Consider the following 72,089-nt stretch of genomic DNA (forward strand, 5'->3'; position numbering starts at 1 on the left):
TGTTCCTCTCCTCTTCCTGCATTTGCTGCTCTCATACGGAGGATTCCCTGCCTGACAGATGGAGAGAAGCATGCTGTATGGAAGGTGCAGGAGGGTTTCTCTATGAAAGCATAAGAGCTGGAGAACAAAGCAGAGCAATTATGAGTTTTCTGTATACAAATCTGTGACCCTTATCAGATATGTTAGAGATGACTTCCAGAGAACCGCAGAATAAAATAAAACAATAAAAAAAAATATTACTGAGCATTACTAACAAAGTCACTTGACCATTGGCAATTTCTTGTTTTAGTTTTAATAAGAAATTGGTGCTAGGAAGAGAACACTCAGTAACTCAGGAAGCTGGGAGGAAATAACTTCATGTTTTTTATGAACACTGTTTGGGCAGTTTCTCTTTCTCTCTTTCTTTCTTTCTTTTTTTTTTTTTTTTTTTTTTATCTCCAGATAGCTGCAGATCTATCCTTTAACATTATTTGCATGAATGTGTGAAGTTGATAGATTTAGATATTATGGACGGATGGCAGGTTTTTCTTTACCATAAATCCTGTCCCGCACCAGGCAGCATGAGAGAAGCATTTTGATAGATAACACGAACTGAAGCTTTTTGATAGATAACAAACTCATTAATCACCGTCCTCTAAATGCCATAAGAAGAATTTAAAACGTGCCACATTCGGCACTTGTAAAAGTTTCTCGCTGCCAAATCATGGCAGTTATTACTCTGTGCTTTTTGACTAGCCTGAGTAGCCATTTCAGTATGAGAAAAATGACCAGTGAGGGTTAAATTTAGTGTAAGACCAAACAAGGACGAGCTTCACAGTGCTATCATTAATGCTCTCTTCCTCTTCCCAGAGAACATTGGCAGACTTCCAGTTTATTAAAACAACAATCAAAGGCAGATCTTCTCTCTGTATACACAATGAGTCAAGGATGGATCATTTACTCAAACAGAGCTGTTCGCTGAGGTATAAAAGCAAAAATGCATTTTGGGGGAAATAGTTAGTTCATGAATATTATGCAAAAAATGCTCCACAGTTGTGTCTCATACAAAAGCATTCCAATCATTGTTAAATAAAAACAGAATACCGTATTGTTTTTCTGAAAGCCCTAAGCACGAGATCAGGAATTAAAGTACCTTTAAAAGATTAATTGATAATTACTTGCACAAAGGGCATTAGCATTTTTAAACAACTAATGTGGAAGAAAATTATTTGCTTGATTGACATATATTCTAAGTTAAAGAAGTTATTAAAACACATTACGTCTATTTACGTAGAAAAATATAAGTATAGGAAGACCATGTGTACAATGAAAGAAACATGATAGACATACATTTTTATTAAAAATCAGGATTATAATTTTGGGTTTCTAGCTTGTGAAATAACTCCTTTGAGATGACAGGTTGCAAGTTCATCTGAGGAGTCCTTTGGTTCACATCGTGGTTCAGTAAAGATGGGGGAAGGGGAAGAAAGAATGAAAGAAGCAGACACAGGGCACAGACAAAAAAAAAAAAGCAAAGAAAAATGGAGTTCAGAGTAAACCGAGTGGAAAACTAAATACACAGAAGGTGAAATCCTGACCCTATTGAAGTCACTGGGCACTGAGCCACCAGCTTCAAGGAAGCCAAGATTCCACCCAGAGACTGCTAAAACAAAAATAATAAAAAAAAAGGCAGGAGCAGAGAAAAGCATTTAAAGATACATATGCTGTCTATCATATGTAGGTCACCTGTTGGTGGATAATCTTATTTGGGAGGGAGAGCTGTTTTCCTGTTTTCCGTGTATAACACAAGCTTCTTCAGATAGAAAACGAATTACATGCCTGTTTTTTTTTTTTGTTTTTTTTTTTTTTTTTTTTAATTTTCACTGAAATACTGTAAATACTGAATAAATAGAAAAGTACCAAAAAAGCTGAAGCATCATTTCAAGAGGAGAGGTGCAGGGTGTTTTGAAATCTAGTTTAGTGACCTCTAAATAGGTAGAATTTCAAAAGCTCCGCCTGTAGGAGATTCACACATCCCTAATAAAAGCCCTTCCTGTTCTTGTAACACCTATGATTATGTCTCAAACAATAATTTTAGAGGTTAAACAGGATTACTGTGCATCCCAATGGCAGCTAAAGATGTAAGGCACACAGGCTTCACACTTGAAGGCTCCTCTCAGCTACCAGGGCCTCAGGGAGAAGCGTCTGTAAAATCTGCTTTGTTTGCAGGCTGCGTTTGGTAAATCCGAATCTTTGATAATGACACAATTGTATTGAATGGTGGCTGTGAGTGAATGCTTGTTGAACTTTTAAGATATGATTCAGCACAGCACTATGAGAACAGAGCACAATAACATTAAACACCAGATGGTATTTCAAAGCCCATCAGATACACAGATTCCTTTTTCTTCTGTACAAAAGATCGGCAAGGCCTCATGTCTGAAAAAAAGCCCATTAAGATAAATGGAGTTGATTTGGTTTTGTCTGCTAGGGCTATTATAAGAAAGTCATCTGAATGGGTCAAATTACAAACCGCCCTGGATCAAAGGAGAACAACTGCAGTAGCGGGTCAAATTGATCCAAGCTATGTCAACTGGATCAGCATGAAACCCTAAACTGCAGTGCAAAAACTCCCTAGCATGGGGCTTGACAATAATTAACGGAAGTAGTGCCTCTTTTGCACTGAAAGTTAGGCAGGCAATAGCTGGAGAGATTCATCAGAAATCTCTTTCGCAGTTGCCTGATAGGGAGAGATTTATGAAAGCAGCGTCAGGACCCCAGGCTCAAGAGGGAAAAGCATCTCTGCAGCCCAAAGCACCCACTGTCAGGGCAGGTGAGGCAAAAATGTCAATTATGTGTGTTTAGGCAGTGTCTCATCCTACCAACCTCAGAGTTATGTGTGTTTAGGCAGCTGAGAGCCTGGCTGCTGATTTTGTGCCATGCTAGAGAGGACTTTTAGATTTTGAGTCACGTTCAGCCTGGGAGGAGTTCCCCTGAGGTGCGAGGAATTACCCCCATGATTTATTTGGTCTATCGGCAGCATCGCATTTTTTGGCTTGTCTTGATGATCCATTGGTGCAGTGCGGTTTGTGTGAGCAATTGATGTCGGACAATGCCAATATTGCAGGCTGAGGGCTGCATGTGGATACGTGTGTGTGAACACCACCGTACCGTAGGTAGCAAAGCTCACAGTGTTACATAGAGCATAAAGACAGGCTTTCTGTGCAAGAGCTGTAGTAAAAAAAAATGAGAAATATTTATGAGGGAGAGTAAAGGAGTGGAGGGGCCAAAGAAGGCAAAGTTCTCTTGAATCAGCTAATTATTTGACCAAAAATAGAAATGGCAACTTGCCTGCCCCCTCCCCTCCCTCTTGCTGATGGCAAAGCAACAAACAGCCAGAGCTTCCACCAGTTAACAAAAACTGCTACACGTGAGGTAGGATACACACAAAAACCTGGCACAGTGCTGCCAAAAGGAGCAGCCCTCTGAGCTTCACCACCGATATCCAGGCGTCCCCTGTTGCCCTTCTTATATGCCAGCCACAAACAGCGCTGGTGTGTCAAGGAAACGACTGACACACATACATTTTCTTGAGAGTCCAGTTGGGCAACTTCCTTGCAACCTCGTTGCTGGTCGTTGAGTTTAGAGAGGCCGTTTGCTGAGGAAGTAGTTACTAGGGACCACCTAAATACCCTACAAATTGCTGTTTGCCTTTTTTGTCCATTCAACACAAGTCGTATAAAATTGTAGCATGCATCCTTCTGGCAACAGCTCAGTCACTGAATTAATTGTCTCCTCCTCTAATCATTACACTGCTTAATTCTGTCACATTGGAGCGCTTTTTAGGATGCAGTAGGAAGCCTGCTTTTTTATGTTTAATTCTAGAAGAGGCTTCAGGCGCCAGAAGTTTGCTGGGAGTGCCAGTGGCCCAGTTTGATGCTAATAAGCAGCTTTTAGTAAGTGGTGCATATTTCCTCTCAGCTGCAAACATTCGGGTTTTCTCGGGGGCTGGGTGCAGTGAAATGCTATGGCAGTTCAAACAGACAAGGGTGTCAAAACCCCCGATGATTCCTAACACTTGAACACATCACACAGGAGCAATTAAACTGACAAGGGGAAAAAAGCTCTCCTCAGTCCAGATTTACACTGTGTTCCCATTCATGGACAAATCAGCAAACATTTCAAATGCCTTGACTGAGTAATGAATGGGTTCTGGGTTAGTTACTGTGCTGACAGCATGTTTTAAATTCTATTGAGTCAGGCAAGGGGGAAGGTGAATAGGGTAGAATTACAGGAAAGGATTAATGAGGGGTTTCTTGCTGAACATACTGTTGCAGTGTTCTCTCAGTCACTATACCAAGCAGTCACTGATTTTTGCCTTAAGGACTGTACTTTTATAACCTAAAATGTGCCTCCTTAAACAAATCCACATCAGGCAATGTGTCAACACTTCATTGGTTTCAATAGAATTAGTTTCCTAAACGCTCTTTTCTGAGGCAATTTTTGTACTTGAAAATGCATTACAAGGAACATTTACTACAACTACAGTACAATGATGTATAATACGACAAACACAGTTTTAATCAGTGCAAGCTGTAACAACAAATATACTACACATATGGTCTCTCTTTCTTTCATTCCTTTTTGCTCCTCCGCAGTCATAGTAAAAATCCATCCATTCGTCTTTTTACAACCATTAGTTGCTACTATTAGATGTAAATATTGTCTTGAAGAAAACAAAAGAGAACACTGCAGAAGATGCAGTAACAATTTTCAGATGATGACAGATGCCTGTTTATTAATGTTGTGTTCCTGTTGCTCATCATATGTATTAAAGCCTGCAAAGTCATAAAATCATTTTCCTAGAAAAGAGAATACACACACAGCCTCCCCTATACATTGCGTGTGAAATCAAATGTCAGTGCTGTTTGCCAGGCTTAGCTGGGTCACATTCACTGAAGAGTCTTAGAGAGTGCCAAGGGCTGTCAAGATGCCACATCACTGGCTCTGGAGCATCCCACAGCTCAGTCAGCTGCTAAAATTACGTTAGTACGGAGACAGTGATCTGAACGACCAGGGGAAAAATGCTTTTTCCCTTGCCTGTACATTTCTGTTGGCCTTGTTTCAAATTTTCAATTTTGGAGGATTCTTTTTTTTTATTTTCTACAAAACAGCATTCAGTAGGTTAGGATACATACACAAGTTACTTAAATTTCAGCCCTTGGTTTCTTTCATGGTTTTTGCTTTGGTTATGTACTATACTCTTATTCTTGAACCCCCATCTGCTGCAGTTTTAAATGATGCTGTCTGGGAGTCTGAACCACTCTTCTTCAAGGGCTGCTGGTTCCCAAGATAACCTCAGTTGAGGCAATACAAATAATGAGAAAAAAAGTCTCATTTCCTTTATTTTCTCCCATAAGCTACAGGTAAATCTCCTCTTGTACCCAAAGAAAGCAACCCATTTATACACCAGAAGAGTTTCATTTCATCACTACAGGTACAGGTGCCCTAAGCAAAATACACAGAATGATGATATTTAGTTTGATTATGGGAAGTGTGCCTTTAGTCTAAGCACATAAAATAAAATGCAAAAAAACTCTCTCTAAAGTGAATTATGTCAAAACCGTTCATTGCTGTGATCAAAATTTACAAGACTAAACCGAATACTAGAAAAGACATATCATTTTACTTTTTTATTACTTTCACAAGCAATGGAGAAGCTTAAACACATGTTTTTCATCTTTCCTCTAGATTGTCTTGGTAGCAGCACTTACAAAGATCTTGAAATGTGATACTTGCCCGTTGGCTGCTGGTTTGTTTTTTTTTTTTCATGTCTTCTACAGAGAAAGAGAAGAAGGAGGAAGAAGAAAAAAAAATAAGCACAAACACACACACCTGAATTTGAAGCACACCTATTCTCCACCACTCCAGAAGGTCCCCAGCTCTTTAGATGTGCAGAGCTATTGACTGATCAGGCACCATGAGAGTATTAGAAGTACACGTTATTAGTGCTGGCCTTGTTCTGCCGCCAAAGAAGACAACGATGATTCCCACTTTGGTTTCTAATCAAAGTACAGGTTGGTCTCTCTTGGTTTCAAATTCTTGCCCATCCTGCTGAAACATCAGTGCAATAAACTCCTCGCATGTGCTGCATGAAAGACTGCAGCATTCTACATCTCTACACAGCCTCCCAAGGGTGGGAATCTGTGCTAATAGGGAATATTTATACTGTAGCTGTCAAGAACTTGGTTTGCCCCCTCTGTGAAATGAAGAGGTGCTGTTCTGAATATGGGAGCTCTGAAACTGAAAACGGAACATTTCATGAAGAAAGCAGGTAAAGAAATATTTAACTGCATAATAGCAGATGCCCAGTGTCAGGTCTAAGGTCTGCCCGGGGCCAGCCCACTGCTCTGTGTCTGACAGCCTCTGAAGCCAGCAAGGCTGTAAAAACAAGAGCAACAGACATCCTCCCTCTGGCATTTTCACTCATTATCAGCAGCTGGGGGTTCAAGGACTTCTTCAGAGGTGGTTTGTGCAGTCTAGTATTGCCCTAGAATGATTTTTCTTTCCTGAATTCATCTGGTCACTTTTGAAGCCATTTAAGTGGAAGCAGGAAGATGGTAGGTTTGTAAATGGTGAAGTCAGGCCTGAGAGGAACAAGTAAAGCTTGAGTTTAAACAGGCTACAGTAAACCATAAGTTTCTACAAAAAGGAGAGTTTTCAGTCTGCTGCTAAGGATGGCAGAAAAAACCACTTCAGGATGGTGAGTTATAACTTTAATAAGAGGGCATGTATGACAAAATCAAATGACTTGAAATGCTTCTTTTTATTCCTGCAGGGACAGGTCTAAGGAATTTCTATTAAAACCCCCTCACTTATATTAATTTCTAATGGCGGTCATTCAGGCCTTGAAGTCTGTCCTCTTTCAGTTTTTCTAGGTATGCAATAGTGAAATGTATACTTGCCACTCTTACTGGAAAAGCCAGTTGAGTAATACAGGCTGACAAATGTGAACTTCAGTGCCTCCCAGGGCCTTAACAGAGTTTGCACGCACTTATCTGAGAAAAAAAATAAATTGACTCAGGGGAAATAATAGCTCCAAAAAACTCCTAATACAGATAACTAACTTAATCAATAAAATATAAGGTTCATTAGCTTCATTGAGGACTTAAATGTCAGATATAACCAGCCCAGCAGGGGTGATGAAATTTCATACGAGAGGAAAAAGTTCTGCATGGATAATCTAGAAAGATTTCCCCATGTCTTAGAATTAGTATTTTAAATATGAAATCAAGACTGTTGGTGGAAGACACAATACAAAAAAAAAAAAGGATTAAAAAACCCAGTAAGTTTGTTGAGTGCAAGTTAATTTTAAAACTACACCTTTATACTTTTCCAGAAAAGACTGAATCTAAGTCTTAGGACTGAAGAATTAGGACAACTACATGTTATTTAAAGTTAATATTTATGCCAGCCAACAAAACACAAAAATCACACATTTGTATATTGTATTAAATAGTCTACTATAACAGAAATCTAAATGGTCTGATATAGAGAGATCTTGCAATATGGTATTGGAAGATCTTTCGTTTTCCCAGCCCTCAAGGCTTGTATTGCTTCACAGCACACCATACCATGTATCTTGTTACGTTACTCAATATCCATGTGTTTACTGCTACGTTTTCTGCATGTTTACACAGTCTCACAGTTAGGACTGTGTGTGTGGTTGAACCAAGGGCAAAAAAAGTAAAACAGCGCAAGAATCTAACCTGAAATTTCACTTGAACTGTCATTGAACCTGAAAGGAAAGTCTTTATTGCATAAGGTAACAGAAAGGAGATAGTTCCCTTAGTCTCCTTGTTTAAACTTTAACCGAAATTTAAAAATGAATGAATGATTTCAACTTTCCTATTAAACACCAGAGTTTTACAAAAGAACTTGGCTACTTTTTGTCAAATCAATTTTATACAGTACTTGTCGTAGGAGGCAAAAATTATATACCTTACATGAGAAAAATGGGTTAATTTAACATATTTGAAAGAAAAATGTTGACTTGCATAAATTTCAATACTGCGGTATAAACATGCTGTTAATTTAATGTATGTTTATTTAAAATTTAGTTTGATTATATTGAACTATTTTTCACATCAAAATACCTTCCCCCTTACATCCAGGAAATTATAATAACCCAGTGAGTTTGAAAAGTCACTTGATTTTGGTGATAAATAGGAACAAAAATGAAGTAAAATTTGCTGTGTATGCAGAGTTACTCTGTTTTTTCAAGTCAGTTTCCAGTAGCAGTTTTATAGAATACTCATTATATTATTTCAGTAGTATAATTTCTTTCTCTGCCAGAAAAAACCCCAATCAATATCAATGTTAGGATAGAAGGTCCTCAGATGTTCACACATTATTTCCATATGAGTTGCTGGGGATGTACAATATTTAAATGAGCTGCATGAAGAATGGGAAGACTTATCTGAGTACCCAGGACAGGATAAAGACAGCTGAGACTAACTTGCTACAAAGCAACAGACCAGTGTGAGTAATACCACCTGTGGATGCTGGGTCATGGTACCATTATTGGATACAGAAGTTGAAAAAAAATGGGGTTTTATATCTATTGAGCGAGTCTGATTGGTTTGGTATGAAAGATAGGAATAATTTTGCAAATGCTAATAACACAATTATAACATCGTTGTTCTTCAAAAAGAGCCTGCAAACTCCCCAAGTAGCCCCTGTTTAATCACAGTTTCATGTTCTTTAAAATGGCCATATCACAGAATTGGGGAATCATCTAGGTTGGAAGGGACTTTAAGATCATCGAGTCCAACCAGCAACATAACACTGCTAAAATCACCACTATACCATGTTCCTATCATTGGATTATTATCAGAAAAAACCACACAGGAAGCTTCCCTATTGTTGATGATGTTGTAAACACATGAACTTTTCCTCTGAGAGACAGGACAAAGAGGCATATCTTGCATTTTCTCTCAAAATTAATATCCAAGTTGGGAAACTTCCCTCCTCCAGAAGAAAGCATGCATTAAGGACCATCCATAAATGAAGGTAAGAATGCTCACTTCTTCAAGGTCAGCAGCTCACTTACACAGTTACTCTATAGAATTGTTTCTGTATTCTTGTGATTACTAAAAGGTGTGTTGTGTTGCTGTATTGCAAATAAGAAAAGAGAAAAATGAATCATTGGCATAACTCTAACATGTTCTCAACTTTCTGGAGCTCCCAAGAAGAGGACACGGGTGTGTGGTAGTTTTTAAATCCAGAAGGGCTGTCCATTCTTTTCCATCTGCATCTTACATGCATCTCAGGAGAAATATTATGAATCTGTTTTAATTTAAATAGGATTTAAAGTCTTTGAAGAGTGCCAAATTGATAGCACTTTGGACTGGAACCCCATGTTTACAGAACAGGTTACAGTAATCTCGGCATAGATGGCAGACCCCGGGGCAGCCTTTCACTTGGTATCCAGAGCTGTGATTCTGGCAGAGGTGGTAGGTAAATGGAAGTTCTTTATCTCAATCTTGAATGCCCGTATAAGAATGTGTATTTATTATGAACTTAATCTTTAGACTTTTTGCTAGGTGTGCCCAAGAAGCAGAAACTGGAAGCCATTTGTGGTGATGCTCCTTTTGCATAAGGTGGACATTACTATAGTGAAAGAAATGCATTATGAATACCATATTATTTCAAAGCGGCCATTCATCTCATGCTAGTACAGATCTGCTCAAATTTTTCTCTCCCTATTATTGCATTTCTACTGAGACTACACAGTGTGTGCAGGAGAGAGCATCTTATATTCACCCGCTTCATGATCAGAAAGTAGAGACACTGGGGAAATACAAACGTATAGCTATTTTGAAAGTGGCAAATAGCTTGCCTTGGAAAACAGTCTACAGTCCATAGGAAAGGGCATCATTCCTATCCTGTTTGAAAAGAGCACTTGGGTTTGAAAAGAGAGAGACATCCAGGGAACTTTGCATACCGAACTGTTTGCAGCAGAGCCTGTTCCTTAGGGAAGCTGTACAAGTGGCCTCTGCAATAGCACTGGGAGGTCAGCAAGGTACAAACTGTTACATGGATATCATAAAATTACGCAGAAAACACATTTAGGCTTTGAACGAGGACTTGAATTTCAGTAATCTCAGTGCAATTCTTCATTGTTCTGCTTGAGCTGGAAGATTTTCAAGATAAGCACACAAATTTCTGTCCTACATGCAGGTTATAATACCTGACATGTACATTTTCTTGAACACTGTTATTAAAATCACCCAGATGTTCTTGAACACAGCTGGCTTTTCACTAGCTCATCACTCTGCTAGGATGTGCCAGTGATTTAATCTGATGTAACACAAAAGAATGACTTTTTTCAGCGACTTTATGCCTAACTCCAAAAACCCAGAGGCTAGCGTTAACACATCAGAGTTCATGCAACAGTTCTTTATCCCTGCAGTACAGACAAGGATGAAGAATCTACTAGACTCCTATGTTGCCAGCGTATATCCTAGATTTCTACAGTGTGGCGTGGTTTCTGAATACATCACTTTTTTCATTTCAATAAACTCACGTACCCTGTCGTTATGAAATATAACACAGCTTGGATTAAATCTCATATCTTCTCTGCTTTGCAGCAAAAAAGGGAGAAAGAAAAAATAAGTTATTTTTCTGCAACAATACAAATAAGAACTTCAAAATTTAGTGTAGGTCTACGTGCTCACAACACCCAAATAATCTTCAATTAGAGGTCATTTTCTGTACAACTCTTGTTGAGTTCAGAGAAGTTTCACAAGGCAGAAACCGATGCATTGTATCTCCCACGGGCTGCAAATTTTAGGACACTGGATATACAACATATTTCTTGGCAACCAAAAGTTATCTGTAGGGACTCAGTAAGGTTGTGGCAGGTCATTTAAGTCATTAACAACAGCTGAGCAGTGAAGTTCCATTTTCACTTTAAATGGTTTTCTAGCACCTTGCTACTCAAATTTACACAGTCTCAATTCAGATTAGGTTATTCTAAAACACTAAAAAAAATTATTCTATGTGTCCCTCTATACCGTGTCCCTCCATATTTAACTGAGTGAAGTGTTATATTAAAAAGAGTATCTACAATTATGGAGGCATACTTTCTGATAACTACAAGCAGAATGTTGATTATAGGTTGATTTGCTGGTAGTTAACAAAGTTTGCATCCTTTTTTGGCATAGATTTAGATGTAGAGGGGAAATGGCCTTCCTCTCCCACACAACAGTTGAAATTTAAGTTTTTCCCTTCTGTGCTGGGCTAAATCCCAGGCATTTCAAAACAGCATGCACACACCTGTGTCAGAGAGAGTGAGAGGGAGGGAGGAACCTGTGAGTGACCCATCTGTCCTCTAAGAGCAAACAGGTTGAGAGTTTATATACTTACCAAGGTATAAAACATAGGTGGTCAGATCCTTTTTCTGACTCTAGCACTAAGCAACAGTTGTTTCCAGCTGATCATCTCTTTATGTTGCCTTCTGGAGCTGTTCTTCTTTGGATAAGGAAGTATGCATCCGCTGGGCCAGGGAGACATCATCTGCTCAGCACAGAGGCTAGGAAACTCTTATGGGACATTGCAGCTCCTGTTTACCTGGGGAGATAGTTTTGAAAAAGGAGTGCAAGAGGCACAAGTGTTGACTAGGACATGTGGCTGTTGCCTTAGCTGCTTACAAAGCTTTTGCTGTTTTTGGTTTTTAACTAGGCTTTTGAATCTTTACACCACTACAGTTTAATCCATCCTCGACCTTTTCTTGGTGTTCATCCTAACATTGCTCCCTTTAACTTCAAGCTGCCACAGAACACTGATGGGCATGCAGTAGTTTTCTAGACACCAGCTCCCAGGCAGTATGGCAGGTACTAAATCAGCATCTTTAAGGGCAGGGTTTGCAAAGGAACTGTTAAGTGGCATTGCAGTGCAGTGGTTTGTGGACTGATGTGGGACCTTCATAATCAGAAGGGAGTTTTCCTTCAGGTTCATTTGCGTCAGGTAGGATCAAAGACTTCTCTTTCTGAAAAGGAGGTACTGACCAAAAGTTCTCACTCTGGATCCTGCCTCTCCTCAACACTTGGTTTCAGGGTCTCAAGAACTCCCTTGCTATGAAACTGCAAATAGCTGTGGGTAAAAGTGTACTTGATTTTTTAATCAACTTTTATGTCAAAATATAACATAAAGTAGTGGAAAAGGAGCCTAAGGTAGGCTGCCAGTCACTTCTCCTCAGAAATACTTGCTATCAGCTGAAAATTCTTCCTTACTTTCATGACGAAGACTGAATTCTGAATTTCACCTCCACCCAAAGAAAGCTGTACACCCCACAAAGAAATTTGGATTTAAGGAAAAAATATGTGACTTTTTTTAGAGTAAGAGTCTCTGCAAGTCCCTCAAACCTATTACTTCTGTTGCTTGTACATGGAAGATGCTCAAATACGCAGTAATGCACAGTAATGTAAAACTAATACAGAAAGCAATTCTGGCTTATCTACAATGGGGCAAGTAATTGTAGTTCCTAGAGGATGGATATACTGTTGTCATTAAAGGAAAAGCAGTTATTAAATGTAACATATTTATTCTTTTCTGTGTTTTTCTTTTTTTTTCAAAGAGAATTTAATGAATTTCATCAAGAATATGTTCCTTGTCTTCAACTCCCTATCAAAGGCTTGGCATTTTTATTTTATCTGATCAAGAATTTGAATCACACAGAAATTTCACAGTAGAAGCCTGGTTCACTCTCATTGTTTTCTCATTCAGTTAAAGTAAACTAAATATTTTTTTTTCTAAACAGCTATCACAAAATAATAAATTATAATTTTGCAGCTATTCAACCCAGCCAATTTTTATGCAAGTGCAGTAATGGATCACAAGGTTAGCTGTGAATTGTGATCCCTTGTGCAGTTTCTTAAATGAGGGGCAATGCCAACTCAGCTTTGCTTAGCTCATTTACTCTGCATCTCAACTTGTAAATTAATCATTGCTGGCAACATCAATTTGGTTGTAATTAATCATACAGGGAGGAGCAAAGAAATTGCACTGAAGTGAGTCATATTAACAACGTTATCTGATTGCTTTCGGTGTAATTTACTAGGATCCTGATGTGTGCATACAAGGCTTCTAGCTGGTACTTTGGCACAGAAGGAAATTTGTAAATTGCTGTGTACGATAGATAGAATAATGGGTAGCCCAACTAGCCATATATGTAGATTTCTAATGAGATCTGCTTTGATGCATTACTTTTGTGCCCATAATTGCACAGGCTCTCAGCCCTTTAGCTCTCAAATTGCCAATGAAGGAAAGGGACCTCTAGTGCCCCTCTGTCACATAATAAATAACAACGAAGTCCATTTCCAGGCAAACCAAGGAGAATTCCACCCCGGTGAAATGCTGCTACAGTCAAAGCTAAAATACAGAGGGAAAGACAGTATTGAATTTAAAGCAAAAGTTAACTGGAGAAAATAAAAATGGAAAACAAGTAGCAAAACAGGTTTTCAATGTTGATAGGGACTTCTCCCCCCCCCCGCCCCAAAAAAAAAGCAAACGAAAAGATCAGTTGTTGACGGCCTTAAGGAGGCAATAGAAAATTTAGTTCTACTATTTCAAAGGAATTCCTCTGTTAATGAGATGCTTGAGAACCTGAAGCACTTGAAGTTTCTTTACACATCCAGTTAATCTCAAAATAGGTTAACGATAGGCAGAATTTTATTTTTAAAACAATTAAACTATGGCATAATTCCCATCTGAGATGTATATCTCTATCCAGAGACAAAACAGGAAAACAGTATGGCAGATAGTCTTAAACAATAAAACAAAAAGCTGAAAGCCAAGGTCTAGAAGTAAAACAACATCTGTTTTGCACATTTACTTACATCTAATGCAATTGTATGTACATCCAAGTTGGACAGTTATTTACAGGCATATGCAGTCTAACCTTGAAATTTGAGGCCATACTTTACCAGGGCGTCAAAATTTCATAGACACATACCTGACTGTACATATATCAATTACTGTCTGGAAAGGACATGCAAAGGAAGACTCTTTTTTCACACAGCATTGTACATTAAAGCTCTGAATATGTTAAAATTAGTTCTCCTTCTTTAATAATGCCAGTGTTCAAAAGATATAATTGCCATTAAATCAGCTTTCTCGTGGCAGAGCTTCAATGTTAGCGAATGAGAAAGGTCAGATATAAGGTAGATTGGTTTCATGTCTGACTGCAACCCAACTTTTCCAGGAAACCAGATGACCTACATAAACCTCACATCTAATAGTAGATGTATTTCAAATAGGGCAATAATTACAGGAGGCCAATTAGCCAGTCACAGGAGGCTGTGCAGCAGGCCACTGGAAGAAACAATTTAATTTCTTTTGTTTTAACTGGAACAGCAGCAGGAAAACAGATTTCTCCTATACTGAGAGCACTAAGCTGACTGAAAAAGGGAAAATTCATGTAACAGGGAGGATAAGACAAATGCCCACTGACATCCTACATATTAATTATTCCCCCTGCAACCTAGAGACATGGATAGCATTGTTGGCCCTCCCAGGACCTCTTCTCCCCCAGTGAGAAAGAAGGGTGTGGGAGCGGAGTGATGTCCTGCCAGCCCAGGAGCCTGTCCCCTGCAGCATGTGCCCGGGCAGCGCGAGAGCAGGAGGCAAGCACATGGCGACAGAAATGCTCCACCAGCCTCCAGCAATCTACGGCTCATGGACATCCCAAGCTATCAGTTATATTGTTATGTTTAAACTCGAGGTATTTAAGTTACAGGTGGCCCTGCAAAAGCAGAGAGGAAGTATAATTTATATGGCTTTTCTTTCTAAATCTCTGAAAAATAATTACCCATAATTGGTGCTTAATGCTAACTGAGTTCACTGCAAGCCGCCTAATGAAGTTCGAGGCTAGCAAACATTTTCTGTGCTCTTTGAGGGGATTATTACCTTCATATTATGCAAAACTGCTCCAGTTTGAACCCACAGGACTAGTAGGAGGCACTCTTAATCTCCCTGTTTTTGATGTCAAAAAGTAAAATAGAGGTAATATTGCTCACAACTTACTTGCATACCTGAAATAGCAGGGTAGGACAGTTTTTACCCCACTTGCAAGGCCTGGAGCAATAGATCAGCATTCTTGTTTTGTATGACTTCTAAATCAGGCAGCACAAACCATAAGACAGTAGGAATAAAGAACTTCTACAGGACACTCTGATTGCCACAAGAATACCAAATTGTTGTTCTTCAGAAAGGGGAAAACATGGTGCTAATTGTAAGTAAATCACTGGACACAAATCTCATCTTATATTACAGACTGGAGCAGCAACTGCAAAACCAGCAGATATTCTGGTAGGTAAATTTTTAAATCTGAATAGTGAGGATGGCATTTCTACATGCTGTAAATAAGTGTGTGCTGGCATGTCACATTCACTGTCCATACTCTAAAAATGACGTTTAAAAGTTAGAAAGGACTTAAAAATAAGTATAATTAGATTCTGCCATCTGGAAAATGGCCTTATCTTGAGACACTTAACTAGCTTAGCCCATTTGTTTGTCCAGAAGAAGCAGTAGTAGTGAGTTTATTTTTGTGTATGCGCATATAAAGGGCAGAAGTTACAAGGTTTAAGGAGCAAGGGGCCGCAGTTGTGACCTGCGTGGGAGGACAGATGAAAACCACTGCAGCTGGCTCTGAAGCCGATCTAAGCAACAGTGGAAAAACATAAAAAAACTTTAAAACTGCATGCCAAAGCATATCCAATCAGAGCATCACATGGTGCCCTGCTCAGACATATTGCAGAGAAGCACTGTCAGCCCGTGGCAGCTGAAGGTGCACTTGTGGGGTGGCTTTCATGCCCGAAGAGGTAGGCACATCTCTGAAGGGCCTGCCGCCCATAGGTGACCTGCACTGGAGCAGGGACAAGAGGGACTAGAGTCGCAGACATGGTTACTTGTGGAGTGGTGAAAAAAAAACATTAAAACATCAGCCAGCAGAAAGAAACGATCGGTCGCAGAACAAGGAAAAGCTGTTGGGCAGAGCATCTCAGCCTCCTATACCACCCCCACCTCGTCGGGTGAACTCTGATGGACTGAGCACAACTCACAGAAAACATGTGAAAAGTTGAGGCTGTGGAGACAAAAGAATAGAAGTTTATCTAAATGCTTGTATAATTGCTTGTGTTTTCATTTTTTACCCTCAACACTCAAACCAATGATCAGAAATTTATGTTTACTGGCAATGAGTCAAATACATTTCCCCAGCTCAAGACCATTTTGCTTGTGACAACGTATGGAAAACAAAAAGAGATATCTGATTGTAAATCGGTCTATAACAGAGGAAGGCATAACAAAACGCAATGGCTGGAAGATGTATGCTGGTCAAATTTAGGTTGGAAAAGGCATAGCAGCATGGACTGTAATAACTCAGGACAATATGCAGAAACATGCTGGTCTGCTCCTGTGCAAAATCTTGAAACCAAGATCAGATAGAAGGAAATCACAGGTTTGATTCAAAGATCTCCATGTCTGTAGCCTTTGCAATACAGGACACATCTGTGGGTATCATGATAGCGGTCCCTTGCAGCCTTTTAAATCCTACAGTATCAGTCATTCTACCTGAGAGTAGAAACAGTGTACAACAGCAATAAGTAGGCAGTATACAAAAGAGTGTCTTGACAAAAGCTTAATAAATAGCTGTTTCTCATTCTCCTCCTTTTCGTGTCTGTGCACATGCTGTAATTTTTACCTAGAAAGCATTTTGTTGATAAGGACATTTGTGTAACCAGACCATAAACTAGAGAATTGAAGCAATCTGTTTAAAAAATAAATCTCTAAAAACCAAATGCTGAAATCAGTGTATGGATAAATATTCTCCAAATAGTTCTTCCAAACTTTCACACCTCTCCTGAGCTCAGAACAAAGACTTTTCAAAGAGAACATCACAATCTCTGATCATTTTTTATGACTGTATTGTAAAAAGCCCTGCTTGTATTAACCTTTGAATACAATTTTTTGAAAGTGTCAAAGCAGTTTAGGAACCAAAATACAATTTTCAAAAGAGACCTTCAGCAAGGTGCAGCACCTTCTGAGATGAGCAGATGTAAGACATATAAGGACTTTCAAACATTTTCATAGAAAGTGTCTTTCAAATGCAAGAAGGTGGCCTTGAACATTTCTGATTCTTAGAAATTAGTACCTTAAATTCTTTTTGAGGGAATTATTATGAAGTTTTGCAACTACACAAGGCCAAGCTTTGCTTGTTCCCTGTAGTAATCCTGGCTTGAAACCCCACCTAATTTTCAGTTTGTGTCCTGCATGTTGCTTAGAAACTTATGGAAGAACATGAAGATTTTAATAAACTGGCTTTGGTTAGCGTGTGGTTTCACTTGAGAAATGTGAGTATGATTTAAATCAAATAAACACAGATGCTAGAGTTAGATGAAATCACAGCAAAACTATGTTTGCAATTGCATTAAAATTACAGGCCAACGAGTACAAAAAATGCTTGATTTACATGGGTGCCCATGTATAGGACTATCCCTCAAAATATCCCAGATATCCAGGATTATTGCTGATCAGTTCCACCCAGAAGATGTTTTTACACAACTCAGTATGCTAGAAATTATACTTGTAATATTTGCGAATTTCCTACATTCTAAATGCATAACTAGCATAAGAATATTTGAAATTTTTTATTTCTTATGAATTCGGTTTGTGAATACTCTGCCTCTATAGAGTTTATAGTCTTAAAAAACCAAAAAAATATAAAGCTATCAATTCTCACCTTTTACCAAGCATCTCAAATCAAACATTGCTAACGGTATGCAGCCCTGGACACTTCAAGCCACCAGCTGTTCCACAAAAGCTGGAATGTGATGGCATCATTATAGGCATCATATGTTCTCCAGCAGAAGCTTTGTAACCACATAAACTGATAAGGTGTATTGCCATGCTTTACTCCTTTCCAGGTCATCTCAAAAATTACCACATATCAAAAAAAGGTTTCTTAAAGAAAAAAAAAATCTCAAATCAATGCCAGCTTGATAGGACTTATCATTTCTTAAAAATGTATGAGCTTAATAAGAAAAAGTTCTGCTAATAGACCATTAAAGTCGAAGTGCAATAATAATATAAAAGAGGTACTAACAAGACTCACATGTAAGAAAAGACTCACATAATTTTAAAATGGAATTTGCTTCAACTCAAGTCACTTTCTGTTTTGAAAAATCAGCAAGAAATTTTAGGCGGATATATGCAGTGAAAAATATTGCAACTAAACTATCTATTCTGTGCTACAAACAAAGGGATAGCTCAGTTCATAGGACGAATTGCATCATAGAAAAAAAATCTTGAAGATAGAAAATTAAAATGCAAAGTGAATTCTTATGCTTGTTGTGTTGGAATCTGTCAGGGAATGCAACATAAGGCAGGACCTTGCTATCTGATATATTGCTACATTGATATTATTTGATATATTCATATCATTTTGATGCTTCTGCTGGCTGTCCATGGGCTGGAAAAACCTTTATGCTTTTGATGCATTCACAGCGAGAGAAACATGATGGGTGAGTTTGTTTCCTCTGATGCTTTTGAAATTGGCTATAACAAGAGATAGTGTGTGATGGGTCTCCTACTAACACTGGAATTTCTCGGTTGCCAGTTTGACATACTTTTCCCCGCGTTCAGGGCTCAAAATAATTGCCAGGTTTGGATTTAGAAGTTTTCTTTCCAGTCTTAATTTTGTTGTGGGTGTTATGTGGTTTGTGACCACAGGTGTGTTACAGCACATCAAAGGTTTCTGTGGATCCTTCAGCATTTATTGCCAGACTTATTTTATGGGTGTCTGTGATTACAAGATACTGAAATCAGTGGCTGAGAAGGTGTCTGTGGCATCAGCCTTGTGCTCTGTCGGTTCTACATGAAATAGGATGATTTCACAAGCTGTTGCCATTTGCTGTTTGATGTTTTGAGAAGGCACAAACTTGTAGCCACAGTCATAAGTATGTGTCTGCATGCATACATACATCCAACATACAGAAAACACACAACACTATTTCCGAATGTTAGGGGAAAATATTCTGGTTTACTCACAATATTTGAAAAAAAAATAAAAAAAAGACTGGAGGGAACACATTATTCTAAATAACTTGATGTAATTCTTAAGCAAACAAAACTAGGACAATGGAGGAAGCAACACAGGACATTGAGATGTTAATATTGCAACCCTTTTTAGTTTTGGGTTTTTTTAAAAATTTTATTTTTAAGAAAAGAGTGTATGCTTTACTCTATCTTGCTGAATCAGTATTATAAATATTCCCAAAGAGCAGTGATCTCAAATGTGACTGACGTGTACTTCACAGCTAAGGAAGAGCTAAAGATTTGTTAGATCACTATTAGGTATATGGGGCATATAATGTGTGGATACATGCTACACATTTGTTGGATGACGCAGCATGCCAGAGTAATTTCAGTGCTCCTTCACTGACAGAGCTGGGGGAGAAACAGTTAAAGTGGCCCACTTGGCAATTTTCATCTTTGAGACAAATATTAAAATTGAAATAGTACAACTATAAATTACAAATTCCAATCTCTAGTGAACAAATGGGGAGAGTATCATGTTCTGGAGGGTAAAGGAAGTCCTACTCATAAATCATCTACTGAATGTTTTGGTTTTAAGCTAGTGAAATAGCCAAAACGTGACACTACACACATGCCTGTTACATCACAGGAAGCTAATTCTTCTAAAAATATGCCTTTCTGTAAACCCATCCAAATGGTGGTGATGCAGTATCACACTTGCAGTTTTAAAACAAAGGAAGTCACAGGCATACAAGTCAACTGGTTATCCTGAGGTGGAGAAAGGAGGATTACGGCAGCCGAAAGTTACATGAGAAACGGCTCCCTTAGTTGTGCCTAAGCAGGGACTGTAAGGATGAAGGCTCCTTTAAAGAGGCATGAAATGGATTTTTTCCTTTATAAGTCTAATTTGGCCTGTCCTTCTCTTATGGATTGAAAGACACTTTTATTTTGAGTTTCACCCACTTGTGAAGAAAAATTAGTCAGGCTTTCTACAAGTCTGTGTTTCTAAAGACCAGATGGTATTGATCTGAACATAAGGTAGATGGCAGAATTAAGGCAGAAAGAATATCATGGAGGGGAAACAACAAATAATCCTTTATGAATTGCATAGCCTCTTATTATTGCTGAACTTGAAACTTGAAGCACTTGAAAATCTGTATTTTCCAGTCTAGCTGCACACACTGCGTAAAGTGAAACCTTCTTGTGTCATGTATTTTTCTCTTGTATACAGCAGACTAGTGATAACTTGGTTTTCACCATGATTTAATGTTATCTTAAGAAGCAGATATTATTCATACTGCTAAGTCTTGCCACCTATCTCTGAAATTCTCTCTCTAAATTTAACATGAACATGAGGAGTACAGAAGGTAGGAGAGTCAAAGAGCTATTCAGGTCATTTGTCATTGACGATAATGTTTTGAAGATGGCAGCCTTTCTCATACGCTAAATGAAGCATATGTGAATATTGACACTTTTTAAAAGGAATTGTAAGAATTAAGATAAGCATCTTATATCATTAGAGACCCTAAATAATGTATCAGATCTTATTAACATACTCAGCTCCTCATTAAAAGTAATGCCTGGATTTGAATGTAACTGTTAAAATGAACAAGATTGCTCCTAGAGCAATCTTTCTCAACAAGAAGAATTAGTCCATTGCAAATGGGTTTCTAATATGTCATTTTTGAAAATTCCTAGTATTTTCTGAGCTGCTTATCTTTCCAGAATAGGTTCAGATTCTTATAAGAAAATATAAAATAATATTCATAATAAATACATACAGTTCTATGTGAGGGTATCCAGTCCAATTTTCTGAATACCATACATTTTCCTCTGCTTTAACTGATAGGTGACTCCATAATGGGTCAAGTAATGACAGAACAAAATTATTTACACTTTCTGGGGTCTATGTAACTGTTGACCACAGGCAGGGACAAAAGGAAAAACAGCACCATTGATGCCCCTAAATGAAGAGGCTATATAGGTACTACCTATGAAGGCTATTCAAGCACAGATAAGACCTACCAAACCCTATCAATTAATGTGCTGGAAGCATTCCTTCCCAGTCAAAAAATGGGGTCATTTTAATGCTGAATACATGAACAAATCAGAACAACTATGTTCTGTTTTCTCCACTGGCCCTACTTCTTCCAGCATATTTCCTCCAGGAGGACAGGAAAAGACAGAAAATGCTGACAGAAGCCTTCTGGCCAACTACACAGTGAGGGGAAAATTAAAAAAAAAGAAAAAAAAAAAAAAAAAAGAGTGTTCCTGACCATTTGGTTAGTTATCTTAAAAAAAATTCCTTTTTACTTACTGCAGAGCAGGAATTTCCATGGTGTTGTTGGGAGGAGTGCAGTTAAAGACCAAGAGGGAATATTTTCAAGGCAAAGGTTCAGACATTGAAAGATACCAAAATGAGAAGGAACCACTAATAGATAATTTATAGAAATTCTCCTGGAAAGAGAAAAAAATTCACATCTAGACAATTTCACATGAAACTCAGTCCTGATAGTAACTTTTCAGCTGCTACATTCTCAGTGCTAAAGCCCAGCATTTTATAATTGCCTACTGCCAGCTGCTAGAACTTGTTACACTTTTGTCATTGAGATTGAGAAATTTGCCCCTTCTGCATGAGGTCTCTGGCCTGGGGTAGTTACTGAGTAGAATAAATACGTCACCTTTCTCCTTGAAGAATTGAATGTCCTTATGCAAGGCTAGTTATTCAGATACTAGGTCACATTCAAACCCTTTTCTTCCTTTATATTCTGAAAGCTGGTCTTAGCCTTCTCAATCACAGCACCGCATGTTACCTCCAGCTACCCGAGAGCTCTTCCAGAGTCACTACTTTCCAGCAGGTTTCGTACCCCACAGTCATATTCTGGATTCATTATCCTCACATGAATCAGCTGTACTACAACATCTGAGTTGGACTGTGACTGTTTAAATAGGGAATTCAGGTCAGTTTTCAGAAAAAAAAAAAAGATTCCCTTTTTATTATTTATTGCTAAACCAATCCTTGTCCCATCTGAAAACTGTTGCAGGAAAGACATTGTATCAACATTCAGATTTGTTCATAAAAATATTATTGGATGAAGAATTAGTCTCCTAGCAGAAACAGTTCTGTTGATTGATATCTCTCTGTTAACAACTATATTTTCAGAGCGGGCAGCAACAGAATAAAATTCCATTTAAAATTTACTTCCCTTGTCAGTTGCTTTAAGCTTTGGAAAATTGGCCCTGCTGAAGATCCAAAAATACACAGTAGTGGTTGGCGATGTGTTTTCTTGTCATAAGTAAATGCTGTAGGGTCATGATCAAGATATCTAAGCAGTTGCTAGTTTTAAGTTCACAAATTCGCAAGCAGAATGAGAGCCAAATTGAGTTACCTTCTGTTAGTTGCAAGACTTTCTGGATAAATAAGTTAATTTCTATTTCTTGGAGAAAATAAAAAGAAATTTTGTTACTGGATGCTTGCAGAATTTGACAAAATGTTACACACACAAAAATCATCTGCCACCATATTTTTTCTTCTGGAGAATTACAGACTGATGCTTTAGAGCCTCCCCCTGCCAGTGCTCAACTCTTTCTTTTTTTGCTGTTTGAAAGTGGGGATATTGTGGAAAACAGTTATCCATATCCCAGTCCAGTCTGCTTGGTGATTATGAACTGCTGATGATTAATAATTGTCTGATGTCTGGTATCCTCATCCTATCACACAAATTATAAGACGTGATTTTAATGTTTTACTTACATATCACATTTTAACAACTTTCAGTAATAACAACTGTCTCACCTTTCCTTTCACACATTAATATCTCCAAGGCCTCCTTTACTGCTTAGAGAGACAACATGAAATATTGACAATGTTCTTAAAGAACACAAATGTAACCCTTGTTACGAGTGAAAATAACAATGCAACACAACATAAATCTTTATAATTAGGCAAAAACATTTAAATAAGCTAATCGATGTTCTTATGCCAAGACAGCATGTCTGTTTGCAGTTCAGTAAAAATGACTCTGAGAGTCTGGTCTCTGCTTAAATATAATGTCTGAATTCATCTTCATGTGGAAAAGGTTTGTCCATTAAAGGAACTGCAGGAAATAGCATTTAATTTAGAAAATCTGGCCTCATTGTGTTTATTTACTTATTGTTCCTGTTTATGTACAAACATATACAAAAGCTAACCACATGCGTGCACACATACATTTATTAAACTAGGCTAGATCTTGTCTGGTAAGAATAAATATGCATTTTACTCAGCGCTGAAAATGTTATAGAGATACATTATTGTGGGCATTTTTCTTCAGAAAAGAAATAAAAGATCTTCGTGTGCCTTGCATGCACCGGTGGTTGTGATGAGAGCCTGGAATTTGGGAGACTTGTGTAAATGCCCTCTGGGGCTGGTGAGCTTATCTAGCAGAGTAATAGACAGATGACGTCCCTGCTCCAATGGGACAACTAAGCTTTGGTAAAAAGATGCACTGACTGGTCTGTGTGTTTCAATTTTTTAAAATCTATATGGGATGAGTTAAAAAAACCCAAACAAACTTTGAAATTTTCGAAGGCTCCCATGGGTCTCTCTCTCTCTCTCTCTCTCTCTCTCTCTCCCCAGGGGGGTGTATGTTGTACTCACCCAGGTGGGAGTTGTTCCCGTGGGCAGACAAGTGCCACCAGTGCCCCCAGCACAGCTGACCCCCAGCCGGGCTCTGTCTGCCTGCAGCCTCTCGGTGTGGGCATGCTGCTGCCGCCTCGCTGCCTGCCCTGGCTCCCACCCTTCTCCTGCCTGGTCCCGACCCCTGGCCATTCCTGACTTAACCACTCTGCTGGCTTCGTGTTCACTCTCAGCTTTAACGCTCAGACACCAGTGCAGCTTTATGAATTTTTCTCACCTACATTTACTTTGGATTCAAGAAAATAAAACATTCCTTCTTCCAACCAGAGGGGCAATGGAGGAGAGAATTAAAATAGTCCTCGGCCTCTACTGACAGCACCTTCTGCTGTCATAGAGAAAGATTGTGTATAGACAGACCTTGTGACAGAGCCAAAGAATATCAGATGGTAGACTATGACTACACATACTGTTCTCAGTAATAAGGATGACTACAGTGTCTCAAGAGTTGTTTCTTATTAAAGAATTGGATACGGCAGTGCGTTTCAGCTTTTTTTTTTTTTTTCATCTGAATTTAACATGCATGGCTTGCTGCATGATGTCAGTGACTAGCTTTTTGCAGTCATACTTCAACTATTCAGAAAGAATCTGCCAGACACAGGCTGAAAGCCACAGTTAGAAAATTTTCACAGCCCTCCATAAGAGATCGTTTGCCTACTGCTTTGTGTGTCGAACAGCTTGAACACCTATAAAGAAGTCCACATGTCAAAGATTGAAGGTGAGCTCACTTTTCTTTTTATACTTCTCAAACACCCAGTGAAGTGACAAATACTCATTCCCAGCAGAGTGTTTCCTCCCTCCCTTCTCCTCACGCCTCACAAATCCTTTACAACACACAATTTCCAAGAAAAGTTGTAATATAACATTACGTGACATCTTACACATTGTTGCCAATGTTATCAGAAGCAATATATAAAATGATGGATGACACTGAGGAAAAGGTAATATTTGAATACTGAACCATCAGTTCCCACTCGAGGTGGGAGCTCTATCAGGAATATAACAGTACTGTATACTTAGATCGCCAAAAAAGTGCTACTCTTTTGCAAAGATACTTGAAAACCTTTGCAGTATAACAATGCTCTTTAACAACAAATCTGTCATACAGCATCTCAGAGGGAGACACTAACTCACATGAGCAAAACTCCCTAGGTAAAGCAAGTTGCGTGTTCCTTGTCATGGAAGAATTTTTACCTCACTTATAAGGTAAGATTACAAACCATGGGACTCTCAGAATAAAAATATGGACTTAAATTTTATAGCTTTGTTTGAACAGGACTTTTTTCCAAGCATTTTCAAACCATGTTATTTAGACCATATTAAAGATTAACATTATGTATTAGTTCTCAAAATAAAGTTTTGAGACTGAAGACTCAGCTTGATTTGAGTTTCAAGAATGGAGAATTGGAATCTAAATGCAGTAAAATTCAATGTTTCTGTGATTACGGAAAAATTACTGTTGTCCAAATATTGCAGGTGCTCAAAAAGAAAACAAACCATATTTAAAGGTGATTATGGAAGTCCTTCTTTGGCTAAGAGATTGCTGCTAATTCATCTTACGACTAATGGGAATATTTCAATTATGAACCCCAAACAGAAGGTTCGTAATGGAAATGTTGACAGACACTTGTCTGTATTGGCAGACAGAGTTCCAATAATGCAGCAAATAGAGGGGAAAAGGAAGTATGACTCCTCAGAAGTCAGTAAATATAAGGGGGAGCAGAACATTACTTTACGCCAAACTTTTGATTTGTGGTTGGCAGTCGATCTGTAAATATACTGTACACAGAGATAGTTAAAGAAAAGAATCATCAAGATAGTTTTGTTGTTCTGTTTTAAATGATAAAGGGAGAGGAAAAATATGACAATGTTTTTATATAATGGATTTACAGCTTGTTCTAGATAACCGCAATAAATGAACTATTAAAATGAATACCCTCTCCCTAGGTATATAAACAAGACTTATCTCACTTTTTAAATATTTATTTTCTTCTTTGCAATGTAACTTCCTGCACTGCTGCAGTCATGCAATCGCACGTCGCTCAAGACCACATTCAGCTACTGGCCCAGAGAACAACTTTCAGGAATACCGCCACATAGATTAGACAGATTAGGGGAACAATGTTATGAAGAGATCATAATCTTTTGCCGATTCACTTGCTGAACTGTAGCCAAGCAGATCATACTAATCATTTACCATCTACAGCAAAGGGAAGAAACAAAACATTATAACATTTGGTCAGCCTGAAAAGATTGAAAACCAGTCTCTGAAGAGCAATGCCAAACTCACCTCTTAGTATAAATCAGCTCTGGACTTCATCTTGCTCTCCTTTTGGTTAACCACAAGACTCCATGCCATCAGGATCATACTTTTAACACTGAGATTGGCAGGGATGAGAATTTTACAATGTCCATGTCCTAACTGCTGTAAACTAATCAATTCATAAACCTTTATGTGCTCTTTAGAGTAAAAGGTTCAGAAACTTAAGGAAGGTGATTGAGAGTAATCACCATGGATTCACAGTGGGAAAATCCTGCCTGACCAACCCGATAGCCTTCTACAATGAAATGGCTGGTTTAGTGGCTGAGGGTAGCAGTGGATATTGCTTATCTCAACTTCAGCAAGTCTTTTGACACTGTGTCCCATCGTGTTCTCATTGACAAAATGATGAAGCATGGGCTAAATAAGCAGGCAGTGAGGTGTATAGCAAACTGGCTGAACTGCTGGGCTCAAAGTTTTGTGATCAGTGACATGAAGTCCAACTGTAGACCACTCCCTGGTGATGTACTCTCAGGCCTGATACTAGGCCAGTACTGTTTAACCTCATCATTAAGACCTGGCTGGTGGGTCAGTGTGAACCCTCAGCATGTTTTGGAAGATATGAAACTGGAGGGACTGACTGATTTAGATGGTTGTGTTGCTGTTCAGAGGGACCTCAAAAGCTGGAGAAAGGGGTCCACAGACAGGTCATGAAATTTAACAATGGGAATCACAAAGTCATTCCTCTTTTGTGCAATAATTCCAGGCACCAACAATAATTCCACCACACGCTGGTGGCCAACTGACTGAAAACCAGCTTGTCAGAAGAAGATCTGTGTGTCCTGGCAGACACCAAATTTAACTTGACCCAACAATGTGCATTTGCCACACAGAAGTGCAAACAACCTCCTGGGCTGCATTAGCAAGAGTGTTGCCAGCAGGCTGAGGGAGGTAACCCTTCAAGCAGTGGTTGACTAAAGACACGTCTATGCTTGTGGTCCAGCTCTGGGATACATGTCCAGCAAAGGACCACAAAGGTGGTTAAGGATTTGGAGTACGGCCCTGAGCGACCTACTGTATCTGACCATGCTTTGAGCAGGGGGATTGACTAGACGATCTCCAGAGGTCTCTTCCAACCTCTTACACTCTGTGATTTTCTGAGAAGAGACATTCTGAATTCGTTTGCTGGGATGTTTACATGAGCATCTTGGGAAAACAGAAACCCCATTTAGTCCCAGAGATGTCAGTTTCTGTATTCCGGTAAGTCCAAAAGAAATGCCCCTGGTTGCTTGCAGTCCCTCAAGTGACTGCGTGTGGTATTAATGAATAATGTCAAAAATGCAAATTACAATTTCTTGATGTATATCTTTTATAACGATACACTGTTTTTCAGTGTATATAATTCAATACCTGGTTTACCTCAAGACATAATGAACAGCTACAGAAACCAAAAATATTTTATGTCATTGCTTTGCTGATGTACTGGGAACCACACATTCCACCCACATTCTATCAAGATACCATTATGGAAAGAATAAGTTTTTTGTAACACAAGTCTCATTTTGAGAGTCTTCAAGCAATGTATGCAATCATTACAAAAACACTTTTCTGAAATATCCTGATTCACCACCAAATACATCCATTTGTCTAATTCTACATCATACTAACATTTGAGAAGCAGTGTTATCAACAGTAAAAAAATAAGTCCTTAAGCAATTCAAAATTTCGTCTAAAGACAGACCTTTATAGGTCACCCCAAGAGATAACAATTGAAGCCTCCTTTTCTTCACTGATTTTTGGTTATGAGCTTTCTTGCTGTAGCACCAGAAATGTAACTATTAAAACACCCTGTATCATCCCTTCCAGCCTGGCACAGCCACTCTGTTTAAATATCAGCATCCAGAATGCAAGTATATAACCAAATCTCAAGTACTGTTTATAGACCTTGAAGCTGTATCATTGATTACTATACAGCCTAGTTCACTTTGTTGGCTGTTTCACAGATTCAATATTGGCATGTGCTTTCTGACCTGATTTGGAGTTCCCAGCATATGCTACCGACATCCATCCTTGTTACCGTGATCCTTTCTTTGTTAGGCTGTTTGGCAGATACTTATGCACTTGGATCTTGGATTTATAGACACTGTTGCATCAAGACTCTCTGACTGAGGATAGTCTAGTTACACAGATTTTCCCGTCATACAGTTCCGTTTCTTTTACAGTAGCATTTTCACATTCGTTATTATGTTTTAAATTTCTTCTTGGGCTGAAGTTATATTTCAGATTTAATTTCATATCATTTTATGATCACTGAAATAGGAGTTGGCTGTTTATCTCAGAAATCTTTCAGAAAGATTTTCTTTTTATTTATCTTAGCAAATAAGTACAAAGTTACTAGTTTTCTAAAAGTAATGGAAAGTCTGTGTTTTTGTTTCCCTGCTCTTTATTTTCTTTCATTTTACTTAGATGCTGCTACGCACTGCAGGTTTCATGAAAAATTACAGATAATGTGGTGTAAATGTGCTCCGTATCAAGGACCATACTGCATTTACCATGAGTTCCAGATTACTGGAATATCTTTATATACTCTTCTCTTAGACTTTTTCAATGGCAAGCCTGCAATTAAACCTTAATTGTATTTGAATTCTTTATTCATTAAATTATACTTATAAAATGTAATAGTAGCATTAATTTTGGAGAGTTCTAAATGCAGGTTTTTTTTCATGCTCATTTCTCTTTTAAAATAGTAATAGATTACTTTAATAGGACTATTCATGTGTATAAAGCCAAGCATGTGTTTAAGTGTTTGCATGATTGGATTCTTTGTATACAAAAGGGCCAGTGAAATTACGTTTGTGTAGCTGGCCTTCCCAATTTTCAGGACTGGGAGAAATGCAACAAATGGAAATTCACTTCTTCTCCAGGGTCTAATAAAAGTTAGCACCTGTCCTTACTGGCTAAACTGAACAAGCCTGGGAAACAATCATTGAACACTGGGGGTCTTTTCTGCATTCCTTGGAAAGGAGTGTTAAATCAATCATGCAATATTTAAAATCTCAGACAAATTAGAACAATATAGACAGTGAGAAGGGGTAAAAAAAATATGAGGCTGCTCAGGCAATCCTTAGTGGCTTTGGTCTGGATATTGTGGGTAATTGTTATTAGGTATTATTCACACTGATCCTGGAAAGCAAAATCAGCTCTGAATCATAAAGGCTGTATACACTGCTTTTGAAGACAGACTGGAATCTGACAGAAACCCCTTTTTTTCTCAGCTGTCTCCATTGTACATTCTAGTTAAAAATGAGACTGTTGCTGAATATTTTATGAATATTTACACACAAAAAATGATAAAAAGAAATGAGAATAGAAAGAATAGAATGCAGCACTTTGTTCTGTAGTTTATAAATTAGTTACATACATTTTGTTGTAGTTTTGTTTGAATTATACAGTGCACTTTTGGTTTTGTTCCCAAATTCTGTTTGTTTCAGAAAAGAGTCAAAATCATCCACAAATGATTGCTCAGCCTTCTGCTGTGGTGATTACATTTTGTATGACTGGCATACTCTTAGGGCCAGGTCTAGCTTTTCAAGTGTGTGACAGAGAGAAATGAAATGCCCTTAGCCTTCAGTCAGTCCCCAGTGATTCACAGAATTGGTGCTTGAGTATCAAACAATTTGGCAAAAAGGTTCTGAACGTGGAGAGATTCACAAGGCTACTTCACATAAAATGTTCCTGAACTGAATGAGCCCCCTTATTGATTATTAGGTAAAGCACTACATAAAGACCATTTAGATGGATCCTGTGTCTCTTCAGAGTCCTTAGGACTTTTCAGGAACACAGCTGTTTCACAATGGTTAAATTCTTCTCAGAGTCCAGCTGTCTACTTTATATCTCACCTACTTGCAACTCCTGACCTCTTTAATGCCTTGTGCTTTTTTTCAAGAGACTACCAACAAACCTGCCAGCCGTACAATACTCACGGTGGAAAGAGTAAGTGGACCTGTGATCCCTTCTCAATAGATGTCACCAATTTTGACACAAGCTGTGTCGTTAGAAGTAGAATAAATTACAATTAGAATCATTCACAATGAAAATTTGCAGTTGGTCACAAAAAAAGAAAATGCTCAGTGGCGGAAAATATAAATTATTAGAGCCTATGGATAGGGTCACATATTAAAGAATAAAAGTACATTTTCCACCTACAGAAGGTGAATTTTTCTCTGCAATGTGTCTGGTTGGTGAAAAGGTTTTAAGCATCTGGGAACACAGACATGCAAAATCTGGAACACATGTTTTGCAAGAACAGCAAATCCAGGAATGCAATCAAAGTAGTGCTCACACCAAAAATAATTTTAAATTGGCTACAACTGACTGCATGCCCTCTTTTTCACTTTGAAATCATCAATTCTGATTTAACTTGCGTGCTTAAATTCATAGCTTTTGCTGCTTGATAAACACTTGGAGAATACACTCACGTACCATAATCCCTTTAAACTTCTCAAGTTCCTTCCTAGTCCTTTAAAGACCTCATGGAAAGAGTTGTTTAGTGAAGCCAAAACTAGGATGTGGTCTTTGCTGTTTACAGATTCCTAGAACTGATATCTGGCAACAGCTATGGAAATATGTGCAGGCTTGAAACACGGCGTCGCTTTGAAGCTTACGTCATTTTCCTGCTCATGGAAACAGTCAGTGGTTTTGTGCCTGCTGTCTGTATTTTCCCCCCTACCAGTGCTCATCTCTTTCCAGTTTAAGAAGTTTCCTTAAGAGGAGGATCAGGCATTACAGCAGATGCGTCCAGTGTGTCTCCTCTTCTAATGGGAAGTTGTCGTTCCCACTGCTGATACAGAGTACTGTGGGAGCCTGTGAAAAATACCCTGTGTTTGCAGTTGCTCTGCATGCTTCACAGTACACTTTTGGTAGCAGAAGTAGTGTTAAGAGGGACATTTACACTGACTGATTTTAGGCACCGAGTTTAGGATGCTGGTCTCCATAGACTCCTTACCTAGCCAGCAGCAGGAGAGGGGGATTGCTCCACAGAGTAATTCAGAGCACCTGATGCGGACTCATGGTTTAAGCCACCCTGAAAATAATTTATTTCTCTCTCTTCATTACTGATATGGAAAGCCAATGCAAATCAAAACATCCTGACACAGGACCTGGAGTTCAAACCCCAGTCAGGGATGTGAATGCTGCCCTCAGTGGTACAGTGGTCTATATACAGAACAGAGTAGTGCAATATAGTCAGAGCTGGATTGGGAGATACACTTATAGCAATTTTAACACAACACTAAGAAAATATATCATTTGTCTGCAAAAAGATATTAGATTGTTGATAAGCCATCAAACTACACAGATTTTGTCATACATATGAACACTTTTAATAGAAGGGCCTTAGATTTTCTTGGGTAGTAGTAAGTAGAGTCAGTTAAAAGCTATGGCAAGCGTGTCAGTGGAGAGCTCAAATACAGGTAGCGGTAAGGACAGGCGTTATCTGGAGTAGCCATAGCTGTACTGGAGGTTGAGAGGTAGCCCACATTCCACATAGTAAAATGTAGAGATAGTGTGAAGTACAGAAATACTGCTACATCTGAAGAAGACTTAGTGACCTGTGCTAGAAAGGGAGGGAAGACAAATGTTTAGAAAATGGTGAGTGGGGAGAGAAGAATGGGTGAAACCCCCCTGGCATCTCCAAGCCCGTTCACTACAAAAAAGATAGAGGTAAATCTTTACACTGTCAGATTCCTAGTAGTTCCTTTTAACCCTGGAAGCTATGCGGCTGCTGTTCCACTGCAAGCAACAAAGAACAAATTCCTGTGTTTGAATCCATGTCCTGGTTCTGTAATGGGGTAAGACCTGGAAATGCAGGCAAAGGAAAACTGGGAGCTTTCTGGGCGTACACCCAAAAGGTGATGTGAGGATGACTGGGAGCTCCAGGACTCCTGATCACAATGATCTCTAGGTTCAGGCTGTAAGAGCCTAATTGCATGTTTAGCATAAAACAGCTGCTATGCTGAGGCCTTAACTGTAACACCCATGTGTCACCCATAATTCAGTCAGATGCAGAACAGAATCAATCTTGTTTTTTTTTTTCCCCTGTGCAGCTCTGTTTACAACAGTTTGTTCCGTTTTCATCTTCTGGCAACTCATCAAGCTTTTTAAATTTTGTTATTACTTGGATCTATCCTGTCCCCTTATTCCCTGTAGATTTTGAAAAAAAGCATCATATTAAAAATCGGATGTTTTACTTTTCCTCAACTGTATTTCTCCACTCTGTCTGCAAATACATATATATATATATATATATAAAACCATACTTGTGGTAATAACACACATGTTTCCCTAACTAGAAGTTTTAAAAACTGGACCTAGTTATTCTGGAAGAGGAACATGTGTGTGTAAGCTATTGTTTATAACTCAAATGCTACCTGGGAATCAAGATGTTTAAAGAAATGTTAGCGCCATTATCAACTTTTAGGTACCTCTGGGGAGCATTAATAAATATGCCAGAACATGGTGTATGGGACATTTGAAAGAAGAATTGCAAGGATTTCTGTGTATATTCTTCTTTTGTGCTGTTTTCTAGTTTTGTTTGTCAACTTCTTGAAACCATGGAGAAGATCTGGGTAAGCAGCCAAACCTCTTGATGCTTATTCTAACTAAAGCAAAGCTTCAAACCTTTTGAGATTTAACCAACACTAATTATTTCATATCTTGTTCTGTAATCTCTCAGTCTCTTATGTAAACACACTGCATCTACCACCATCCAGCCTTACTTAAGCTGCCTCAGCTTTAGTCTGTACTTTTCTTTTATGAAGTCATATTTGGTCTGTTGACTGACTTTTGATTACTTCCATATTGTTCTGAATTGGCTTAATGTCCCTAAAGACTTTTCCCACTTTGTGCATCACTTTATCTTTGTTTCTTTTGTCTCTTGCTACTTGCATATAAAAACTGAAGACATTTTCAATTGTATTTAAATCCTGCAGATACAATGGAGTCCTTAAAACCAATTGTTTCCATTTTCTGATACTTAGCTTAGCATTATAATTGCATATTCTCCTTAGGGAATCTGTTTTGAATCAGCTCCTAACCATAAAAGTTAAGTAAAGTATTCTGCATAGAGTAGCAAAACCACAACAATAAAAGAACAATCTGTGGGGAAAAAACCAATTTCTTCTCTCCTGACTTGGACAGAATTGCAGTTTTCTTAGGTAACAACTTCAAAACAGAAAAAAAAGGTGACTCAAAAAAATATTTTTTTTTTTTCTCTACTGGACCTGTCTTCTTGTCATGAGGTGGGAGGCAGTGGATGGGACTTTATTAGGAAGAGTTTTGGAAGACTTTTTTTTTCCTTTATGCACACTAGTGTTCTTTGGTGGAGTCCACCTTTGCATCATTCCTGCTGGTAAGGGCAGAAATACTATTCCCTTTCTTTTGTTTACTGTTCCAAGGTTATCCCTTTGCTCCTCTCCATGTATATTTTCTTTGCACTTCATAAGTTCTGGGATTGCTCATTTTTCAAGAGACAGGTCAGTTCTAAGGCTACATTAGTATTACAAAAATATTTGCTTTATGCTCCTCTGATTTATGGGGAGACAAGAGAGCTGAATATCCAGGGATACATGTAGACAATTCTGAATAGTAAAAGAAGAGAAGGAAACTGCATATGAAAACAACAATAAATGAGGGAGTGATAAGGTAAGCTTATATTACACAGAAGTTTCAGGTTTTTGATGTGTTTGAATCTATCAATCACAGCAGGCTATACAGGGAGAGACCATACTGTTCACAAAAAAAAATAATAAATCCATATGAGAAGAATGCTAGAAATAAGAAATAAAAATTCAATGTCCCTGCCTCTTTCCCTCCTTCCCAAACAGAAAAGCTGTGGACTGAGTTAATTTTAAACAAACAATAGTTCCCACATTTTGTATTTAGTCTTCTGAGTAGGTAATTAATCAAGTATTTATTATTTAAAAAAAACCTCCAACCCAATGCAATTCACTGAAGCATCACCTGCCAAATTTCAACTACATTGTTTAAGAGGTTGATCTGAGGGACATATATGCCTGTCCTTGCTAACTAAGCCTCCTAGTTTTCAAGATACTGTGCTTCCACTATGTTAGTAAAACCCTGTTTCAGCAGCACCCAGATATATGCCCCCTACCTTGAGTACTAGACTTAAGGTCTGGAAAGAACAGGATTTTCTTTTCTTTATATATGATTGTCTTCAGCTCCCTGGCCTTCTGCAGGATTCAGTCCTTATCCTTTAAGTGTATCAGTCAATCAATAGCTATTCTGGAGAGTACAGCATTTGCCTCTGACTTTGAATTGTAATCCTCTGAGCACATCAAAAAACTCTTGTGTTCTCTGGGGTATTCAACTGCAGGATTTCTGCCAGCCTTGCCTCTAGCAGCAATAAAGATTCTTCCTCTTCTTACTTTCTAAGTAATGTGACCCTCAGGTTTGGGCCAAACTCCATTTGCGATAGGATTATTAAGTGGTGTGCATAGCTAAGTAATAGAGTTGCTCATTTTGGACCCTTACTTTGAGAGGCTGGCAACAGTTTCTTCCCATACCGTACAACAGATGAGCCCATGAAAACGCTGCCAGTATGGCTGTGCAGAAGTTCTTGGATTTCAGCTTTTTAGGCCAGATCATTAGCTACCTTTTGTCAAAAATCTTCAGGTAGTACTACCTGGTCCAAATACTGCTTTCCACTTCAGTAAGACAATGGTACGAACTGGTATTTTTATACCAAGGTGACCAATAACAAAGCTGAATTTGCAGGATCTGTTTTATGTAAAGTTAAAATTAGTTCTGTTGCAATATGAGTAGTTTAAGAAAGTGAATTAAGATGAGATATCTGTAATTCCCATAAAACCTTTATTTCTAAGCATGTTTGGTCTGTGAGTTGCTCATTAGTAAGATGAGAATGGTGTTCCACTAGGAGCAGCTTGGGTTTATACTTTGTATGCAATCTCTGTGCAATGTTTTTGTCAAGGGACACAAAATAAATACTAAACAAAGACTTAAATAAAACTATGAAATACATGTGATGCCCATAAAGTTGAAATGCTGGCAATACCTAGTTGATTTTTTTTGTAGTATTCCGGAATATGGATTCTGTAAGGAAATCCTTACCATTTGATTGCCATTCTGGAGGACGTCTTTCCAAAGCAAGGAAACCAATTCTAGTTCTCAGGAGTCTGATGGAAACGTTTACATCTTTCACCAGACTCCTTTCTCTGTTCAGCACCAGTGAAACTCCAAAATCAGCTACCAGGTTCCCAGGCACAATCCCAGCTCTTGGATACCCTGGGCACTTCAGTACATAGTGCCTGTGAAGCATATGCCTTGAACTTGCCCAGATTTGTACATTGCTCACTAAAGTCAGCAAACACAACAAAAACTGTGAGCAAATCTGAAATGAGGTGGGCTTCACTGCATTTGGAATTTTTTTATTGCGGGTGTGGACAGCTCTAATACAAAGGCTGACATTAGTCTTCATTTCATATTATGGTACTGTGCAAAATGGAAAGAAGAAACCTAAACGTTTTAAAGAAAGGGACTATTTTTGCACTCTAACAGAGGTAAGGGAATGCTGGAAAACCTAGCATTTTCTTTGAGTTGTCAAATATTTACCTACTTCCACAATGTAAGTTGTGGCATAAAAAATATTTTTCCAGACTGGTTTCTAGGACATCTCTACTTATTATTTTCTTGAGATTTATTAGTGTATCCTGTAAAGCTTAAGACAGAAAGTATGCTAATTTACATAAGTAAGAGAATTAATATGATGTTAAAAGGATCAATTAGTTAATTGTTAAAACACTGAACTGCAAAGACGCTCATAGGATTTTCAAGGCACCAAAAAATCATGTATTCCAAGCACAGTATTACCATAGCTTATTTAGAGACACTGTGCCTTTATATTTTCAACATATTACCTTATTAATTTAACTTTAGGACTCGAACTATGTGAACTCTTTTCACTGAAATGCAAAACCATGCAAGGCACAGTAGGGTTTAGGATTTCAGTGCATACTGAAACATTAGGGCATTCAGAAATCTTCAAGGCTGGGCCAACACTACCTTCCTCCCCCAACTTAAATTAAAGTTTTAAAATAAACTTTTACCTGCTCAAGTCATAGTTCCCTAAGTGGAAGCAACATGGACATGGTAGAGATTACACCACTGCTATTTAACCCTGCTCAGGGCTGCCTGTGTGAGCAGGACAACAAAAGGAAAAGGCCAGCACGTACTGCTAAGACTGATGGCTGAACAGTGTGCCACTGTGAGAGGTATTCTGGAGAAGCATTGCCCAAACAAACACAATGACAGCTTGGCTTGTCTGGTGAGAGCAATTTCTCATCAAAACGTGGGAGAGGCTCCTTCTCTCATCTTCTTTGGAAGAAAACTCCCATCTCTCACTGCATTTGCCCAGAGGACACATGCTGCTTTTCTCCCTTTTCACATCAGTTTGATATTTAGTGAGGAGAAAAGGAAGGGAAGAGTTTACCACCCACACTATCATCATGGCATAAAATCTTCTCACCAGTTTGCCATATTCCCCACTGTTCCTCTTCCCTCTTGTAGAGCTGAGTACTTGCCATACAGCACTGTGCTAAACTAAACTCAGTTTTGGGAGAAAACATAATGTTTCACTTATTATGTTCCTTATCTCCTAAAAAAGATAATTTCATGCCAAATTTTCAGAAGCACAAGGTAGCTGGGCGGTCCCAATATTTTATGAAAGGAGGCTAGGTGGGGAGTTGAAGATTAAAGCTCCTGTGAATTTTGTCATCACTTTTATACAGCAATATTTTTACCCTACAGGTACCAGTTTGGAAATTATAGTGCCATAACAACTTATTCAGACCTAAGAGTTAAACATGGATATGAATATTGAAAAGAGAATCATTGGGAAATTTATAAAAAGTGACTTGTTTTCCCTTTAAAACATACAGCATTAGGAAAGTTAGGACCCTTCCCTCCTCCCTTCCCCCGTCCTTCAGCAGGAAAACTCCTAATATTAAAGCTGGTTGACAAAGATCCTTTCAAATACACTCTGATGAAGCCACATGAATGCACAAAGATGGTGTGTATCTAAAAGCAGAACTGACTCCTGTAATAAATCTGCCTGCTTGAAATTTGTGAGCTATTTTCATGGAGACAAAATTACCACAAGCACACAGTAGCTAATTTCCTAAATGCAATAATGTGGTTATTTGCCATAATGGCCACAGGCACTGCATCAGTCCACATTAAAGACTAAGAGGTTAATCATTTTGAGTTTAAAAGAAGAAAAACCTGACTGGCTTGCTTTTGAGTTACAGGACTGTAAAATGCATTTGAAATCACCAATTTCATTTTTTGTGGCTTTATAACTTTTAAACAGACACATTTGCATTTATGTATTTATTTATTAAATCTTTTCCTGCCTGAGACCACATATGCTCTGTATGTGTAATTTTATAGGTCAGTTATGAACTTCTATAAAGAGGTGTGAAATGAAAATATTGACAGCTGAGTTTGCTGGCACAATTATGACATTCTTCAAAGTAAAGGTCAAAACACTGAAAATCATGGATATTCCACAGCTCCAAAAATAAACAAAAACATCCGAACAAATGTTAGAATTTTCCTGGAGGTTTTAGTATTTCTTTAGCTCAACCACTTTTAAATCATGCCATTTGCCTTGCCAGACAGGCAAATGGTCTCGTTTGTTTGTCTTCCTTTCCACCGCTTTTTCAGAAATATACAGAAAGGACAAAATCAGGAAACAAACAAAAAATCCTCTGTTGAAAGGAAAGCTGTAACACACAGATGTGTGATTTTAGGAAAGCAAGGGGCAGAGCCCTTTTGACAAGTTTTCTCCAGGACTGGCAGGGAAATAAGCACAACTGGGAGGCCTGAGCTGGCTGAGAAAGAAGACTGCAGAGCAAGGACAAGAAACTACCCTCACCAGCACAAGGCCCACAGCAAAAAGTTACAATAATGTAAGCTAGGTTAGTGCCTCACCCTCCAACACTCTCAGCTTTGCCTTTTAGCTTGGGGAAAAACTTGATCACCAGCACGCAGCCTGGGTGAAGGCAAGGTCTGTGTAAGAAAAGGAACAAGAAAACTTCCCCTGCCACCACCTACCTGCTGGGAAACAGAGACTTCAACCACAAAACTTGCCCAGTAGTGGGGCAGAACATGTTACATGTTTAATGTGCAGAAACCCTCTTATGGTAACCTATAGAGCCATTCCACTTCTTCCCTATAAAATGTAGTGCAGCACTCTGAGCAGATGTGTCTTTAAGCAGCAGAATGGCAACAGGGATGTCATCGGGTGGTGTGGTGGGGAAGGCACCAGATGGAAGGGTTAGTCAGAAACTTTCTGTGAATATTTATGGCTCTGTTGAACTATCACTTGAAATTAAATCCCAACCCAAATGAAGCCTATGGGATGCTTGGCTTTCAAGGGTAGCAGGTCAACAGACCAAATAAACTTTAATGTGGATCGTGATCAGTTCAAGAATGTTTTCCTGGAAAAACATGGGATGGGATTCATCGACCCGGGAAATTCCTCCCAGTTGCATGCTCAGCATGGCCAGAATTTCAGCCCTGGCTCCTGGCCATCCCCATGTCAACGTTTGTATTTTTTTTTAATTAAAATTGTTCAGGGCACAGTCAGATGTACTGTGGCTACAGCTTAACTTGATTAAGAGGTCGCTGTCCTCATCTGCTCACCCCCTCCTCTGTCTCGCTTCTACTCCCACAACGATGCCAGCACAACTGTATAAGCAGTGACACCTTCACTAGCTTCTGTGAAAAAAAAAAGAAGTGTAACAATAAAACAAAAAGCCTAAAATGTATGCAAGTTAGCACAGGTTATTCTCACCAGTTACAAATGCAGTAAAGCCAGAAAATCTGAACCAGCTGAGAATGTGCAAATGGAATCACTCATCTCCTAGTCCAACCAGCTGCAGCACAACTAGTATGTCTATCTATGCCCTTTCACCAAGGGTTTAACCTGATTTAACTATGAGCAGTGTTTTCAAGTGATATAATAAATTCAGAGATACTGTGCAGTGGTTCTGGCTTTGTTTTAGTGTAAGTCATTTGAAAACTGAGATTTAAAGTAGACTCAAATAAGCCTGAACAACAGCTTGTGTGGTTTTGAGTGGTGAAACAGTGTTTTTAGTGTATGCTGCTCTTCCTCCCCTCTGCCAACGCTGTGATGTATGAGTGCATAACCCACACAAGAGAGCAAGGGGCACCCCTTAAGCATGAGAGAACACAATGATTCAGGTGATGGTTTTTATTCAGTTGCCCAGTACGTTAATATGTGAAACCTGTCTCATCAATACCAAGATCCAAGTATGAAATGTATTCCAGGACTTGATGATTGCAGGCATTACGCAACATTAACAGGTCCTCGAAATCTATCTTTTGTTGCATGAGTAACAAGCCCTGAACAACGATCGAGTTGATGTCACTCTGCTTTTTCGCACTATGACAGCAGAATTTCACACAGACCTTCAAGTGTAGTAAAACAATTTACTAGGTAAATGAACAAGCAGAACCATTAGTCTAGTTGGAGAAAATAAAAGCAGACAAGCCTTTCTGAATCAAACAGGCAAAGCTGAAGTCAGGAAACATTTTTTCAAATAATAGAACTGTAAGTGCTTTGATGAATAATTTTTCAGCACAGTCTAGAATCTAAAGATCACCCAAACATAAAAAAAATTAAAAGTATTATTCACATAAAGCCCAGATATGATCTATTAGTCTTCTTGTAATAGGATAGCCTGTAGGTGCTGGCAAAACTGTTGAAGACAGCAATTATCAGGAAATTATCAGTACCTGGGAAACCAAAATCATCATGGATCATAATGTCTAAGGAGCTATTCATCACTTAAGTACCACGTGTGCCAATAGCCCAGACACTGCTGTAGTATCTAGTAGAGTTTCTTTGGCTTTACTCAGAATGAATAACTTCCGCTAAGCTGTTGAAAGGATCTCGTGGTCCTGCATGAAGTTCCATGAGCTGACAAAAATTGCTGGAAAAGAAGGAAAAGATCATTGTAAAAGCACTTATAGGATAGTTTAAAAATTAATTTTCAGCAGTTGGGGAAAAATGCTTGGCTGACAGAGCTGAAAATCGGAATCCTCTGTTTAGCCATACAGCAGATAAAACATTACCAACCATTATGCAAGATCCACTTTGCCTGTTCAGCATCACTCTGGCCTAATGAACTAGACGAAAAGATTGAAAAACGTAGAGACTGCTGCAGGAAGGGCTCTGACTCTCAGGCTGGTGCTCAGCCTTGGTGTCAGCTTGGGTCTGAGGCTCTTTATGAGCACTCCCAAGAAGAACGCCAAATGGCTGCGGGTTCTGGTTTTGGAAGGGGACTGACGACCAACTCGTTACGCACAAGCCACAGAGGGACAGCTGTTGTATGGAAATGACGTTTAGTTAACAGGCGTAGTTGACAGACTGCAACAACTGGCAAATTATTTCATAGGGTCTGACTGAGAAGAGAATCTGAGGACAGTTGATGAATGACAAAAGGGAACAGCAGGTGGGGTTTCATTCAGATTAATCCTTTCATGAGGCAGACCCTTAACTGCCCTTCAGTAACTCGTTAAGGCACACACCGCAAGCTGATCCCATTTAACTTCAACATCAACTTTAAAAAATAACGAAAGTAGAGACGCTCTGAGAGAACACTGTAAAAGGCTTTAAGTGAATGGTGTGCACAAGAAGGGTATGAAGAACTCTGATTCTGACAGACAGCATTTGTACCTCCAAATGTTTACAAATACAATTATCTAGGGTAGCAGTAGAGCACTTTCAAATTTGAAGGCAGCTTTTCAAAGTTGGGCTTCCTGCTGTGGGTAATAAATATGAAAAAAACAAATGCCTTCTCCTTTCCTTATTCCATGTTTCATCCTTGTTTCCTTTCCCTTCATCAGCGTGCAGAAGGGTGCAACAGGTCACCAGGTTTTGAGACTTTCCCTTTAAGACTTTGCAATCCAGAAGGTAAAGAGAGTGAAAGATTCTAGTTACTCTGAGATTGACCATTAATGAGAAAAGTTGAAAAAACCAAAATGCACCATCTTTGAAGTTCAAGACTCCTTTTAATGACTACTAATCTTAAGTGCAGGGTTGCCTCTGGTAGCTCTAACTGTGCTGGAACTGGACTATACTAGGATTGAACTCTTGCAGAGTAGACGTTAATTCCCAAAATAGCAGGTATGTGGCTTGCTGATGTGCTCTAAAATGTGACATGGAGAAATAAAGGCAAACGGAAGAAGTTAGGAGGAATACACTTGAAGGAAGGGAAAAAAAGCAGTCGTAACTTTGTGGATGTCATTGCATTTTACTCCATGAGGATGCGTTAGTCAATGTCAATCCCAACAAAAGAAAAATCCCTGCCTCCTCCTCATTAAGCAACCCTGCAACACACAATCCAGCATGGAAATTTCAGTCATATTCATCAGCTTCAATAAATGCCACCAAATCCTTCTTGATGATGTCTGGAGAGAGAAAGAGGAAACAGACAAGCTAAGTATCTGCAGGAAACAGGGCAAATGATAGGAAGTTGAAAAAAAGTCATTTACCTGCACTGCCAAATAAGAACAGATGGTGAGATCCAAGGGGAGATAAACATTAAAGACTGGAAACCAGGCAATTCATCCTGCCAGCTTTCAAAGATCCAGTACAGCTGAAAAACCTAAGAACCTTATAACAGCAATGTTAAACAACAATAAACAAGAGTATAGGGCAGGTAAAATGGAGTGAACATGCTGAGCAGAGGGAGTTGAATGCTTTCGACAGCAAGCCCATTAAGGGTTCTTGAAGTCAGACTGCAAGAAGTCGCCAAGCAGAAAAATATTAAGGAAGGATAAAGAGAAAAGGCAAATTGTGTGGTAGTGTATGGAGCAAAACCAGCCTTGTGTTGAGATATTGAGCAATCTCAGCAAGTATTTCAAAAAGCTCAATGGAAAAATAGGGTCATTTTGAATTTCAAGGCAGTGGATAACTTTAGAAGAACCCCAATTTATTTATTTATTTATTTATTTATTTTTAAAAATAAGGTCTCTAATATAGATCTACAGACAGTAAAACACAAAGAAAAGCTTTTTGACAGTGCAATACTTGGCTCCACATAACATTTTTCAGGCCCCTTAAGCGTAAATGTTGGCTTCCTGCTACTAAATTCTTCTGGCCCATGGAGTACAGATGTCATAAAGGAAAGGTCCAAATTTTTCAAGGTCCTCACACAGCTGCCATTTTGCTCAAAGAGCAGGATTTCTGTATCAGAGCCCTCCCTCTAAAAGCTCATCAGATAACCTGAAAAGCTGCCCTGGAAAGCTCCGAGGGTATTAAAAGGAGATTGTACATACAGTTGGAAACTTGGCTTGGCATTGAACAGCTGTAGCTACTGCTTTTTTTCCTCCCTTTTCAATTGCATTGCAATCCAAAGCAGTTAAGACTCCAACCCTGGGGCAGAGTCCAGTTGTGCCAAACAGGAGGGAGGTCTCAGATCCAGCCTGGAAAGCCTGGATCAGCTGCACCAGTGAACAGTGCCACCCAAGCCAGGAGTGCACACCAGCAGTCCCTCTGTGAAGGACAGCACTAGAGCATGATCTGCACACTACGTGCCCAGTACAAACAATAGAAAAGGAAAACAGGAACATTTTCACAAGGTTGCCATATTAATTTTAGTGTTAACACATAAACCTCATGTTTGAACTACACCTGCTTTGACTTTGTTAGATTACTAGCATGCTTTAGCCAACACTTTGACAACAGATACATTTTATTTGAACATGAAAAAGCCTTCTAAGTCATCAAACTGAACTGGAATAGTTGAGACATTTAGAGGTTAAGAGAATAGATAGGAGCGAGACATAAATATAGTGTAGTTCCGTAAGTCCTTCCATTTTCTGGGCAAATCAGGTTAAATAATTATAATTAGAGACATGCAGAGGGCTTCTAGTGTAGCCGCTGGAGTGAATACCAGTTGTATCTTGGAAGTCTTAAATATTTGTAATCTGAAAACAGAGCCATGATAAATGGTAAAAATAAAATAAAAATGTCCCAGATTCTCTCATTCCCAAATGAGATTTCCTTCTGCACCTTAATTAAGCAGATGGCCAAACTTCAGCCAAATAGCATCTCCTGATTCTAGCTCGTGTCCCTTTTTCCAGGTTCCTGACCCTCCTTTTCAAACAACCAGCTGTGCTCAGGCAGCAGGAGGTGCTCAGGGGCAATCTCAATGTCCTCTTGACACAGATAAATTTTCTTTATGACCACCGAGATCCCCATTATAGATGGTAAAGACAGGATTTCAGATGCTTTCTGTACCACTGTGGTGCCACAGCAAATTGATCAAGAGGAGAACAAGGCGACCCTCGGTTGTTGTGCCCAGGAAGCATTTCTCTTTTGCTCTACAGCACCTGGAAACTCCTCCTGTTCTGATGCCCATTTATCTCATTCTGTCCTCCCTTGCCTTATGAATGGTTACAGGGTGAGCTTTGACATTGTTGTCTGAGGAAAGAGATTTTGGCAGGAGTTAATATGCCTTGGGCAGAGAACAGATAAGCTCCTTGACCCCTCCCTGTGCTGCAGTAGAATGGCTGGGAATTTAACACCTCTGTGAAACAAGCACACTCCAGAGTCCACAGTAATATTAAACATTTATTTAACAATACTCCCTTAAGTTTCTAATGAAAATAAATTTACTAAGCAATCAAAAATCAACACCAATCCTTGCCAAAATAAAAGGAAAGAAAAATTTGGCTGGAGTCCCTGGGATAGTGTTACAGACATTTCTTTTCTAAACGTCCCTCTCTCCTCTTTAATTGGCTTTTTGGCAATTTTCAGGAGATTATGCATTCTCCACTCAGTTATGGAGACTCTAGACTAAAGCATAAGAACCCACAGGTGAAATGATGGAAGGCAACCTGATTTCCTGCCTTTGTTTTCTCCCAAGGCATGATTTTTCCAGTGTGCTGAGGGCAATATGCCCTAAAAGGCTGTTCTTTGGCAGAATGGAAGGGGTAACCTTGAGGTAGGAGACCTGAAGTTATGCTTGCCGTCAGGGAGTGTAGCTTCCCATTTGCAAGCAGAGACGAAAAGACCCATAACACAAAAGAACTCTAGAATAGTCTGGTTAAAACTAATTGGTAGCAGTTGTCTGAGAAAACTGGTAAAGACAGAAAGTCTTCTCATAAGCTTTTGCTCCAGCCTTTATGGCTTGCCTGAAGTGTTGAAGGCTCATCGTAATCACATACATAGACTTCTTTTTCCTTGTCACTGGAGACTTCTCTCCCTTCACCCTGCGAAGTGTGGTGACAGAACAATACCACCTTTTGGGAACCCCCCTCTGGAAAGTCTTCTGTTAAACTTGCAAAAAGCCAAATTAGCTACCCCCTTTTTGTAACACTCCTTTTTTTCTGAGTTTCTTTAGTCTACCATGTTCTATTTTTATCTTTCTTTTACTGTGACTGATCAGCCCAGGGTGAACAGAAATCTTCACTAGTAATGAAGAACAAAAAAAAAGCTATACAGAAATCAACGGGGGTGATTTATTTATTCCGAATAGCCCAAAAAAGGCAGAAGAAAGTGAAGATGGGGAATTCTGTCGTTATGGAATGCCAGATTTTAAACGGTATCTAGACAACAGAATCATATATAAGAATTAGAGGGGCTTTTAATACTAACAAGACAACTGCATTCAGATCACTAGTTATGTATTTTCTAACTCTTCCTGAAATCTGCCTATCTGCTGCTTTTCATGCCTGAATAACCTTAAAAGCACATCTCCAACTGCCCTGTGTAGACAGGATGAAGAACAGCGTCAGTGTTGATGGAAGTTGTTTGTTTGTTTTAATTTATCCATGTAAGGAAACTATCTATCATCACCAGAGCAACCATACACAAACAAAGAAGGCAGTCGTGCATAGGCCTCCATGAAATATAGTCCTGCGTGTGTACGTGCACCATGTACACGCATTCACCACCCCACCAACCCCACCCCCAGCTTTTTTCATAAGCCGGTTTACGTGAGAGAAAACACCAAGGAAACTGTAAGCATTGGGCAAAGTGAGGCTTTTTTGGCACACAAAGAAAAACCTTAGCTGAGAAAACACTCTGGTGTTGCCTTGCTGCTGCCGCCCTCCCTTTCCTCATGTGTCGTGTTTCCCAGCCTCTGCTTTAGATTACATTAAAACTCCAGATCTGTAAATGGCCTGGGGGAGGAACATGCTCGCGTTTCCTTCTTCTCCCGATTCAGGAATACAAATTAATCTACAGGAAACAATTGCTTGAGCAATTTAGAAATGGTGTGGGCAAGAGTCCACACATTTCCCTTACAGTAGCAAGCAAGAAAAAAGGGAGGGGGCGAAAGCAAGAGAATCGCAGGCTGCTATTGTGCTACTCCCCGCCACACTGTATTGATAGCATTCATTTCAGCTTCTTAGCAAGGTTAAGCATGATAACTGAAAATGTTCATAGCATTACAGTACTAATGCAGCTGCATTGTAGTTCTACACTTGGTTCCAACACGATGAAATTATCAGCTATTTAAAAGCCTTTTTCAGCTATTCTGACTGCAGTACTTTAATCCATACCATAATGCAAATGCAACGCCTGTCACACTTTTTCCTCTGTTGAGCGTCGAATAAAATTTTATACTGAATTCTACAAAACACTTCCTCACGGGGCAAATACCTTTTTCTCCTATTATAGAATTATGAAGGCATCTAAAAAAAATAATATATATATATATATTTAAATCTGGCACCTGTTGAAAATATTTGGCTCATAAACTTGTAGCAAAAGACATGTCAAGTGAAAGGTAGAGTTACACTGAAAAGAAAACATTTTCTGTCAGCACAGCCTAAGCAAAAATACTCTTGATGTTTCCCACACCACAGCTTTGTGCAGATTTATTTATTTTGTGTTGTGTACTGTGTGGGCAGCATAATTTGACATAGTGAGAAAACTAACAATTTTATGGTAAAGTAGATTTCTCAGAAAACTCCAGTCAGTTTAGAAAGCTAATCCATTGCAACAGAAACCTCCAAAAGGAAATGTAATAGCAGACAGAATGCGTAACAGTTGCCCCTTCACCCAATCCAAAATATAAATGGAGAAAATAATGAAGATATAAAAAAAAAAGAATTTAACAGCCCACCCCTCTTGCCCCTTCAGCATCCAAGGGCAGACATTCGAAGGGAATTCAGGGGCTATTAGGTGCCTGTTTTCCACAGTGGTTTTGAGAGTGATAAGTAAGTAGCTGGGCTCTCATATCTGTGGTGCCTAGAAATTCTTGTTGAAGTTTCAAGGGACTGAGTTTCGGCACTTTTCCAAGCTTATATTCAACTCCTGAAGCATACACAGAAAAAGCTTTTTTTCTGTTTAAAAAGAACCCACCCCACCCTTAACATCAGCACCAAACTCATCCATTGCCTCTGAGATTTTATCAGACTAATAAGTTAAATTAATATTGGATTCTACTAAATTACTAGGTATCTTTTTGTTTAATATTCAGAAGAAAAACTCAAGTGGTAAGAATTACATGGCACCAAGGGCAATGTGTTTATTCAGGGATTTATGTACAAGCAAGAGAGATTGAGGCAGGGAAAAGCAGAAGGATAAGGCCCTAGGAACCTAGGAAAACAACAATTAAGGTTTCTGGAGCAAACATTTGGCTGCATCTGCAATATTATTTTTGTTCAAGCAACAGTGAGGTTTTGAATTGAATCCGTTGAGCTTCCCCACCTGCCATGCCTTGCTTTGGTCCTCACAGTGCTTTTGGTGTACTTGTACTACGTTCCTCCCCGAGGAAGTTCAGCCAGAAGTTTCACTCCAGGTGCAAACCTATTAACATTGTGGTGGGTTGACCCTAGCTGGGGGTGAGGTGCCCACCAAAGCCACTCTGTCACTCCCCTCCTCAGCAGGACAGAGGAGAGAAGATATAATGAAAGGCTCATGGGTTGAGATAAGGACAAGGAGAGATCACTCACCAGTTACTGTTATAGGCAACACAGATTAAACTTGGGGACATTAGTTGAATTTATTACCAATTGAATCATAGTAGAGTAACGAGAAACAAAACCAAATCTTAAAACACCTTCCACCGACCCCTCCCTTCTTCCCAGGCTCAACTTCACTCCTGAATTCTCTACCTCCTCCCTCCAAGCACCACAGGGGTATAGGGAATGCGGGTGGCGGTCGGTTCATCACACATTGCCTCTGCTGTTCTTTCCTCCTTAGGGGGAGGACTCCTCACGCTCTTCCCCTGCTCCAGCGGGGGATCCCTCCCATGGGAGACAGTCCTCCATGAACTTCTTCAATGTAGGTCCTTTCCATGGGCTGCAGTTCTTCACAAACTGCTCCAGTGTGGATCCCATCCATGGGGTTCAGTCCTTCAGAACAGACTGCTCCAGCAAGGGACCCCCATGGGGTCACAAATCCTGCCAGCAAACCTGCTTCAGCGTGGGCTCCTCTCTCCATGGGACCACAAGTCTTGCCAGCAGCCTGCCCCAATATGTGTTTCTGATGTGGTCACAGCCTCCTTTGGGCATCCACCTACTCCGATGTGGGCATCCTCCATGGGCTGCAGGTGGACACCTGCTCCACAGTGGACCTCCATGGGCTGCAGGGGGATAGCCTGCCTCACCATGGTCTTCACCATGGGCTGCAGGGGAATTTCTGCTCCAGTGCCTGGAGAACATCCTCCCACTCCTTCTTCACTGACCTTGGTGTCTGCAGAGTTGTTTCTCTTATAAAGTCTCACTCTTCTCTCCCATCTGCTGTTGCACAGCAGTTTTTTCCCCTTCTTAAATATGTTCTCCCAGAGGCACTACCACCATGGGCTTGGCCTTGGCTAGCAGTGGGTCCATCTTGGAGCTGGCTGGCATTGGCTCTGTCGGACATGGGGACAGCTTCTGGCATCTTGTAACAGAAGCCACCCCTTTAGCTCCCCCACTATGAAAACCTTGCCACGCAAACACAGTACAGACGTCCAGCCTGTCACAGGAACACAAACATCTGAGTCAAAGACTGGTGCTTCAGACATCTTTGAGTCATGTGCGATGAGAATATTTGGTTTGAGGAAATAGACTAAACTTAGTTTGACTAAAAGCCACAGACCACATAGGGAACAAATATTGGGAACTCAGCATCAGCTACATGAATCTATTGCTGCACTCTGGTTGCATCGAATTACTGTTCACGTAGGCATAGCCTCTATCCTTCAAAATATACATCTTCCCATTCAGGCCTGTCACCTCTAGCCAGAGTTAACCAAGAGGCTTCTGTGTGGACAGACTTCTTCCTAGCCTTATACTGCAGTTTTCATTTGTAAAGTTGACCTTTTGCTTGGATGGACAGTTTTCCTTTTTATATCTGATGTGTACACCAGGGAATGCAATCAGGAGATTTCTATTGATTGCTCTCAAGCAATTTAGTTCTGGTCATGGTTGTACTGGATTTGCAATTATACTGAGGAGAGGTATTATTGACTCTGCCTAGTAATTACCAGGCTGACATCAGATTCTGCTCTAGCTGAAACTAACTTACATCTCTCTGACCAAGTTACCATAATGAGATACTGCTATTTTTTTTTTTTCCTAAGCAAAAGCAAGCTTATCATTTTGTCTTCTAAGGAACATAAGGAGGGAAATTTAACACCATATTCCTTTAAAGAGAGTCATGTGTACTTACAGCAGAGGATACATTTAACCTTAATTAGAAAAGGTTTGGGGATCTGGGATATTCTCTAAGTGCTAGTATATTTGTAGAGAAGCACTGCCAAAGCGTATGCAAGCTGAGGAAAGTTAGATCAGCTGTTATTTGAAGAAATTTAATAGCATTAAGCTGGACTTCTCTGGAGGCTCATCCTACATACTTGGAGCCATAGTTATCAGCTAAAATGCTTTAAGAATCATATTGGCATCCTTGCTGCATGAGCCCTGCGATAAAAATGAGAAACCATGTCGTTATTGGGAGTTCAGACATCTACATGGCACCCTTTCTCACATAAATGGCAGGAAAAAACACATTGTAGCCTGGAACAACCTTTTTTATGATCATACCAGGACTTTAAAGTTCACACTGGCATGTGTATTGCACATACACACTTTACCAAAAGTAAACCAAAGCAAATTAAACCTTCAGCTACAACTTTTGCATCATTCACAGCACTCCTCCACAAAAGCTATGAAGACCAGAAGCTGATGCTGCACATGGCTTTTCCAGTTTGCTTATTACTGTTTGCTTGGCAGTTACCCATGCAGTACTTCTGAGGAACAATGGCTGGTATGTGGAGAAGTAACCTCTATTTCTAAATCACTGCCTTCTTTTCACCCTGTCATGTAAAACATCTGAGTGACTTATCTGCTGTCTTAGAGATCAACTTTGGGCTAGGCTGTAGCTCAGGCAGGTGCAGGAGGAGAGTTTGGAAGTGGACAAGGACTTAGAGGAAAGGTGCCATGTGATTGAAAACAGCAGAGCTGATCCCTATGGAAATCCAAGCCAGAAAACACCACCGCAGAGATGAAAAGGCCTAGCAACCGCAAACACACAAATGTGCGTATCCACCACTCAAGAAAACTCTGGCTGCTTCAATCCCCCCCAGCCCCGTTCTGTCAGCCGGGGCGCATTAGTGTACAAACACCTCCTAGCACCTCGTAAACAAGGCAGCAGCACCTATACCTTGCATGCAAGTGCCAAGCTATTTTGTTTCCTCACTCCTGTGGTCAAGCTTTAGGGATTTCTCCAACGATGCAGAGATATTTGGTCTGTCAACAAGCAGAGCAGGTGGATCCTTCTGGCGCCAGCCCTGGATGTGGAACGGGTTGTGAATGCCTCTCTGGAGCACAGGAAACTAGTGACAGGGACAAAGGAGGTCCTGCAGAGAGCAGCCCAAGAAGCAGCCAAGCTTCAAAGCAAAATTTGGCAGGCGTGTTTGTTGTTATTTGAGTTAACTACAAAGGGAACCCCAGGGAGGGGGGGAAATCTGGAGCAGATCCAGCATGCGCATGTGCTGTGCGAGGAGCAGGGTAGGAATGCCATTTTCCAAATGCAGAATGTATAGGTATGCGTACACAAGAGCACACACACACATACATGCATAACTACTCACTGCATTTTCCTAGAGTCAGAAAATAGCTTATGTCTTGGCCCCGTATTTGTTGCTGCCTGTGACATAAGCACCGTTGATGAGAACAACAGTGCTGTGCATTGCATTTTGTAGAAAACAGACTGATTTTGTTGTGAATTTGGCTTACAGTGCTTAGCACTTCTTGTGTTGATAAGGTTTGTGTATTTTTCTTGCTGTCTCTGCAGTGAAATGGGAATGCCCAGGCTTGGAGCTTCTCAGATTGCCCCGTTTCGAGTGCATACTCCCACAGACACCCATCATCCGTGCAGAAAGCATGCTGATGTTTTGCAGCTACTCCCTAGAAACACCAAAAAGTTAAGGCTCTGCGCATAATCCTCAAACCATGCTTTTTCTTTTTTTCCTCTATGGTCATCTTTGTGAGTATGCACAGAAAAGCTGATAAGTCTGTCATCTCCTTGGGGTAACATTTTCCAAAGCCTTTAAAATAGCTTTTAGAAATAGCCTGAACAAGAAGGAATCTAGCTCTCATCGCAAGTCAATGGCTGTGTTCATACTAGCGATTTTCTTGCAGTAGCTGAACCGAAACACTGAGGCAAAGCAATTGTAACTGAGCTCTTCGCATGTCCTTTATGATGGGGTGCAGTGGGGGGTGAGGGGGGAGATAATTCAGATTTAAATACTTGCGTGAAATATTCAAGCTAGTTCTCCTTAAAGTGGCTAATGTAGACATATGCTTCAGATCTTTATAATCTACACACTTCAGTTGCATTAGAATCCAAGGTCAATTTATAAGCCCTTGTTTGCATTGTGGAAAAATAGATGAAATGGCTGCTTCTTGTAATACACAACTGGCTGCTGCAGTAATCCTGGCAGACATTAAGTAGAATGGGGCATAAAAATTCTCAATATTTTTAGTGAGCAGCAGCAGGATGCTTCTACCTACTGTTCCAGGAAAGCAGTAAAGCAGTAAAAGGTTATATCATTTAGACTTCTGGGACCAAAAATGATCACCAGCCTAGTTTTTCTTGTAATTGCAATGTAATGAATAAAATTAACATCTTATAATGTGTCTGCACTATTGTTTCTCAAGTGGCACAGTGTAATCTTGTTTGTTTGGGATTTTTTTTTAACTCAAAATATATAGGTATGACACACTGCAATACTATGTCTTTTCCGTGCTCTGCCCAAGCAAAGTTCTTGAAATTTATTTATGTTACTTCCAGAATTTAACATGATTGAAACTAATTTTACTATCATTGTTAAATGTACTGAGCTCACACGAAGAGCGATTTTCCAAGGCTCATAACCTAGCCAAATCAAATCCATTTTTTTCTCTGGAACACACAAAGCGCATGCCTGCCCATTATGATCTCTTTCACTGCCAGGTTTTAACTTTCAGCCTCCAGCTGTTTTGGCCAGGGAGCTGCTTGACATAAAATAAATAAACAAATAAATGCAAGATTAAGATAATGAGTAAAGTGTACTCTCTCTGTTCTCCTCTGGTTTCTAAACAGCTTTTCCACAGTCTTGCTCCTCAGGAAATATCGCTTTTAATGCAGAAAGTAACCCTTTGAAATGCATAGCACTCAGCGTCATACCTAAGCAATTAAAAGTGGTTAGGCTAGTTTTATCATAGTTTACATCAATGACAAGACAATGTCCTTATGCACTTTATGAAATACAGCAGAGATGCTATTGGTATGATTTTACTCACTGTTGGTCAAAAATGTAAATAAAATATTCCTCTCTTTGTGCTCTAGCGTTCCCAGGTAATCAGCTACGGAAAGTTCAACATGAACGCAAAGCAATTTCGCAAAGACAGTTAGGAGCTGCACAGAGAACTGGCTTTACGACAACCTCTTTCTCTTCCTTCACAAAGGAAAGACAAAGTAAGGGTTCTGAACAAAAGCGGGACTAACTGGAAGATCTTAAAACCAGAGCAGCTCAGAGGCTGTGTAACGGGCAAAACTCAAGGAATGGACAAACTCATAGTTGCAAAGGAAATTGGTCCTAAACACCTTTAAAAAATAGGAGCTGGCCAAAATTGTGAAGTATAGCTAGGAAGGGCTGGCTGTCCAAATTCTATTAACTGCTTATATGTGTCCTGAATGTCATAAGTAGTTTTTCAGATGACCCTTGTCTCTACAGGTGGGATTTTCAGTTAGAATTAGCACAGACTTAAGATTCAGGATGCGGTGATAGAACTTCACACTCAAATTCTCTCCATTTCTTGTCAGATTAACAACACAATTAACAAATACTGAAGACAGTAATCACATCTTTTGTCTTCAGTTACGTATGTACTTAATAGCAAAGGAGGTCCTCATTATGTAGCCAACTGTCTTCTAGAAGTTTCAGTAATTTTTACCACTTGACCAGCAAATCAAATTCTGTTCTGAGCTACACCAGTACCAGTGTATCTCCATTGCAACTTTGCTGTGTGCCTGGCAAGCTACATAGGCTTAGACAAAATTCATATCAGAATTTGGATGCAAGGATTTGGACGCAGGAAAAAAAGAAAAAGAAAATTAAATCTGCTCTCTGAAGTAATTTGGTTATGCAGACAGACATAGACTTAAACCTCCCCACAAAATTGTTGCATGTACTCATTTAATTGGCTGTCTGGTAGTCACCTATCAGTCATATTAATCTGATTTTCAAGCTTATCGAATGTTTAACCCTTTGAAAGAGTTTCTTGTCTTGTGACCTAAATATATCTGTATTGTTGAGACAAAATGCTTAAAACAGCTCGACAGGAGCTTGAACCAGTGGTTTTCTGTCCTGCTAAATTAGGCTCCTGGTAGTTTTTTAGATACAGTATTTGCAAAAGAAAAATACCATCGCAACCCCTCTGATCATCTCCTAGGAAACAGTTTGGGGGGGATGGGGGCCAGACAAAAGGAAATCTGAAAAATGTCTAATTTGTGTTCAGATATACATGTGCATTCATACCTAGTTAAATAGATGTGAAGAGACAGATCTATGTACAAACATGCGTACCTCAGAAAGAAACAGAAAAAAACTGTGGATTTAGTTACCATAAATGTTTCTAAAATCAACCACTGAGTTAAGCTGCATTTAGTTCTCACGTGGGGAACAGAGAGGCCAGAAGTAGGCTGAACCCAAAATGTTGCTCTTGTCATAAAAGCTCAACTAGGCAGAAAGCTGGGAACATAACGGTTGACAAAGATAGAGCAGAGAGCTCCACAGCTTATCCTTAATTAGGTGTTGGCACTGGCTCTTGTCAAACAGGGGGAAAGAGTGTATGCTGAAGCACACTGACACACACAGACAGCACCAGTCACAGTTGGAGAGAATACAAAGTGCATTCAAGCTGGCATTGAAAGGGATTTAGATAAGTACTTGAGGTAACAAAAATTGAAAAAAGAGGATGATAGCAATGGAAGCTTTAGATGAATTGCAACGGAGTGCACCTTTATTACAGCTTATCAGTCTCCAGACAGCAACAAACCAGCCTTCCTAGTGCATTTCTCTTCTTGGTCTCCTGGATTAAAGGTCAAAGTAACTCAAATTTATATGTTCTGTCTCTCTTGCTGCTCGCACACATTCAGCACACATCTTTGTGAATTGGTATACCAAGGATGAAAGCTTCAGCTCCTCGAATATAACAAAGGCCTTTTCCTTTGTCAAAGAGGCTCCGTTTTCCCCCTCAAACAATTATTGTCTGGAAGAGGTTGCAAACAATGTGATATTAAAAGGTCACAATAGTACTGTTGGAATAAATACACATCTGGCAACGTGCCAGTCCTAATCCTTCTTGTCTAGAATCACTGTTCTATTTTACAATCATTTGACATATTCAAATAGCTAATATGTGGGTTTATTAATAATACATATAGGCAGTATCCTAACATACACAAAAGCTGTGTGTTTTCACAATGTGTATAAGCACTTCAAGCAATAAGCTGTGCACATTTAGCTACCAGATGGTAGTTCTTATCACAGATAAAAGCACATATATGTTACTATAACTACACCCTCAAAAAGAAAATGGTAAGAAAAAAATACTCTCCACATCACAGCTTACATTATCCATCTACTTAGGCAGAAAACAGCATATGTTTTACTGGTAGGGAAACGCAGTACTTGAGAGAAAAATATGATTGCAGAGGGGGAAAAAAGGTAGAAATCCAGGGTGACAGATTTAATGTGGATGTTCAATGAAAGGTTTGTTTGGTATAATAATAATAATAGAGTGCATGTGTTGCGATTAATGTATTTAATCTCTGAACCACACAAAACATGCAGCACAAGATGTGTCCATCTTAATCCTCTATCTATTTCTGTTTTTCAGCGCCACACGATCTGCACAGGAGGTCTGAAAGTGAGAATTTTAGGGAGATACTTTTCATTGGGATATCACAACATTTTGGTAAAAAAAAAAAAAAAAAGAAAAGAAGTTTATTTCATTCACTAAAAGCAATAGCTACATTAGACTAAATTGTCTTTATGACCCAATCTACATCCATTCAGAAGGTTATTAGGAATCCATAACTTTGTTTTCTGTGTTTTATACTTATTTCCTCTCATGCTTTCCATTTTAAAATGGCAAAAAACCCCCCACACCTACCCCAAAAATCTAAAAACTTTGAGTAAAGAGATTTCCATTTTCACAGAAAGATTCATCTCCTGCTGGAGTGCCACGTAAACATCTGTGGATGAGCAACCTTAAACGTATTTTGATGCAAAGCAAATTTAAGGGGTGCTGCCCCCAACACACAAATGCATAGACACACACGCACAGACACACACGCACACAGAGACACACATAGACCCCCTCTTTGCGGCTCCAGCGCGCTGCTGTTGTCGCTCGGCTCCATCGGCCGCCGCCAGCCCCGCGCTCCTGGCGGGCTGCCAAGCAATCTCCGTTTCCCAATGAAGCCCTGATTCCATCTGCTCCAGCAGCGCAATATATTCCACTTCAGGTCAAAAGCAGGGAGCCAGTAGTATTAACATTACACTAATCTGTAAAGACATTTTCACTAGGCTAGATAGGCTAATGTTACACGGAGCTTTTAAAGGCTGCGGGGATAAGGAACAGCAGTAATTGTCAGGGGAAGAGACAGTATGCAGAATATAGTCCAAGATGACAATAGATAGAGCATTGTCAGAACTGAATAAAACAATTACTTGCCGGGGAGATTAGAATTTGAATATGGATACAAGCTCACAACCAATTTCGTCTTTCGGGCACTTAAAAATAATTGCAAAAATATTTTCCCTTAATTGAAAGGAGAATCCTTCAATGTTGTGTTTGGAAAAAAAATGGGATATGGAAATAGGTCAATCTCAGCGCTACCTTCTGTAAGAGATAAACCTCGAGTATTTCAAAGCATCTAAGGTTGTTCTTTGAAAAGAAAGCAGATGTGTCTTTTGTTTCTGGAAATCAATATACACTACATATTTTGCAGATACAGTGGAATTGCGATCAAGCACTTCTGAAATATACATTGTTATATTTTCATTATTACAAGTGCTCAAGAAAACACTACAGCAATACAAGAAAAGTAGGTTAACGTACACAATTGAAATTCACTATTTGCCACCAGGAAAAAACAAAAAACAAGCCGAAAAAAACAACCCACAACACATTTTTCAGTTTCTCCCTAACACATTTCTAAGTAGTTCAAGATTCATGCCTTTAGGCACATCAGAAACCATTAAGAAGTACATTTCTGGAAATCATAATGTATAAAAATTCAATTTAGCCTGCTAGAGATTTTCTTTTGAGCTCTGAGGAAAAAAATATTTGGCTGGAAATGAACCGTCTGCAAATCCACACAATTAAGTATATGACTATGTTTTAATACACTTCAAACCATGTGGCACTGACATGAAAGATAACTTAAATAATAGAACAATAGAGATTCAGTAGATGGAAATACATTGTTCTTTAATTAAAAAAAATAATTGCTAAAGATCCATCACAGTTGTGTAACATTTCTCATACAAAAGTACAGGCTTCATTTATATTTTGCTAGTTATTAATTTCCACCCATCTCAGTCCTTCATCTGCATCTTAATGAGCAGATGTTAAACGGTTACTTCTTTAGCGGACCTGATTACCATCTCAGAAGTCCACCGATCGCTGCCGCTTTGCGAAGAGGATTTTGTCCCCATTTGTGAAACCGAGCTCTGCGCTTCCTGTAACCTTATTTTTGGTTACGCACAGCACGCAGGACACGGGCTCACGTGCACACGCTGTGCCCAGCCATGCTGACGCGGATTTCCAACCCAGCCAAAGGAATGGTGGTTTAGAGGACCTTTATCTGGCGGGAGAGGTCTGCAGTGAGTTTGGGTGAAGTGGGCCGACTTCCACCCCCTCACCTCAGCCTTTCCGAGCGCTTTGCATGCTAATCGCCGTGCCCGGCATCTGCCTCTGACAGGCAGCCTGCTCAATCCGGCAGATAACAAATGTCGTCTGATGGCGGCCGGGCCCGGCCGGGCCACATGCTCCAGCAGCTACCGCGCTCCGTTCCTCCGATTAAACAGGCAGCCGGAAAGAGCTTACAGAGCTATAATTGCCTCCGTTATGAAACATCTTCACCTGTTATCCAAAGCTAAGCTGAATCACAGCAGAAATTATTAACAGTGGCTGTTTTCGTGCCAGCTTAATTTGAGCTGATGCTGCTGTTCACTTAGCACAGATGAATAGGTGTGTAGGATGAGACTTTAAACAGAGATGACACCCCAATGAATATTTGCTAGCAACTGTACTGCAGGGAGCTGGGTGGAAGAACAACAGACAATTGTTAAAAGCAAGCGGACGGGGGTAAGAGGAGGAGAAAGGAGCCGCTGCCATCACTGTCTGCACTGACAATAATTTTCCAGCCCGATGTCAGCTTTTAACAGCTAAATAATTTTTTTCAATTAGTTTCCACAAACGTTGGCAAACACAAGCTGACTTTTTGTGCATACACAATGGTGTGAGAAAACGACGCTGCATCAAACGTGGCCAGAAATGTGCTACTATGCCAAACAGGCATTAAATTTTAATAGTCTGCTTTCATTTTCGCTGCAGTGTGCTTCAAGACGATTATAAATTACAGCATTCTGCTTACTTTTGACTAAATAAGGCATGTTTTAGCATTTGATTTAGAAGTAATGTGTGCTTGACATATGAAACAAATCTTGCAGATGTAATTTATCACATGGTGCTCTATGTTTCAATAGAAATTGCTGCACTACCTAGTCACCACTTTGATGAGTGGTTATGACTTAGATGTGGCATTTAGATAAATGCGTTATTGGAGTCAGAATAAGGCCAGGATTTACCTGCGACCTTCAAAACCAAGGGGGCACTCCTCGTGTTCGACTTCCAGAACCATTAATCAAATGCTTCATCAAGGCTTAGAGGGATGGGAGCCCTGAGTACAGAGCCTTTGTAAATTAACTTTACTGAGGAACCCCCGCAGGTTGCAGGTGAACAGTCCTTGACCTTCCTGCTTTGCGCTCCCACCCCTGCACATGTGCTTCACATACCCACAATTAGCCCAAGTGCAGCGGGAAAGAGCTGTGCAGACTGCTGAACGCCCTGGCTGCCAACCCCAAAGCAGACCCAAACACAAGAAAGAGCTCCCGCCAGCACGGGCAGATACAAGGGGCCCAGGCACAGTTACTGATTTTGAGCACTGGAAATGTGCTCGTTTTTCTACAAGGTTCAACGGGTGCCTAAATTATTTACGCGTAAATGTGCTATTTTGGCTTCGAACCATTGCTGGTGACCCATTGTCTCCTGCCTGCAGGAAAAGGAAATTACAGTGTAATAGCAGAAGCATTACTGAATGTTTTAGATTCGCCTTTCTAATCAGAGAGACATTAGAGATAGCAAGCCCAGGCTCAGTAGCCAGTGCCAAAGCATTTGGGTGATTTTCTGCTATCTTTAAGGTCTGCCTGCCTAATGAAACAGGTCAAGATGTGTCTTGTGGTCAGTCCTTACGCAAACAGGAACAGGAGTAATAAACCACCCTGTTTATGGATGTGGGGATGAACAGCAGATCAGAGACGTTCAAAGGCCGTTGAAAGGCTGAAATTTTGGTAGCTGTAGCTTTAGTATTCCAGTGAGGAGTCATCCCTCATTCTGACCGCTTTCCTTCTCCAGTACGTACCTTTTCAGAGCACTTAACTCTATTGGTGGTGTGGTTTTAAACGAATATAGACTTATTTGTTATCCTAAAATGTGATACTGTGCTTACAGTTAAACTGCTGAACAGTTGCACTGACACCATCTAAACTTATTATAGATAGAGCTGTGAGGCCTAATTAGTTTGTAGATCTTATGAAACCTTTGGATGAAAATACTTTGGAAAGGCTAAGTGAGTCATGTTCTGATTGTACGAGCCAAGAAAGCAGACTTAGAGACTCCTACTATATATTCTGTCAAGACACACCAGCTACAAACAGGTTTCATTTTTAATGGTCTTAATAAAAGGGATGTGCTGGTTTAGAACAACATCCATCTGTTGCACACAAATGAAATCTGCGCAAAACTCTGAGACCTGCCTTTTCCAAATTGTTTGAGAAAGAAAAGGATCACAACTCTTCAGCTCAGATCATAAAGTATTGATTGGGGGGAGGGGAAAGCAGTAAAGAATGCAGCTTAGCTTTTACAAAAGACAAATGGAAGAAATACAGCGCTTCAAATCAAAAGCTGCCCCTCTAAGGTAAAGGCAAATGGATCATCTTCAGTGGGAAAGAGGAAAGCTTCACATGGAACCACATGAGGTTTTTTCCTTTTTTTCTCCTTCAAACTCGCCAACTTTTAGGAACAGTGCAGTGTAATGCCTTGTGTCCTTTGTAGCATAACCACTGGAGCAAGAGCAGTAGGAAAGAAGGATTAGAAATTGAAGCTGCAAACGCTTCATGCTCTGCCCTTTCTGAGAGCTCCTATAGGTTCCCCCTTATTACCTACTATTCAAGGCCCTGTGTTTGGGCATTGGAGTGACAGAGGGAAGTGGACAAGCAGAATTCACTTCCTTTTCACGGGAGACAGAAATAATATCTGTACATTTTCTCCCCTGTGTCTTCATCCCAGCAGTTTTCCCTGTTGATTGTGCTCTCTAAACAGACCTCGCAGCAACCCGCCCATTTAGAAATTCTAACCCGGGGAGCTCTGTACTTTTCAGTGTGGTCCAGCGTGTGGACCAAAAGCCACAAAATGAAGAAATGTGACCTTGAAAGTAGCCAGCAGCACAGGAGAGTGAAGAAGCTCCTTCTCTGTTTGGTACATTTGCAATGCAGAAAGATAGATCCAATGCTGTAAGGTTATGTATAAGCAATAAAGGATGCCTAGAAGAGTGAAATCCTTTCGGATATGGGTCTTATCTTGTCATTTCTACATACTATCAGAGGAACTTTCTTCTGGCAGACAGCTGTAGCTGTGACCAGTGGATATTTTAAGCATATCAATTTCTCTTAAGATGTCTACTTTCCTCTGGAGAGAACAACAAGCAGAAGAGACTAAACCAGCTATTTGAAATGTAGTTTTGCCAACAGGAGAAGGCTTTGAGGAGTAGTACTGAGGAGTAAGAAGTTTGTCTGAAACTGTAGATCCAAGTTTTAGAAGGACTCACAAATAGGCACTTCAAAAAAGCCATGATTTACATACTACATCTTAATTCAGATCAGGAAAACCAACAGGAAGCAATTAAAAGTAATTGAAATTATAGATCAGATAGCTGAGCAAGATATGTTGCAGGAAATCACCTTCTAGAAAGGAAAATACATTCCTCTCTTCTAACAGATGTCTTTGAGAATAGCAATAATGTAGTTGCTACAGATATGATTTACTTGGACTTTAAAAAAGCCTTTGACAAAATACCTTACAAGACATGTGAGAAATTCAAATGGTAAAGACCGAAGGGTTAGAATACTGCCAGGAATCAGAAATCAGTTCACAGACAAAAGAAGATTAAAAAAAAAAAAAAAAAAGAAAGAAAGAAAGAAAGAAAAAGAGAGACTAATAGTTTTCATCATGACAGGTTTGCAACGGGATTCTTCGTGTTTCTGTACTGGGATAAGACTCTCTTCTCTTTGTTAATGTTCTGGGAAAAAGGGTGGGAAAAAATTTGCAGACAACACAATTATTTAGATTAGTCATCACTTGAGAAGGTTAAGAATGTCCAAAGGGACCTTACCAAACTAAACGAATAGGCAGCAGGGCTACTCATATGAAGCTGACAAATGCAAGATAATGTAGATAGGAAGGAGTAATTAGAAGTAATCAGACTAAATTAATTATAAACATCTGGGCACCTCAGCAAACACCACAATGCAGAACTCCACACAATAGAGCCATTGAGAAAGCCAACAATGTTTTAACGCCTGTAAGGGTTTTTCTTAGAAAGCATGGGTGGATAGGGGCAAATTAACGAATGGCCAGTTTATACCGGCCCACAAAGTCTGGTTAATTTTCATAGCTTCAGGATGGGAGAAGTCTGTCTTCCTTCCACCCTCCTCTCCAAGCACCTCCCAAGTCGTCACTCATTAGGGGAAGCTATTTCCAGAATCTAAACAAATATCATTTGTAATTTAACACCTAAAAAAGGTCTTAGGAGCCACGCAGGATTCCAACAAGTGTAATTAATGTCAACTTGAGTACAAAGTGGTATTGCCCTTCTGCCGCCCTCCCCACCTGCCACCCGTCTGGTGTTGCCCCCCTGCTGGTCCATCCACCTGCCGGCTGTCTGGGATTGCTCTCCAGCTGCTGTCCCCACCTGCTCACCCCCATCCTGCTGGGCGTCCCGGGCCACCGCGCTGCCTCTGCGCCCCGAATGGCCTCGAATGGATCTGGCATTGCAGCATGGCCGCGTGGAGGAGGACGGAAGAGCTGTCAGGGGCTGGAGGGGCTGCAGGTGGTGGGAGGGACACTAGGTCCATCCAGCAGCACAGGCAAGGTCGCTCAGGCCATGGGAGGTCTGAGGCAGCTGAGGCTGCTTCAACTGCTCCGTCCCCAGTGCTAAAGGCTGTTTCAGCCCTACTGCTCAATAAAATTTCTTGTTCCCAGCCCTTGCACTTCACTGGAAGGGAAAAGAAAGGGCCCTGCCATAGGTAGGCGCGCTGGTGAGGATTTCAGGTATCTAGGCATCGTCATTGCATTCAGTTTCCACTAGAGAAGTCATAAAACCTGAAGTACACTTAAAAAACAATGTTAGTGCTTCAGTAGATTACTTTATAATGGTCTGCTTCCACTATGGATCAAAGCGATCTGCTACACTACACGGTTCATTTCTCTGCTGGCAAGAGAAGGGAAGGATGATATCTCTTTTTCTTTCACATTTCGAGTTCTGTATTGTATCAGCAAAGGAGAGCACAGTATCAAGTCACAAAATGACCTGAACACACACACAAAGAAGTAACATCAATAATAATGGTTAAGGGATTTCTACTAAGCTCTCTATATATTTATACACAGATAAACACACACTCTGGATTTTACCATAATGGGAATTTACTATTTTTATTTTGAAATCTTTCAAATTTACAGCCAAATGCTGATAATAGTTTGATTTATCTTCCTTTGACCAGAATATCAGCATACTGGAGTCCATTGCATTAACCATGGATAACCATGATTCATACCCTAATATAAACACAGCATCGAAGAGTCAGTATGAGTAAAAGTAAAATATAAATCTTTTGCCTTCAATGAATGTCTGTCCTCAGGGGGGCAAGGTCTCATGATTACTGTCACTCTTACTGGAAATAAACATAACCACACCATCCCTTTCTACCTGCTGTATGCTTTCACATACAGTTTTTGTCACCTTGTAACCTGAATATGCAATATTTTCCTCCTGCTGATAGTATTCGCAATCATTTGACCTGAAGCTCAGTTGGGAATAAACTCCTCAGTTGAAAAAATATCCAGGATGGAAATGAAAAGTATTTTCTGGATAAAGCACTTTCTGTCAGTCAGTATGAACAACAGGATTTAGAAGAGTGTTTTGCTGCATCCCTAGATATTTTAAACCATTGGAATCACAGCAGCTAAGAGTAAACAGTAAAAAAATCTCAGATGGTGATCTTCCGGATACACAGACCCTTGTAATCTCCAGCATACCCTGTCTATCCTAAGCCTAAAGCTACTCAAACACTGGAATATACCATCCAAAGCCACGTTACTTAGCTGTGCTTCTCCGTCTGTATTTCATAATCTTTGCTAATTTCTGGTTTACTTACAGATGACACCTACAAGAAACTGTCTGATTACATCTGATTTAGGCAAAGAAAACAGGGACAAATGAACTTGTTAGTTTGCCATCCAGGTTGGTTCTTTTTAACCACACTTGCCTGTTGCATTTTTTGTCTCTGCCATCCATCTGTTCAAGTTGGAAATGGTATGTGTGAAAAGCACTTGGGACTCTTGTTTGAAAATAAGACCTGAAACACAAAAGAATTAAAAAAAGCAGAACAGAAACAGAGGGTGGTTTCAGGTCAAAGATGGATGAATATCCATTCTGTTCACTGTAGGGAAACTGGAAGCTCAGTCAGAGATGGACTGTTAGCTGTCAACAGCATTTTTAATATTGTGTCAAACAAGTCTTCTTAAAAAAGGTCCAGATAATGTTCCCAAAGAGGTAATTGGTGTTTATTTAAAAAAAAAAAAGTTTTGACATCAGAGAGTATAAGTATCTTATAAATCAAACATAACTTACTTTTTAGACACTCTTGCAAGACAGAACTTTTCCTAGAGTGTTACAAAACATTTTTTTTCCCAGGTATTAATATTAAACATGGCCGCATACTAATAAGGAGGAAAAGCTTTGGGAAATGTTCCCTGTTTTTCTCTTTCCTGAATGCATGGTCCAAATAAAAACACATCTCCTGAACAATTTTTCTCAAGTTCTAATGGAAAACAAGACTGGTGAATATTTAAAGGAAAATATTACAGTCAAAGTGTTACAGTTTGAGGAGCTTTCTGTAACACTAAGGGATGAACCACTTTCTACTACATTAACTAACTTTTAAAGAAAAGCTAGAGAGAGGCATATTCATTTTAAGAATAATAAGTATCCTTCTAGCTAACAGTCTTTTTCCTCCTTTTGCCTGTGTGTAGGGAACCTCCTGGAGGTGGACATTGCTGTTAGCCTTCCCGTAGTACCCAGCATCACTGAGAGAAAGGCAAAGTCCCTTGGCAGGAAAACATCCTCCCGTGCACTCTTCTCTAGGTACTCCTTCGTCTTCCCAACTACCACAGCTTGCTGCTTAGCTGCTGCCCTCCAAACTTGACGTGTTCCCATTGAGTGTCAAGGATGTGCAAGATAAAACCAGCCGTGCCAGGAAATGTGTTTGCCATATGTATAACACGTCCTGCTCCACGAACCATGCTGGCACTCCTGTTCACCTACAGAGTAGATTTTCTGGTTAGCACTAAGACAGGGGAAGGTCACGCACCCCGGTGCTGTCAGGTTAGTGGTTACAAACCGGCAATGCTTTTTTAATATATGTCAAACTCTAGCCTTTTTTTCCAAATGGGGAAGGTGCAGAACTGATGTTTTTGACATAAATGCTTGGGATCCAAAGCCTGCAGCAAAACACACAGTTTCTACAGCTTTCTACTGTCCTACTTTGCTAAATGACCTGCTGAACTGAAGGGAGCTTTTTCCTAATCCACCAATAGCAGCTGGATCCCTTTCCCCCCCTCCAACTGTTCAGTCATTTTACCGACTTGAAGTTATGGGAGGAAAATAAAATGTCAATAAATGAAGGTCTTAGCATTCATTCTGTGTGTTATTTGCTAGCAGCACTAAAAGGGGAAAAATGGAACTAGGCTAGGCAGTCTAGAGGGAAACTGTGGAAATGACTTGTAACTAAGAGGATGTGACCCTCTGCATAATTCATAATCATTAGTCTAAGTGACACTTCTGCAGTATGTGCAGTAGTGCTCTCCAATACGACAGGTCTGAGCCCAAATGGCCCACTCAGCAGCAGTCTATTTGTGATCAGATTTCCCTGAAAGACAACTCTCAAAGCTACATTTGCTCTGTGTACGTGTATATGCATGCCTTTTTTTTTTCCCAAGTAAAGATGCTGGCTCAGCTTCATCATGTGTGCAATTTAAGGGTTGCTCAAGTGATTCTTTAAAACTGCATAAAGGCAATTCTGCTGTGCCTTGGAGACAGCATTGCTGTAATGTTCTGTGCATACATCTGCATGATTTCTCAAAGCTAATTCAAATTTAATGCATTGGTAATTCCTTTTCAGCAGAAGTCACCCAGCAGTAATCTGAAGGTTACAGAATGATCTTCCAGATCAAATAACACTTCTAAAATAGTATAAACCAGGAGGCAAGATTATAATGGGTAGACTTAGGCTTTCAATGAGTCACTCTACCCTCTTTGCAATCCTAAACATAGCAACTTGGTGTCAAAAGTATTTTTAGAAAGTGCAGCCAAAAAGAAGGTATAGTGTTTAAATCAGCTACAAGACAGGTTACAGCACTCTGTTGTCAGAGGGACATTATAACAGAGGCTTGAATCAGTGGGAACTTTGAGAAGCAGGGGCATTTATTTGTTTGGATGTGTACAGAATTATGGCATTTGGTTATTTATGTAATTTAAACAAAATATGGAGACTATCAAAACTGTTTATGGCAAATGTAAATTATTCACAGTTAAATTTTGATGTAAATTGAGCCTAACCAAATGAACAAAAAAAAATTACACTCGTCTTGGGGTTTAAACGTCACAGTACTAATGGGCCATTAGTTTCCATTTCGTCCAGGCAGGCACTTACTGTAAAATGTTACCACGTTGGACTACACTGAAGCAGCAAGTTAAATGAGTTTATACTTGACAATGACCAGTTCCAAAGAGAACAAATCTTGTTCCGCTTTGGACAGCCACATTGCAATTTAGTCCTACTTGGCCTCATATTTGACCACAACAACAAGCAAGTGTAAGGATATAATTAGATTCCCTGAACCCTGTGACTGTTTCCTACGCTGTAGCTGGACACTGTCATGGGGTGTCCTATAAGTTTCTGAAAAGCATATTTCTCTATAGTCTCTACCTCCACACCGCAGAACAAACATGTTGCACCCAGCCCCTGTGGCTTAGTAATGAGATACAGCTGGCAAGCTGGAAATAAACCCCAAAACCAAGCAGCCACGAGAAGTACATACTGAAAGACACAACACCTAGTTTGGTTTTTGTTTTTTCTTTTTTTTTTTTTTTTTTAATTTGGGCTTTACTCCCTTCTCTGTTTTATTTTAGGCAGTATTTATTTGCAGTTAAATCCAGAAGATATTCCACAATGCCCTCCTCAACCCTTACTGCATTTCCTGAAGATCAGCGTAGCCCGGTTTTTTCACTGTCCCCCATGTATTTCCGCAGGAGAGAGAAGTTGGATCTTTCCACTGCCTCTGCTGTTCGCTTGTGCAAGCCAGTCTGTGGTTTATGTAGACAAGAGACTTTGGTCATCTTGGACTGCTGTGAAGAATATGTAAGAGGTCAGCATCTCTCATTGAAAACCATATTCTGCAGGGGCCTGACTTTTCAAGGGACACTAATTCCAGCTGGCTTCTTCTGGATTAACACTGTTTGTGGAAAAAGAAAGGACTTTTTCAGCTGAAAGAATTAAAGAACAGATGGGGCAAACCAAGACTGAACACTGTCATGGGGTGTCCTATAAGTTTCTGAAAAGCATATTTCTCTATAGTCTCTACCTCCACACGGCAGAACAAATACAGCTACAGCCACGTTAAAATGCACTTACACTAATTGAGAATAATACGACTAAAAATTTCTCCTACTGAGCCACTGAAAGAAATAGTGTTTCCAGGAAGTGGCCTTTTTTTTGCCAACATTGATAATGGTCGCCAGAAAAAACATCACATTTATTTCCACATTAAAATAATAATAACTAAAAAAAAAAAAGGGTTTCCAGTAACTTGTTCTCAATCCTGCTTAGAAAAGAAAAAACCCTTCTCCCTGATTGTTAGATAAAAAAAAAAAAGAGGAATAAAACATAAGAAACTAACACTCCTTCCTCCCCCTTGTAAGTCACTTTTACAAATGGACATAATTTGCATGACAAACGTTTGGTATTAATTATTTGCCAAGCTCCATATTGTGTGGGTTTTTTTTTTTTTAAAGATATTTTATTGTATAAATTTTGAACGTCAACAATGACTTATTACCTTGAACAAGTTTAAAAGGAAAGCTAATATGATTTCTTATAGCAAAACCCCTATGACAGCTGCTCCATAGAGTCAATTACACTGCTGTGTGCTCTCAAGCAGACTTATTTTTCATAGTCAGAGTGAATGAGGAACAAGGCGAACAAACATCTCTGTAGTGATTGAGGACTGACTTTCTTTGCTTTGCAGCACTTGGAATAAAGGAATCTTGCCTAATGAGCTGAAACCATTTATCACCGAGCAATGCAGGGCAAGCATTACTGCCCTGTCACCCTCAGAAGAGTTAACATAGAAAATATGACTTGCAGTGTCCACCGGCAGTTTTTGAACTCCACCAAAACAACAAAACCATGAAAAAAAAAATCATTCTTCACAGTAAAAAAAAAAAAAATCCACTTTCAAATGCAGGCAGTTCCACTTTACCCTGAATCCTGTTCTGTACCCTTTTGACTTCCTTTGCAAAAGGAAGGTTCAAATTATAAACATTGCAATCTGCCTTCTAAGCATAGCTCAGTAATGTCTGAAATCAGCAGATGCAAAACAAGAATTGAGAGGTCTTGGCATAAAGACAAAAGCAACACAACAAACCTCTCCACCTCCCCCACCTGAGATCTAAAAAATAACCTGCTATCCCCAAAGGATATGTGCTAGAACAGCAAGCTAAGTTTTAACACCGTGAACTACAGTTTACATATTGGTGACGTTTTATCAGATGGAACAATCATGGTGGTGTAAATCAGGTAAAATTCAGTGTTTGCAAAAGTATTTTCAGATGGTCTGTGGAGGCAGCAAGGTTGTATACAAAAAGAATCCATCGATATTAAGGAAGCAGTCCCCTCCCTGATATTTAGTTTTGCTTTCTGCAAATTTTTATGTTTTAAGTTATGGCTTGCTTAGTCTACAGGATTTCCATTGCCAGTGTTTTTTAGTCTGACCCGTGCTGTTCTGGTCAGATATACTGTTATATGATTATTGTCCTGGTGATCCACTTAATTAATTAAAAATACTAATATTTTTAAGATCAAATCCAGGCTACTAAGAGCTATATCTGTTCTTAGAATTCTACAATCTGCTAATCAGACTATATTTTGACTCATCTGTTCTTTGGATGATCCACGTCTCTTTAGATTTGCTCTTAAAAAAGAACAGAATTTAGTCATTTCATGTAGGCAGAAACAGAGGGAAGAAAAGATGCACATGGAAAATGATTCCAAAATAAGAAATTAGGTGCATACAAGTTTAAATACATGCTTAGTTTACTCTGTTTAGAGAGGATGGAGATGATAGCGTTCTGTAAAGTTGGGAGAATTACACTGCAAGACAAGCCAGGCATGTCTTGTACAAATCATGACACATAAAAACCCTATTATATCTTCTATGCCATTGCATGCACTCTGAAGCAGAGTTTGGGAAATATATCGTGACATTAATAAAATTGTTTCTGGTATCATTTTCCAGTTCTCAGCTGTAGAGCCAGAGTCCAGTAGCATCAGGATGTCTCCCTGTGAAACAAATACAGAAGGAAAGTAACTGTAAGCAGTGCCTTTCCAAATTCACCATTATCAACTTGAAAGCATTTTAAACATTTTTGAACAATGTATTAAAAAATGGTCCCTAGCTATGCAATATCTAGAAAGATGGCAACGTGGCTTTTTACTGGCAAGGAACACCTGCTTTTATCTTTGACTGATCGTGCGATGCTAGACTAATTCTTCACTGTTCCTGGACTGAATCTTATGCCATCTGTGTGTACCAGATCTGTGTAGTTTCCTTGGGAAATTCCATATTTGCAACCAGCGAAGGAGAGACATGCTTTACTATGAAAGGTAATTAATCCTGTGTGTTGGATGATGTAGGAAACCCAGGGCTCAGGGCTGGTCTGGTGTACATCTGAGAGGGAGCTCCTTCCCAGATGACACACAGAGACTGCTGATGAATCCTCCTCAACTAAGAAAAAGCAAGTCGTGCCTTCTTTCCCTGGGCTGACTTGACCTGGCGTTTACTGCTGATGCATAGTTACACTGGCTTGCTGAAAAGTGGCCTGTCTGGGTACCTGACCTGCTTATCCTGTATCTGGCACTGCATCCGGAATTTAAATCAGGTTGAAAATTGCTTTCTCTCAGGTAGGTACCCCATAAGTATTAGAAAGTAAGGAGTTTGAAATTGGCTTTGGGTACATTACTCATTTCAAACACACTCTTGCTAATGGTTTTCTTCTGAGAATGCACATAAAAAAACCCCTGGGCTCATCATGGATCCACTGCCTCTATTTCTGCTTTGCTCAGGCCAACTTACTGCAAAAAGACATCATAAAATCATAGAATCACACCATTGCTCTGAAAATCCCCACTATTCCCCAAATGTATCACAATCTATTTGGAGTACGTGAGCCTCTTCTCACAAATCTGTAAAATTAGTTTAGTATGAATGACTTCTAATGATAAATAATTGCCACTGAAAGCTTACTGAGCTCATCAGATGAGAAGAGCTGAATAAACGCACATATTTACAAACACCTGTCTCACTGACAGAAGGAAAAAGTGTCCACTGTAAGTAAAAACACTTAAAATGTGGATTAGATTAATATTCCAATTTAAGATGCTGCAGAAACACATATCAAGAAAAGCCTAATAAAATCCTTCAGTAGTATCTTCCGATGCCTTTACACTTGGCTACAAAATGTGACATTGCAGAGACGATGCACAGCACTGTAAATAAATAGATCCCTTTAAGTGTCTAATCATTAAGTACACTCTACAAAATTTAAACTAAAACAAGATGACAAATACAATAAAGGTTCTCTGATTAAGCACTGTAGCAATATTTATATCTTTGCTACTGAGAGATAAAAGATTAATTTCCCTTCACGTGCCCTGGTTTATAAGCAGTTTAGTGGCCTCTGCTTGATGAAACAAATTAATGACTACTCTGGATTTTGTGAACATCTAAAAGCAACGAACAAAATTAATACTAGCAGCAGTGTGTGCATGTGCATAAGCACACACATGCAGCTTGATGGTCTTTGCACTGGCTAGCAGTGGCTCAGGAATTGAATGCACAAAATGGATAGTATTACTGTAAGAGAGCAGCAAGAGCAGAGCTGAGGGAGAAGTAATCTGACATATTGCATGAGAAAATTACATTATTATCCAAAAGTAGATTGGTTTACTTGCCCAGTACTCACAAACCCTATCCCTTGATAATCATCTTCACACTCAGCTGCACTTCATAGCTTGTTTACCATGTTGTACTGATGTTTACTCCCTAAGTTTATTTGATGTTGGCCATTTGAAAACATTATCATTTAAATTAGTTCCTGTAACTAATGAGCATATGTTTCATTTGTGTTCCACAGGAAAAAGGAAATAAAAATATTTTGGGTTAACATCCTCTTTTTTGATCAAGTTTAAGCATCTTGGAAAATACAGAACAGACTACAAAGATTTATTCTGACCTAAGATAATATAGCAAGAATTCAAAGGAATGAACATATTACATTATAGGAATTTTAGAGCCTATTTAGATATCATAAGCTCATGACTTTTCCAGCACAGCTAAACCTGATAGGTACGAGGCCTCTAAGAAAAACTGATTGCTTAATAGGTGGCGAGGCAGAAGAAATTCTGAGTGGCAGCTCACTTACCAGCTCATAGTCCATGCTATCGGGTCTAGACTATAAGTGCTGAAGCACTGAAACACCAAAGAAAAAAAGCTATGCAATAAAACAAGGAAAAGGGATAACAAAAATACAATAACACTATATTTGAGGGGCGGTTAGTAGTGGCTCTTCAAAACTTTACCTGTTCTACCTCTGAAGGTCAAGGGAAGGGGCTTTAGTCTTTCAAAAGATATGCCAGTCCTGTCTGCATTTTTAGTTTTCCTGAATAATTTGGAGCTTAATATAAAGGTAGAGAAGAATACTGGATGTGAAAAGTCCTGAAGCAGGAAAAAGCAGTATCAAAACATTGCACCAAGTGGGAAAGAGGATGTTATACTGGGAAGAGAAGAACTGTAAGTGAGGAAAAAAATGGTGGAGACCTAAATATGCTATTTGACCTTCTCTACCTTCCTAGCCAGCTCTGCATGTTTATAACATTGGAGTAATTTGGAGGTACCTGCATTGTCTCTGAAGTTTTGGCTTTGATATATTCACATATCGAAACAGTTCACACTTAAAAAAACAATCAGCATTTTACAATTTGTGATGCGCTGATATTTTAGATACTAGAGTTTGTCTCAAGAAATAAGTTTTTTAGGCAGTGTGGGCATACACATGGCAGGCTGGGGAAAGCTCTATGCGCATCCCATTTGGAGCAGACTGGGAGGAAACCCTCAGGCTCTGTAGCTGACTTGTGGCCTTATCTTGTCTAAAGATAAGGAGTAGACAACAATTTGGTAGAATAATATTATTCATACAGTTTTGAGAACTAAAAATACTAGCATTTGCCAGCTTCATCAATGTTATAAAAGACATATTTTCTGGTTGGTGGTTGCATCAAAAGTTTGGCATGAGAGTTTCCACGCATGTCCTACTTAAGTTACGGAGTTCGATATGCAGAAGGCTTGAGGATGTACCATCAGGGTCTTTAAATCCACTCTTGTTTTAAGATCTTTGTGATCTTGTTACTCATCAGTCACTTAGTTTTTAGCATTTCATAGTGGCAAAATCTTGTGGCCATTCTTCCTAGTTTTATATATAGACAATAAACGTGAAAACTCTCTTTTTAATCAAGCAAATATTCAAAATGTAGAAAGTAAAATTCTCCTAATTCTCGGCTTGACTGAGAAACTCACAATAGCTTTTAGTTGCACAAAAGCTCCTGATTACCATTTCAGAGTCTACTGTCTGCTTTTTTCTTTAATTCTGGTTAGCTTTTCAATTTTATTTTTTTTTTTTAAATATCCTGGTTAGAGATCTTTTAATCTTGGGCACTTGTGTTTCTTCATACTTTTGAAGTACATTTATGATATGTGATCATTCTACAGTATTTCAGAAAACTGTTTCTATCTTACTGAATTAAAACTTAAAGTGGTTCCTAATACACAGTTTCTGGTATTAAAAGTAAAACCTTGGCCATGATAAGTCAAGTGGGGAGCTGTAAACAAAATGGTAAACTTTATTTTTAATAATTGAGCCTAATAACTTGGCTCCCATGATTGGTCCCATAATTTAGCACCAGTACCAAATTAATAGCGTGGAACAATTTTCTTCTCTGTTCTGAAGTTTGGCTGCAGTCATATGCCTGCAGTTAACTAATATAAGCAAGTACCCATCATCCGGGTGCCTGGAAAATCATTTTAGTTTAGGACAGAGAAATCTTGTGGGAGAAGAAGCAGTAGTAAATTTTTCTGTGAGAGCAAGCATTAATATCATTGTGAGCTACTGGGGAAAAAACAACATAGCGCTTCATAGTTATGATGGGAGGGTTATGTATATTTCGGGTTTTCCTGCACTGTGTCAGAGCTATGTTTCTAAATGAAATTTCACCTTCAATAGTTAATCAAACTTCCAAAAATATTCTGCCTTCTACAGGGTAATTTTTCTTAATGTCAATAATAAATTTAGATCTCAAAAAAAAAAAAAAATCCATCAAATAATTTCTTTTGTGGGTTGGCTTTAATTTCATGGGTATTACTGGGTTTTCATGAGAGGGAAAATTATGACTGCTATTTCAGTTTGAAATGATTCTTTGCCTCTTTGCTGGGACAGAACCTGTGGCTTCCTATAAAGCTACGAAAGCATAAATCTAGGGAAAGCCCCTGGAAAAGGACAGCTTTGCA

The 72,089-nt window shown here is 39.4% G+C and overlaps 1 long non-coding RNA gene across 1 annotated transcript; it reads left to right on the forward strand.

Moving 5' to 3' along the window:
- Nucleotides 1-24,201: 24,201 nt before the first annotated feature.
- Nucleotides 24,202-49,336, forward strand: LOC128902564 (uncharacterized). The gene is made up of 3 exons (XR_008463831.1): nt 24,202-24,470; nt 32,599-32,638; nt 49,225-49,336. It is a non-coding gene; the product is annotated as an uncharacterized LOC128902564 (long non-coding RNA).
- The last annotated feature ends 22,753 nt before the right edge of the window (nt 49,337-72,089 follow it).

This window comes from Rissa tridactyla, chromosome Z (assembly GCF_028500815.1).
Source record: "Rissa tridactyla isolate bRisTri1 chromosome Z, bRisTri1.patW.cur.20221130, whole genome shotgun sequence".
Taxonomy (NCBI): Eukaryota; Metazoa; Chordata; class Aves; order Charadriiformes; family Laridae; genus Rissa; species Rissa tridactyla.